This window comes from Crotalus tigris, unplaced genomic scaffold (assembly GCF_016545835.1).
Source record: "Crotalus tigris isolate CLP2741 ecotype Arizona unplaced genomic scaffold, ASM1654583v1 scf7180000021363.294534, whole genome shotgun sequence".
Lineage (NCBI taxonomy): Eukaryota > Metazoa > Chordata > Lepidosauria > Squamata > Viperidae > Crotalus > Crotalus tigris.
The window spans coordinates 65,444-137,532 of record NW_024098473.1 but is presented as its reverse complement, the minus strand read 5'-3'; the positions used below and the strand labels follow the sequence as shown (position 1 = coordinate 137,532).

The 72,089-nt window shown below is 36.2% G+C and overlaps 6 protein-coding genes across 16 annotated transcripts; 1 reads left to right on the top strand and 5 right to left on the bottom strand.

Moving 5' to 3' along the window:
* Nucleotides 1–13,172: 13,172 nt before the first annotated feature.
* Nucleotides 13,173–16,100, bottom strand: LOC120296619 (olfactory receptor 508-like). Of its 2 annotated transcripts, none has more exons than XM_039318445.1 (2): nt 15,967–16,100; nt 13,173–13,764 (listed from the first exon to the last, which is right to left on the bottom strand). In XM_039318445.1, exons 1-2 carry the CDS (start codon nt 15,980–15,982, stop codon nt 13,478–13,480), a joined length of 303 nt encoding a protein of 100 aa, XP_039174379.1. In that variant the 5' UTR covers nt 15,983–16,100; the 3' UTR covers nt 13,173–13,477. The 2 variants fall into 2 exon arrangements, with proteins under 2 accessions (XP_039174379.1, XP_039174378.1); XM_039318444.1 differs by having other exon boundaries at nt 13,173–14,426; nt 15,967–16,071.
* A 7,628-nt stretch (nt 16,101–23,728) lies between these two features.
* On the bottom strand, nt 23,729–28,614 carry LOC120296604 (olfactory receptor 5V1-like). 5 transcript variants are annotated; one of them, XR_005553530.1, is made up of 3 exons: nt 28,399–28,602; nt 25,272–26,697; nt 23,729–24,174 (listed from the first exon to the last, which is right to left on the bottom strand). XR_005553530.1 is itself a non-coding variant. In XM_039318417.1 (2 exons), the coding sequence occupies exon 2, from the start codon at nt 26,648–26,650 to the stop codon at nt 25,724–25,726; it is 927 nt and encodes a 308-aa protein (XP_039174351.1). In that variant the 5' UTR covers nt 26,651–26,697; nt 28,522–28,614; the 3' UTR covers nt 23,729–25,723. The 5 variants fall into 5 exon arrangements, 2 of the variants coding, with proteins under 2 accessions (XP_039174351.1, XP_039174350.1); XR_005553531.1 differs by having other exon boundaries at nt 23,729–24,153; XR_005553532.1 differs by having other exon boundaries at nt 23,729–25,404.
* A 3,321-nt stretch (nt 28,615–31,935) lies between these two features.
* On the bottom strand, nt 31,936–35,312 carry LOC120296616 (olfactory receptor 5V1-like). The gene is made up of 2 exons (XM_039318440.1): nt 35,045–35,312; nt 31,936–34,521 (listed from the first exon to the last, which is right to left on the bottom strand). The coding sequence occupies exon 2, from the start codon at nt 34,488–34,490 to the stop codon at nt 33,528–33,530; it is 963 nt and encodes a 320-aa protein (XP_039174374.1). The 5' UTR covers nt 34,491–34,521; nt 35,045–35,312; the 3' UTR covers nt 31,936–33,527.
* A 3,517-nt stretch (nt 35,313–38,829) lies between these two features.
* On the top strand, nt 38,830–41,816 carry LOC120296606 (olfactory receptor 11L1-like). 5 transcript variants are annotated; one of them, XM_039318423.1, is made up of 3 exons: nt 38,842–38,880; nt 39,095–39,154; nt 40,494–41,816. In XM_039318423.1, exon 3 carries the CDS (start codon nt 40,518–40,520, stop codon nt 41,454–41,456), a length of 939 nt encoding a protein of 312 aa, XP_039174357.1. In that variant the 5' UTR covers nt 38,842–38,880; nt 39,095–39,154; nt 40,494–40,517; the 3' UTR covers nt 41,457–41,816. The 5 variants fall into 5 exon arrangements, with proteins under 5 accessions (XP_039174354.1, XP_039174358.1, XP_039174355.1 ...); XM_039318422.1 differs by having other exon boundaries at nt 38,859–38,880; nt 40,026–41,816; XM_039318420.1 differs by lacking the exon at nt 39,095–39,154 and having other exon boundaries at nt 38,830–38,880.
* Nucleotides 41,817–44,201: 2,385 nt separating this feature from the next.
* Nucleotides 44,202–47,426, bottom strand: LOC120296610 (olfactory receptor 6M1-like). The gene is made up of 2 exons (XM_039318426.1): nt 47,029–47,426; nt 44,202–45,848 (listed from the first exon to the last, which is right to left on the bottom strand). Coding segments are annotated over exons 1-2 (942 nt in total). The 5' UTR covers nt 47,031–47,426; the 3' UTR covers nt 44,202–44,908.
* Nucleotides 47,427–48,751: 1,325 nt separating this feature from the next.
* LOC120296622 (olfactory receptor 6M1-like) lies at nt 48,752–53,487 on the bottom strand. Of its 2 annotated transcripts, none has more exons than XM_039318453.1 (2): nt 53,074–53,487; nt 48,752–52,798 (listed from the first exon to the last, which is right to left on the bottom strand). In XM_039318453.1, exon 2 carries the CDS (start codon nt 52,790–52,792, stop codon nt 51,815–51,817), a length of 978 nt encoding a protein of 325 aa, XP_039174387.1. In that variant the 5' UTR covers nt 52,793–52,798; nt 53,074–53,487; the 3' UTR covers nt 48,752–51,814. The 2 variants fall into 2 exon arrangements, with proteins under 2 accessions (XP_039174387.1, XP_039174388.1); XM_039318454.1 differs by having other exon boundaries at nt 53,107–53,486.
* Between the last annotated feature and the right edge of the window lie 18,602 nt (nt 53,488–72,089).

Sequence of the window (72,089 nt, the reverse complement as noted above, 5' to 3'; positions counted from 1 at the left end):
TTATTATTATCAATAGTTTATTATAGTGGAATTTTTATGAGGCATTACCTTGACGTGGTTGTGGGGCTTGTGTACTCTGAGGAAGATGAGAGCTATGCCAGAGGTTCAACCATACTGGACAGGTCTCATCAGAGGAGTCAGACAAAGAGTGTCTCTCCCATAAAAAATATGGTGAGACGTAAATTTCAGAATGCCATACCGGCTCGGACGTCGCCCGGGTTAACAAGGTCCGCACTAGATATTGGAGTTCCTGGATATCTGGTGAAAAATGGGTTACAGGACTCAGGACTGTTGGCTGAGCAACCAGGGCCAGCAGCTGCAGAACTACTGGAAGAAAAGGTGTTTACCCGTCGCAGATACACAGTGATGGAAAACAAAGAAATAATGATCTGTTACTACAGATCAAGTCCAACAAGGCGAGGATATCTAAAACGAATGCACCAATTCTGGAAAGAACAACATCCAGAATCAGAAATAACAGAACAGAGACTAGCAGATCAACGCCGATTTATAACACGAAATAAAGTATTTACAGAAACAGAATTGGACGAACTGCAAAGGTTTACCCAGGGCAAAGAAATCAAAGCCTTACAAGAAGTAATTCAGAATGTAGAGGCAAACCAGGGGGAGTTGGCAGTGAAAGAATCCAGTAGAGATATACAACTGTTCTCATTTGGAAACCAGGCACCTCTTCCTCAGGAAGAACAAAACCCTCTAACTAAAGAAATAAAAGAATTGAAACAAAGAATAATTGAGCATCTAGAACAGCACAAAAACAACAGAATAAGGCTGCCTGCATTGAAGCTTGTTCCAAAGAAACAGCTAGCACAAGCATTAAAAGATGCAAATACTGCAATAGCAAGTATAAGCACCAATTCACTGCAAGAAACAAACCAATTAATGTACAGCACAGCTGCAGTTATAACAGAATACCTGGGATGTAAAATCAACAAAAAAGAAAAACAAACAAACAGTGCACCACAAAAATGGAAGGTTAGACTAGAAAATAAGATCAGCAAGTTAAGATCACATGCAAGCAAGCTAGAACAGATGAAAGAAAAGAAGCTGAAGAACAAGAAGACCAAAGAATACCTAATCAAGAAATACCACTTAGAAACAAGGAAGATCAAGGAAGCACTGGAAATAATAAAGCAACAAATAACAGCTATAGCCAGGAAAATCAGTAGATATGAAGCTCGAATTGCAAACTATAGGCAGAACCTCCAATTTCAATCCAATCAGAAACATTTCTACCAATCCATCAATGGAGAAACTGCAAGGAATCAGTCAGTACCTGACAAGGAAGAAACAGTGCAGTTCTGGAAGCAGATATGGGATAACCCAAAGAAATACAACAAGGATGCGGCTTGGTTAAAAGAGGTGGATGCAAATAAAACAGAAGTTGAAATGAAAGAACTAGTAATAACAACAAAAATGGTAGAAAAAAGAGCAAAGAAAATCAAAAATTGGTCAGCACCAGGTGAAGATGAACTGCATGGGTTTTGGTTGAAACATCTAACTGTTATACACCCACTCATTGCCAAGCAATTCAACAATATACTACAAGGAGGAGAAATTGAAAAGTGGCTAACAACTGGGAAAACCTACCTAATAATGAAAAATCCAGCAAAAGGGGCAACACCAGGTAACTACAGGCCAATTACCTGCTTACCAACAACTTTCAAATTACTAACTGGTGTGGTAGCTGATGCAGTACAACAGCATCTAGTTGAAAACAATCTCTTTCCACCTGAGCAGAAAGGAAACCGCCCCAATAGCAGAGGAACAAAAGATCAACTCCTAATAGACAAAATGATCTTGGAAAACTGCAAGAGAAGGAAGACCAACCTGAATGTGGCATGGATTGACTACAAAAAGGCATTTGACTCTCTGCCACATGATTGGATAATCAAGTGCCTAGAAATAACAGGAGTAAGTAGAAACATCAGAAAATTTGTGCAAAAATCGATGGCACAATGGAAGACACAGTTGCAGATCAATGGTGAAAAGCTGGGAGAGGTTAATATCAAGAGAGGAATATTTCAAGGAGATTCATTATCACCATTACTATTTGTTATTGCACTGTTTCCTCTGTCAACAATACTGAATAACTCAGGACATGGCTATCAAACATCAAAAACATCTGCTAGACTATCCCACCTCCTTTACATGGATGATCTGAAGCTGTATGGAAAAACATCATCTGAAATAGAATCGCTGCTCAACACTGTCCGTATATATAGCCAAGATATTGTAATGGAGTTTGGCTTGGACAAATGTGCCACACTTACTATCAAACAAGGAAAAATAGTGAAAACTGAAGGAATCAAGATGCCCCACGAAAATAACATTAAGAGTCTGGATGAGGAAGAGTACTACAAATACTTGGGTATCCTTCAAGCTGACAACATCAAGCACACTGAAGTCAAGAAAAAGATTAGAGGTGAATACATCAAGAGAGTGAAGAAGATCTTAAAATCCAAACTCAATGGAGGAAATACCATAAAGGCAATCAACACCTGGGCAATTCCAGTAATTAGGTACACAGCTGGAATAGTGGACTGGACTCAAGCAGAACTAAAAGCAATGGATAGGCAGACCAGAAAAATAATGACAATGAATCACGCCCTTCATCCACGCAGTGACATTGATAGACTTTATCTACCAAGGCAAATAGGTGGGCGTGGAATGCTACAAGTACATCAGATGGTTGAAGAAGAAAAAATGGCTTTGGAAGAATATCTGAAGAACAATGATGAAGATGCACTGAAATTAGTATATCAGGAAGGCTTACTAACTACTGGAGAGACCAAACTGGCCTACAAGAAAGACCAAATGAAGAACAGAATAGAGGCATGGGAAGACAAAGCACTACATGGCCAATACATGAAAAAAATAGCTGGGAAAGCAGATAATAATAAAACCTGGCAATGGCTAAGAGCAGGAAAATTGAAGAAAGAGACCGAGGGATTAATTCTGGCTGCACAAGACCAAGCTTTAAGGACAAATGCATACAAAGTCAAAATTGAGAAGACAGCAACAGACAGTAAGTGCCGCCTATGCAAAGAAGCTGAAGAAACAGTGGACCACTTGGTAAGCTGTTGCAAGAAGATTGCACAGACTGATTACAAGCAGCGGCATGACAAAGTAGCAACAATGGTGCATTGGAAGATCTGCAAAAAATATCATTTGCCTGTAAGCAAAAACTGGTGGGATCATAAAATAGAGAAAGTCATAGAAAATGATAAAATTAAACTGCTCTGGGACTTCAGAATTCAAACAGACAAGCACCTGCAACATAACACCCCAGACTTAACAATTGTCGATAAGAAAGACAAAAAAGTCTGGATAGTGGACGTGGCAGTGCCTGGAGACAGCAGAATAGAGAGAAAGAACTGGAGAAGATAACAAAATACAAAGACCTACAAATAGAAATAGAAAGACTGTGGCAAAAGCAAGCAAGGGTAGTACCAATAGTCATAGGCTCCTTGGGCGCAATCCCAAAACAACTGGAGCACCACTTGAACACCATTGGCATTGACAAATTTGCTATTAGTCAATTGCAAAAGGCGGCCTTATTAGGAACTGCTTCCATCCTGCGACGATACCTGTAATACCATCAAACATCTACTTCTGCCTATCCCAGGTCCTGGGTAAGGACTCGATAGGTAGACAAAATGCCAAATCCAGTCTGAACATCTGGCTGACTGTGCGATGATTGATAATACTCATTATTCAAAAAATAAATGAAACTTTTTATTCCCATATTTATTTTGAATATAGTCTATCCATCTTCTCCAAACCGAAATATATCTTTCTTGTGAATAGTCCTTCAAATAAGCAGAAATTTTCGCCATTTCTGCTAAATTAGACACCTTAAGAATTCATTCTTCCATAGTGGGCAAAGAATCTTTCTTCCAATATTGCCCGACCAATAATCTTGCAGCTGTTATAAGATTCAACATCAAATTAATTTCTTTAACATCACAATCTTCAATAATGCCTAACAGAAATAATTGTGGCATAAACTTTATCTTTCTCTTTAAAATCTTTTGAATGTTCCATCAAATCTTAATCCAAAAGGCTTTTATATTTCTACAAGTCCACCAGATATGAAAATAAGTTGCATCTAAACTACCGCATCTCCAACATTTGGGCTATAGATTAGGATACATATAAGACAACTTTTGTGGGTCCAGATGCCACCTATAAAACATTTTATAACAATTTTCTCTTAAATTTTGAGCTTGAGTAAATTTTACATTTCTAACCCAAATTGTCTCCCATGTATCTAATAGAATTGGTTCTTGAATATTTTGAGCCCATTTTACCATACAGTCTTTAACTAACTCCGTTTCAGAATCCAGTTCTATTAAAACATTATAGACTCTCTTTATATGTGCTCGATTTTGATCTTTAATCTGTTTTATCAAATTCACATCCTCTAAGGAAATACCAACCTTTTGATCTAAATTCCACCTAACTAAAAATTGGTTATATTGAAACCAAGAGAATACAATAATTTCTTGTTTCAACTCAACTAAAGATTTTAGTTGCCAATCCTTCCTTACCAAGTTAAGCAATTCTTTATAAGAGATCATATCCAAATTCACACCTCTAGATACCCCCTCTATTGTGTGTCCGGGAATCCCCCAACTTGGAATTTTATAATTCAACTTATAATAATACTTCTTCCAGACACGCAATAAAGCAATTCTTAAAATATGAGATTTAAAAACCTGATCTACTTTTTTATTATAAATTAAATATGCATGCCATCTATTTAGTAAACCCCATCCCTCAAGAGAAAGTATATTTTTATTTGTTAAGTTAACCCATCACTAATCAAAGTTAACACCACTGCATTGTAATACAATTTTAAATTAGGTGCCTTAAGTCCTCCTCTTTCCCATGCATCTTGTATAATCTTAAACTTAACTCTTGGTTTTTTCCCTGCCCAAATAAAATTATTAATGCCCTTCTGCTATTCATCTAAATTAGCATTTTTTTAAAAAAAATAGGTATCATTTGAAACAAAAAAAGAAATTTTGGTAGAACATTCATTTTAATCACTGAAATTCTCCCCACCAAAGATAATTGTAATTTTTTCCAATCGTTTAAGTCCTTTTGCACTTTTGCCCATAATGTCTCATAATTATTCTTATACAACTTTACATTGGAGGCTGTGATATATACTCCCAAATATTTAACCTTTTTCACTATTTCAAAACCTGTTAACTTAACCAATATTTCCTTTTCCTTCATAGTCATATTTTTTGATAATATTTTAGTCTTATTATTATTTACTTTAAAACTTTCCCATACTGGGTTATAATTTCTACTAAATCTATAACCGAATAAGTCGGTTGAGATAAAGTCACAACCAAGTCATCTGCAAAAGCTCTCAATCTATAATCATTTTTATTTATTTTTATTCCCTTTATTTTAGTTGATTCACGAATTTTAATTAATAAAATTTCCATTGTTAAAACAAACAACAACGGAGATAATGGACACCCTTTTTTGTACCCTTTTCAATTTTAAATACCTCTGTTAACCCCCCATTAACTATGATTTGAGCCAATTGTTGTTGATATATAGCCTTGAGAGCATATAAAAACTTATCCCCAAAACTCATTTTCTCTGCAACTTTCAATAAAAATTGCCAGGTTAACTGATCAAAAGCTTTTTCAGCATCTATAAAAATCAAACCTGCAGGAATTTGATTATTCTTATCCAAATACTCAATTAGATTAACAATTTGTCTTACATTATATTTCACATATCTTCCAGTTATAAATCCAGATTGATCACTATGAATCACTTGTTTCAAAACATGCATTAATCTATTTGCCAATATTTTCATAAACATCTTATAATCTGTATTCAAAAGAGATATAGGTCTATAATTCTTAGGCTGAGCAGTATCTTGATCCTCCTTTGGAATCAACGATATAACAGCTCTTCTTCAAGATGGAGGTAATTCTGCTCCTAACAGAATGCTATTAAAGAGTTCCTTTAATGGTTCTACCATTTCTTCAAATAAGATTTTATAATACCTTGCTGTTAGTCCATCTGTACCAGGAGCTTTATCAATCTTCAATTGTTAAATAGCAAAAATAATTTCTTCAGAAGTAATTGAACCATTCATTTCATTTTTTTGGTCATCTGAAAGTCTAGGAAAATTTACAGATTGCAAATACTTATCTATATCTGAAACTTGTATATTTTCACTAGCATATAGCTTTGTATAAAAATCTAAAAAACTCTTTTTAATCAGGTTTTGTTGATAAACCTCTTTACCTTTATAAACTATTTTCTCTATAACCCTTGATTTCTGTTTCTTCCATAGCTGATAAGCCAGCCACCTACCTGGTTTATTTGCATTACAAAATGTATTGTTTCATATAACTTAAATTAATTGCAACCTGATCAGCCATTAACATATTAAATTGCTCCTTCAACATATTTATAGAAACTTTTAAACTATTATCCAATGGGTTCAAAATATAAGCCCTCTCTTTCATTTTAATCTCTTCTTCCAACTCTTCACATTTTTTTTGTCTGTTTACGCCTCTGCACATTGTTCATATGAATCAAAACCCCTCTCATATAAGCTTTGCTGGCATCCCACACCATAGCCATTGAAGTACTTTTATGCATATTCAAAACAAAAAATTCCTTCAAATATTCTCTATATTTTTGAGAAATCCCCTCGTATCTAAATAAATTCTCATTCAACCTCCAAGATCTTCTACTCCATTCTTCAGCAGATAACTCCAACCATACAGGACTGTGATCTGTCAAAGTCCTAGAAAAAGTCTTGGCATTCTTAACCCTAGAAAAAAGATCAGTAGTAATTAGAAAAAAATCAATTCTAGAAAATGATTGATGCCTGTCCGAGAAAAAATTATAGTCTCTATCTTCCATATTCCGTTCTCTCCAAATATCTCTAAGTTCCAAATCATCCTTCAATTAAAAAAAAAACTTTAGGTAATTTAGCTTGATTAGAAGATTCTGTAGATCCTCTCTTGTCCTTACTAGCATCTATAATTCCATTCCAGTCCCCCATCATAATAACAGATTTATAATCCAATTGAGTCAGTTTCTGCTTTTTTGTTGATTGGGAGCATACAATCCAATAATAAGAAGTCTCTTGCCATATAATGCTAGATCAATAATAACATATCTTCCTTGTGGGTCAGAATCAATTAATTTAGCAGATAAATCTTTCTGCACATAAATAACTACCCCCCCATTTTTTTTCTCCAGAGCAGGAGCTATAAAATGTGATCCTAACCGTGAATTAATATGAGTCTCTTGCAAACAAACAACATCATTCTTATGTTGTTTCAAATAATGAAATACTTTCCTTCTTTTCTGTGGTGAATTCAGGCCGTTAACATTCCATGTCAGAAACTTTGCCATCTTTAATGGCCTGAAGCTCTGTACCACCGCTTGAAGATCTGCAGTAGAAGATCTTTTCAGTCTTGTCCCTCCCACGGGCTCTGAAGTAGTCACATCCTGTACTGTAGATCCAGCCTCCACTTCTCTCTGTTCCTTTTCTTTACGTCTGTAGGCTGCACGAGTCATTCTCTGCCTCTTTGGGGGCCTCTTTTATCTCCAAACACGGTTGAGCAGACTCCTGTAAGTCACTTACAACTAATGACATTGCGCATTCGGCCGGCAGTTTTTCCAACTTATCTTATTTCTCTTAGATCGTGGAGATGGTGGTGAACCTGCCTTCAGGACAGAAGTATAAAAATCTTTCGCTTTTAAAATTGTATTAAGCCTATAACGTGTCCCAGCATGGTTCACTACTATTCCTACAGGTATTTCCCATCTAAATTGCACCTGTCATTTTTAAGCTCCTCTACCAAAAAAGCAAACTCCTTTCTTCTTCTGAGGATTTTTGGAGGAATTTCTTTTAATATTATAACATCTTGGGCTGCAATTTGAAATCTCTGCTTGTAAAAAGCCTGTATAATTTCATTACGAAGCGATCTTCTAGAAAAATAAATAACCACATCTCTTGGTAAATTTCTCTGCCTCACAACCCATGAATTAACTCTAAATTTTTTTTCTATTTTTTTCAGAATTTCCTCCTGTTCACATTTCAAAATTACAGCCAAGTCTCTGGATATTTCTTCTCTCAAATCCTCTTGCAAGTTCTCTTTCAAACCTCTTATTCTCAAAGCAAACTCCATATCAATATATTGTGACATAATAATTTCATCCTGTGTCATATCAATTTTAATTTCAACTTTATCAACTCTATATTCTAATTTTTCACAATGTCATCCACACAGTCATCAAGATGTTCTATATGAGAAGCAAGTCCTTGAAATGCAAACACAATGTCTTCCCTCATCTCTCTATTTTTACTCTCAAAAAGCTCCGCTGTTTCTTCTTTGATCTGTCATGCTGTTTGCCCCAAGGCATCCTGTAAATCTTTAAGTGACAATGCATGCGATGGGGGAGAAGGAGGGGGAGATTTAGGCTTGGTCTGCTGTACCACCGGAGAGGAAATTGAGGCTTTAGGAAGAACCAAAATTCCAGGATGTTTTGAAGCCATTTTCAGACTTTAAAAGCGAAAGTCCATCTTAACGATGTCTGTTCAAACAAAAAGACAGCATTTCTGTGCCATTTTCTACTCGTCCTTTTATTAAGATTAATAGATGGAGAAGTTTCTTTAATTCTCCTGAGTTAAAGTCCCAAATTCTTACAATTCTAATTTCTCCTGATCAGCTCCATCTGCTTTAAATTTACTCACAGATTTCTCTTAGAAAGCAGAAGTGGAAGCAGAGTCTAGCTTTGTTCCTTCGAAATCAGAACAAAGACCTCCTGGGGTGTGGAGAATACCACGGACTCTGAAGGAGTTCTCACCCTTGACCCCCCCAAAAAATTATGGGGGTCTTGGGGAACTCAACTTCTATCAGGGCAAGCTCGCCTCCTCCCCTTTTCCCGAGGAGAGAGGCTTCAAGCCCCGAAACAGCTGTTGATCGCCATTTCCACAGGCTTTGACACATTCCCAGGGCGGACGGCTAAAGAAAAGCCACCATGGGCGCAGTTGTCACCATCGGAAGTCCCCTTTTTATACTACTTTCATTGATATTATTGGATTAATTATCTGCTTATGGTTACTATAATATACTCTAAATCTCAACAAATTTTATTGCATTCTTTGACAAGGTGACAAAGTGGGCCAGAGGAATGCTGTGGATATAATTTACTTGAACTTTAGTATTTGATAAAGTAGACCACAACTTACTACTTGATAAGTTAGAAAAATGTGGGTTAGACAGCATCACCACTAGATGGATTCACAGCTGGCTGACTGGTAGTACTCAGCATGTGATCCTTGATGGAACTGCATCTACATGGAGGGAAATGTGTAGTGGGCCCAGTTTTAGGCCCAGTACTCTTCAACATCTTCATCAATTATTTGGATGACAGGATAGATGGGGAACTGATCAGATTTGCAGATGACACCAAGCTGGCAGGAATAGCCAAAACTCCAAAAGATAGGCTTAAGGTAAAGAACAATTTTAGCAGACTTGAACATTGGGCACTATCTAACAAAATGAAAGCCAATGGTGAAAAAAGTAAGGTTCTAAATTTAAGTAAGAAAAACCAAATGCACAGGTACAGTATGGTGGTACCTCGCTCAATAGCAGTAAATGAGACTGGGATCTTGGAATCCTAATTGACAATCACTTAAATATAAAACAGCAGTGTGCTGCAGGTGCCAAAAAAAAGCCAACACAGTGCTAGGCTGCATTAACAGAGGGATAGAATCAAGATCATTTGATGCATTAATACCATTTTATAATGCCTTGATAAGGCCACACTTGGAATACTACTTCCAGTTTGGGTCACTATGATGTAAAAAAGATATTGAGACTCTAGAAAGAGTGCAGAGAAGATCAACAATGAAGATCATGAGACTGGAGGGTAAAACATAAAGAATGGTTGCTGGAATTGGGTATATCTAGTTTAATGAAAACAAGGACTAGGGGTTACATGATAGTAGTGTTCCAATATCTCAGGGATTGTCACAAAGAAGAGGGAGTCAAAGTATTCTTCAAAGCATTTGAGAGCAGGACAAGAAGCAATGGATGGAAACTAATCAAGGAGAGAAGCAACCTAGAACTAAGAAGAAATTTTCTGACAGTTAGAACAATTAATCAGTGGAACAACCTGCCTTCAGAAGTTGTGAATGCTCCAACACTGGACATTTTTAAGAAAAACTGAACAACAATTTGCCTGAAATGGTATAGGGCTTCCTGGCTAAGCAGGGGGTTGGACTAGAAACCTGCAAGCCCTTGCTATTCTATTCTATTCTATTCTATTCTATTCTATTCTATTCTATTCTATTCTATTCTATTCTATTCTATTCTATTCTATTCTATTCTATTCTATTCTATTCCATTCCACTCCACTCCACTCCACTCCACTCCACTCCACCCCACCCCACTCCACTCCACCCCACCCCACCCCACCCCACTCCATTCCATTCCATTCTATTCCATTCCATTTCTTGATTTTTAAATATAGGAATGACTATGATTTTGCCCCAGTGGTCTGAAAGACAACCAGAAGCAGTGGTAATTAAGGTGGGAGCAAATGATATTACACAAGCACTTTCAATAATCAAGCCAGTTGATCTCTAAATCAGGATCTCTTTGGACTATATACATGACTTCACAAATGAAGACAAATATATATGTCCTAGTATAATGTTGCAGCATCCAATTTGGCCTGGACACCAGGTCCAGAGATTTAGTCTTCCAAGCTTTTGGACTTTTGCAAGAGCCCATATTCAGGAAACTTCTGTCTATCAGAGTGTGTGTTTTTTCTGTCTGGTATATATAGTTGTAACTGGCTTTTTAGATATTGATTGGGGTGTGTTGATGGATGACATTTAAGTTATTACATTATATATGTAATCTAGCTATATCTTGTTTAGCTCAAGTAACTTATTCCCCAAATCATCATACCTTAAATGGTGCTGCTCAAAAAGACCATACTAGTCACTTTATAATGCATTTCCACATTAAAAATGTAGATTTACAATTTAAATCTAGACTAGAGATTATTTCTTATCCATGGCAATTATATGGTGAACCAATTGAACAGGTTAACACATTTGTATATCTGGGCATAACTTTTTTCCAAGACTGGATCTTGGGTTTGCCATCATCAACAAAGTACATTTAGAGTAAAAGCCCGCCTGAATCTATTGCTTAAACTAAAGAACCATAGTTACCCAGGGTTCTTAGCCCCATTAATTAAGATATATAAAGCTAAGGTTACCACTATGCTCTTCTATGGAGCAAAAGTTTGGGGTCTCTACTCAACCACAATCTTAAAACAAACATAGTCCCAGCATTTGAGATGTATTCTGGGTGTAAATCCAAGAACATCTGCTGCAGCAGTTAGAGCTGAATTAGAAATTCATACAATTCATGCTCTATCCAAAATTAGAGCTTATAACTACTGGTGCAAAGTCAATGAAATGGAGACTGATAGACTCCCCAAGTTATATCTACTAGAACAAATAAAATTACAATCACAAATCTCCTGGGTCACCAAACTAACAAGTTTTGTAAGAAGCTGTGGTCTTCCTGTCTTTTGCGTAACAGGAGAACAATTCAAAAAAAGGGCTGCCCAAAAAATTAAGGATATAGAAGCAAAAATGATATAGCGATCCTTAGTAAGGTGGGTAACTTGAAATGGCAGAGTAAATACAAGTGTACTTTTCAAGTAGACAGCTATTTGAAGTTACAACTGCCAAAACACTTTAGGGAGGTATTTACGCGAGCGAGATTCGAAAAGCTTGACACAATGGTCAAATATGGGAGATTCCATTCTATACCTTACAATGAGCATCTCTGCATTTGTGGAGCGGCAGAGGTAAAAGACCTGGCTTACATACTATTTGACTGTTGCCTGTACAAGAGGGTGAGAGACAGGTACCTCAGTCTATATACCAAACAAATGACTTATTGGGATCCCCATATCAAAACAACTTATCTCATGTGCGGCCAGAACTTGAAAATAACATTTAACGCAGCAGAGTATTTAACAAAATGGTTCGGTTGAGATCTGCATATGTGGGACTGATTGGGGTAGATGGCAAGGTGACTCCAAGATATAATTTTATGATATTTTATCTATTTTAAATTACTGTACTCTATTTTAATTTCATTTTAGACTGTGTTGTTGTTGTTGTTAATTGTGAAGTCGTGTCCGACCCATCGCGACCCCATGGACAACATTCCTCCAAGTCTTCCTGTCCTCTACCATCTTCTGAAGTCCATTTAAGTTCACACCTACTGCTTCAGTGACTCCATCCAACCATCTCATTCTCTGCCATCCCATTCTTCTATTGCCCTCAATCTTTCCCAGCATTAGACCCTTCTCCAGTGAGTCCTTCCTTCACATTAGGTGGCCAAAGTATTTGAGTTTCAATTTAGACAGTATTTTACTCTAATTTCATTTTAAGTCGTATTTTACTCTAATTCCATTTTAAACTGTATTTTATCAAAGTTCATTTTAAATTGCTTTTATCAAACTTTGGTAATGTTTTGTTGCTGGAACGTTGCACTTTGATATGGCCCAAGGGCTAATCAATAAAGATTTATTATTATTTCTTATCGTTAGTTGTCTGTCTAGGATGCTGCCAATCATATCTATCAAAAGAACCATTTTCCTGTAGTTTAAAGTAAGGTAAAAATGAGAATTCCCTTGAATCAAACTCATTTTAAAGGAAGTGGTGGATTGTTCATTCATTTCTAGCCTAAAACTTTCAAAGAATTTGATGATGCCCCAGCATAATACTAACTGAATCTGGAGCTGTTCTGTTTTTTTGAGGTCAGTCAATATCATCTAGTGATAGTTTTTTTTCTATAGAAGCTAACTATTCACTATACTAGCAGATGATGAAGTATACTGTACAATGACTGATGAAGCCTAGAAGAATACTGTAAATCCATTTGCTGATCCCAAGTCTGAATCTATATTTTATCCACCAGAGTTCACTTGCAGAGATAAGCACAACAGAAAATTAAGCTACTCTTTATAGTGTTCATTAAAAACTGGCAATATTCTTTAAAATATTCTATTTTTAACATAATGTTAAACTGATATCAAAAATACTTCAAAGTTTCTTCAATGTTTTAAGTTGTTTTAATACATAGACATTCTATAGTAATTTAGAAAGCAGCCACTTGTGTACCAAGTGAGTCAGTCACATAGTCATATAGAGCTTTAAAAACTGAACAATATATACCTCACCAGATTTTGTAAATTTCTTATATAATTCTAGAACAATATATAGAACAACCTTTTTAAAAGAATACTTGCACAATTTATTAGCAAGAGCACAGAGTCAGAAAAGAATAATTTTCACAAATATATAAATTAAGTGGATTCATACACCAAGTATGCATTTTCAGATTCCCAAAGGGAAGATTTAATTCACTTTCCCCATTACTTTTGCTAAGGCTTCTTTAACATCTTTGTTCCTCAGGCTGTAGATGACAGGGTTCAACATAGGAGAGACCACAGAATAGAAGAGTGCAGCTTCCTTCTCTTGATCCACAGAAAGGTCAGACTGGGGTTGCAAGTATGTGAAGCTGATAGTGCTGTAGAACAGCACAACAACGATGAGATGTGTGGCACAAGTAGAGAAAGCCCGTTGTTGCCCATCAGGTGAATGCATATTGAAGATCACCCTGGCAATGTGGAGGTAGGAGAGCACTATAAAGCCAAGAGGTAGCATGAGGACAATTACACTCAGAGTAATGATGAACACCTTCATCAAATAGGTGTCCATGCAAGCTAGTTGAAGCACAGCTGGTGCTTCACAAAAGAAATGGTTGATTTCATAAGGTCCACAGAAGGGAAAATTTACTGTACACACTGTTAGTGCTGCAGCATTGAAGAAACCTCCAAACCAGAATATCCCAGCCATCTGTATGCACATTGGCATTCTCATGATGATGGGATATCGCAGTGGCCAGCATATGGCTACATAACGGTCATATGCCATAAGAGCTAAGATGAAACATTCTGTTATCCCACAGGAGAGGGTTAAGTTCATTTGGGCCATGCATCTGTTGTAAGAGATCATCTTAGTTTCAGAAGCCATGTGGACTAGCATTTGAGGGGTAGTGATGAGTGTAAAGAATATATCCAACAAAGATAAGTTACCAATGAAAAAATACATTGCTGTGTGGAGTCGGGAGTTGATCCAGACCAAGAAGATGATCAGGCTGTTTCCAAGAACAGTAATAAGGGACATAGTGAAAAATATCACTACAAGGAATGGCCGCAATATGGGATAACTGGTAAAGCCTAGAAGAATGAATCCATTCACTGCAGTCTCATTCTGAGTCCACATTTCACCCACCAAACTTCACCTATATGATAATCACAACAAAAATGATTTTTGTTCAATACTTGAATTGATAAAGAAATATTATTTTCCATTCTTATTTTGATTGTTCTGTGGATTCTGTAGTTTTGTCCTGGTATGTAAACTTTAATACAAGAACTGAGCTCAATATTTATGAATCTTATTGCAGAATAAATCATCTCATACAGATTTTGTACATTTTTAATGAAAATTTCACTATGTCAACAGGAATACTATTTACCAATCATGCTTGACAGAATTTAAACCTCATTCTTCACAGAAGGTTTCTTTTTTCATTTTTGTACCAGGTTTTGTATCATTTATGGCTTATTTTCTGTGTAAATGCATGCATTTTTCTATGATTTTATATCATTAAAGGAACTTTAAGCATTATACAACAGATAATATTTTCTATTGGCAATCAAAATATGGCTAAGCAATTTAAAGGTTTTATAGATCAACTACCTGATGACTGATCTGTGAAAGATGTTTAATATGCATGCTTCCTTCTCATTCAATTTATGGTTAGTGATGGGTATTATACAATACATGTAAAGAAGCTCCACATATACAATTTTGATTCTCAGCTGAATTAATTTAAAACTTTGCAATAATATCTTTCTTGATGATGATGTATGATGCTTTAGATTATTAATCTAATTTCTCAAGATAAGGAACAGCTAGTTGCAGTGTGGGTCATAGGTTATTGCTGTTTCTAGTCATTACTTTAGTTACAATTTCAAAATAAAAATGGCAATAAACATGCCTTCTACTAATTTATTCTGTTAACTTAACTTCATTTCTTTTCTCCAGAATCTTAAAAGTATGAGTGTTTATAATAAATAATAATAATAATAATAAAAATATTTAAAGTAATTGTATTAGCTCATCATTCTTTTAAAAAAATTCCTTAGGCATTATTTTATCTGAGACAAATAAGTATGTTTGATGAAAAACAGATATGTATACACTTTTCAAAGAATTTTTTTGTGCTTATAACAGAAAATAAAATGATTAATTTGAAGAAATTTGTGATATTTAAACTGAATCATAAAGCTGAAGAAAACTCTTGGAAGTATCAGGAGATTTTAGACTTGTAGCCTATTATTCTATACACTTAACTGTACTCAAAACTCAATGACTCTTGCAACATGATGTTTCATGGAAAAAATAAAACTCTATATATTTTTAATGAAATTGTTTAATTCAATGTTTGTGAACTGTCTTAAAAACTAAAACTTTTTTTGCTACCTCTTAAATATAGCACAATGCTTTAAAATGATTTAATATCATTTTGGCTTAGTAACGTAAACTATAAGTTATAGTTTTTCTTTATAAATGTTATCCCATATTTAAGGATTTGGTAAAAATTCATCATTCAAACATTCTTTAAAATTGCATGACATAAATCAATCAACATTTATGAGTTATCTATTTTTGTTGTTCTTACTTATTTCATTAGTTTATTTATATTCCTTTGTTAATTTGTGGCTATGATTGGTCCTTCATTCATGTAACCACATGTAGTTCCAAGTCCCACTTACCTTTTGTTCTAACCATTTAGAATGGTAACTCTAGCTTTACATCTGTTTGTCTGTCTGTCTGTCTGTCTGTCTGTCTGTCTGTCTGTCTCTCATCTATCTATCAACAACAGCACTGAAATAATTGGACAACTCTGAATCTTAATCAGGTTGTGGAAATGTAATATGTTTCAGAGAAAGAACTAGATTAAAATAAAAAACTAACAAGGAGAAACACTTACTTTCTCTGAAGTATTCAAACAATTTCCCTTGAGATTGTCCAAGCCTATTAACTTTTTCATTCCTGAGGGTTACCTAAAGGACAATTAATTTGAATGTCTAGGTTAAACAAAATAGAAGATTTTGTGCAACTGTGAAAAAAAAAGGAATTTATTTCTAAACCTTTGAGTTGTGACAGTAGTAGTGGTCAGTGAGAAAGCTACTTATAGTGAGGAACATCTGCTTTAGCAAACATTTAGACATCACAGCAGTTTCTCCTGAGACTTGCTGTAGCCCAAGAATCTGCAGCAAATAGGTGTTTGCTGCAGATTGTTTTATGAGAGAAAATTATTGATTCAGAATTTTACCATATGTCTTAAAGGTTGGGTTTGTTTTGTCTTTTTTTATTTTGTTTTTCTAAAGTATTATATCCAGTGGTAGGATTCAGCCAGTTTGCACAAGTTTGGCAGAACCGGTAGCTAATTGTTTGTTGCCCAAGCCCAGAATGGACGTCCGGAAGTAGCATCCACATAGAGAGCTGGTTATTCACATATTTGAATCCCACCACTGACTGTATCTATAAAAAATCGATTCAGTGAAAATATTTTGAGTATCTACTTTACTGCATTTTAAATATACATAAACCATATACTGTAAAATAATAATAATAATAATAACAACAACAACAACAACACAATAATAATAATAATAATAATAATAATAATAATAATAATAATAATAATAATAATAATAATAACAACTAAAAACAATGGATAGGAAGACCAGAAAAATAATGACAATGAATCATGCCCTTCATCCACGCAGTGACATTGACAGACTTTATCTACCAAGGCAAATAGGTGGGCGTGGAATGCTACAAGTACATCAGATGGTTGAAGAAGAAAAAATGGCTTTGGAAGAATATCTGAAGAACAATGATGAAGATGCACTGAAATTAGTATATCAGGAAGGCTTACTGACTACTGGAGAGACCAAACTGGCCTACAAGAAAGACCAAATGAAGAACAGAATAGAGGCATGGGAAGACAAAGCACTACATGGCCAATACATTAAAAAAAATAGCTGGGAAAGCAGATAATAACAAGACCTGGCAATGGCTAAGAGCAAGAAAATTGAAGAAAGAGACAGAGGGACTAATTCTGGCTGCACAAGACCAAGCCTTAAGGACAAATGCATACAAAGTCAAAATTGAGAAGACAGCAACAGACAGTAAGTGCCGCCTATGCAAAGAAGCTGAAGAAACAGTGGACCACTTGGTAAGCTGTTGCAAGAAGATTGCACAGACTGATTACAAGCAGCGGCATGACAAAGTAGCAACAATGGTGCATTGGAAGATCTGCAAAAATATCATTTGCCTGTAAGCAAAAACTGGTGGGATCATAAAATAGAGAAAGTCATAGAAAATGATAAAATTAAACTACTCTGGGACTTCAGAATTCAAACAGACAAGCACCTGCAACATAACACCTTGTTTGATTATCTTTTCCAGAATCTTCCCAGGCATTGAGGTCAGGTTGATAGGTCTGTAATTTCCTGGGTCTTCCCCCCCCCTTTTTTTTAAAAGATGGGAATTACATCAGCTCTTTTCCAGTCCTCTGGCAATTCCCCAGTTCTCCAGGATCTTTGAAAAATATAGTTCAGTGGTTCTGAGATAACATCTGCCAGTTCCCTGAGAACTCTGGGGTGTAATCCATCTGGTCCTGTTTATTTTGAACTTGTCTAGGCTGGACAGGTGCTCACTTAGCATTTTCTTGCCTATCTCAACTTGTATTTCTATTTTGTTTTTTATGGCACTATTTTTGATAGGTTGGTCTGTTTTTTCTTTTTATGTAAAGACAGATGTGAAAAACGAGTTAAATAGTTCTGCTTTCTCCCTGTTGCTTGTCACTTTCTTGCCACTTTCAGCCACTAATGGATCAATCATTTCCTTCACTTTTTTCTTGTTTTTTACATGTTGAAAGAAGCTTTTTTTTGTTATTTTTGACTTTGGTCGCAAGCCTTAGTTCATTTTGAGCCTTCGCTTTCTTCACTTCATCTTTGCAGGCTTGGGCTATTTGCTGATATTCTGATTTAGTTATGTGTCCCTATTTCCACTTTCTATACTTGTCCTTTTTATCTTTCAATTGATCAGAGAGTTCTTTATGAAGCCATGCTGGTTTCTTTTGAGAGCTGTTATTTTTCCTCTTTGTTAGTATGTGCTAGACTGAGCCTTTATTATCTCACTTTTCAAAATTTCCCAAGCCTCTTGAGTTGTTTTTCCCTGGAGGATTCTCATCCATGGAAACCTCCCTAAACCCTCTCTAAGTTTATTGAAATTAGCTCTCTTGAAATCCCCCTAGTTTGACTGTGTTCTATTGCTTATGCTTTCATAATATTGAATTCCAATGTTGCATGATCACTCCCTCCCAAGGTTCCTATGACTTCAATACCTTCTATCATTTCATCTCTGTTAGTGAGAATTAGATCCAAAATGGTTAATCCCCTAGTTTCCTTCTCTACTTTTTGGGAGACAAAGTTGTCTGCTAGGTTTGTCAGGAATCTGTTTGATCTTCCACTTAATGCAGAGTTTTTCTCCCAGTTGATGTCAGGGTAGTTAAAGTCCCCCATTACTATTGTGTAATCCCTTTATGGATTACTGCCTTGTCGTGGCGAAGGGGCTTGCATAACTCAATGAATCTATAAGCTATGCCGTGCAGGGCCACCCAAGACGGACAGGTTATAGCAGAGAGTTCTGACAAAATGTGATCCACTGGAGAAGGAAATGGCAAACCACTCCAGTATCTTTGCCATGAAAACCCCATGGACAGTACTAAAAGGAAAAAAGATATGACGTTGGAAGATGAGCCCCTCAGGTCGGAAGGTGTCCAATATGCTACTGGGGAAGAGCAGAGGGCTAGTACTAGTAGCGCCAGAAAGAATGAAGCGACTGGGCCAAAGCCGAAAGGACGCTCAGCTGTGGATATATCTGGTGGTGAAAGGAAAATCCGATGCTGTAAAGATTTTTTCTCCATAGGAACCTGGAATGTAAGATCCATGAATCAAGGCAAGCTAGACGTAGTCAAAAAAGAGATGACAAGACTGAACATCGACATCTTAGGAATCAGCGAACTAAAATGGACAGGAATGGGTGAATTTAACTCAGATGACCATCAGGTATACTACTGTGGGCAAGAATCCTTCAGAAGAAATGGAGTAGCCTTCCTAGTCAATAAAAGAATAGGAAAAGCAATACTGGGATACAATCCCCAAAATGACAGAATGATCTCAATTCGAATCCAAGGCAAACCATTCAATATCACAGTAGTCCAAATCTATGCCCCAACCACTGGTGCTGAAGAGGATGAAATTGACCGGTTCTATGAAGCCCTACAGCACCTTATAGAATTAACACCAAAAAATGATGTCCTTATCATCATGGGGGATTGGAATGCTAAGGTAGGAAGCCAAAAGATAACCGGAATAACAGGCAAGTTTGGCCTTGGAGTACAAAATGAAGCAGGGCACAGGCTAATAGAATTTTGTCAAGAGAATACGATGGTCATAACAAACACTCTTTTCCAACAACCCAAGAGACGACTCTACACATGGACATCACCAGACGGTCAATATAGAAATCAGATTGACTATGTGCTCTGCAGCCAAAGATGGAGAAGCTCTATACAGTCAGTAAAAACAAGACCAGGAGCTGACTGTGGCTCAGATCATGAGCTTCTCGTTGCAAAATTTAGGCTTAAATTGAAAAAAGTAGGGAAAAGCACTAGGCCACTCAGGTATGAACTAAATCATATTCCTGATGAATATACAGTAGAGGTGACAAATAGATTTAAGGAACTGGATCTGATAGACAGAGTGCCTGAAGAACTATGGATGGAAGTTCGCAACATTGTACAAGAGGTAGCAACTAAAACCATCCCAAAGAAAAAGAAATGCAAGAAAGCAAAATGGCTGTCTGAGGAAGCTTTGCAAATAGCTGAGGAAAGAAGGGAAGCGAAAGGCAAAGGAGAAAGAGAAAGATACACCCAATTGAATGCAGAATTCCAGAGAGTAGCTAGAAGAGATAAGAATGCCTTCTTAAATGAACAGTGCAAAGAAATAGAAGAAAACAACAGAATAGGGAGGACCAGAGATCTCTTCAAGAAAATTGGAGATATGAAGGGAACGTTTCATGCAAAGATGGGCATGATAAAGGACCAAAATGGCAGAGACCTAACAGAGGCGGAAGAGATTAAGAAGAGATGGCAAAACTACACAGAAGAACTATACAAGAATGAGCTTAACATCCCAGATAACCACAATGAGATGGTCATTGACCTCGAACCAGACATCCTAGAATGTGAAGTGAAATTCCAGCTGAGCTATTCAAAATCTTAAAAGACAATGCAGTAAAAGTGCTACACTCAATTTGCCAGCAAATTTGGAAAACTCAACAGTGGCCAAAGGATTGGAAAAGGTCAGTTTACATTCCAATTCCAAAGAAAGGCAATGCCAAAGAATGTTCAAACTATCGCACCATTGCACTCATTTCACATGCTAGTAAAGTTATGCTTAAAATCCTACAAGCTAGACTCCAGCAGTATGTGGATCGAGAACTACCAGAAGTACAGGCAGGATTTCGAAGAGGCAGAGGAACTAGAGATCAAATTGCCAACATACGCTGGATCATGGAGAAAGCTAGGGAGTTCCAGAAAAACATCTACTTCTGCTTCATTGACTATGCAAAAGCCTTTGATTGTGTGGATCACAACAAATTGTGGCAAGTTCTTAAAGAGATGGGAGTACCAGACCATCTCATTTGTCTCTTGAGAAACCTATATGCGGGTCAAGAAGCAACAGTGAGAACCGAACACGGAACCACTGATTGGTTCAAAATTGGAAAAGGAGTCCGGCAAGGCTGTATACTGTCGCCCTGCCTATTTAACTTATATGCAGAGCACATCATGAGAAAGGCAGGGCTAGATGAATCAAAAGTTGGAATTAAGATTGCCGGGAGAAATATCAACAACCTAAGATATGCAGATGATACCACTCTAATGGCAGAAAGTGAAGAGGAACTAAAGAGCCTCTTGATGCGGGTGAAGAAGGAGAGTGCAAAAGTTGGCTTGAAACTCAACATTAAGAAAACCAAAATCATGGCATCCGGCCCTCTCAATTCCTGACAAATAGATGGGGAAGAAATGGAGGTAGTGACAGATTTTATTTTTCTGGGCTCAAAGATCACCTCAGATGGGGACTGCAGCCAAGAAATTAAAAGACGCTTGCTCCTGGGGAGGAAAGCTATGGCAAATCTAGACAGCATACTAAAAAGCAGAGACATCACCCTGCCAACAAAAGTGCGTATAGTCCAGGCCATGGTTTTCCCAGTTGCAATGTATGGCTGTGAAAGTTGGACCATAAGAAAGGCTGAGCGCAAAGAATTGAGGCCTTTGAACTATGGTGCTGGAGAAGACTCCTGCGAGTCCCTTGGACTGCAAGGCGTTCAAACCGGTCAGTCCTAGAAGAGATCAACCCCGACTGCTCTTTAGAAGGCCAGATCCTGAAGTTGAAACTCAAGTACTTTGGCCACCTAATGAGAAGGAAGGACTCACTGGAGAAGGGCCTAATGCTGGGAAAGATTGAGGGCAATAGAAGAAGGGGACGACAGAGAATGAGATGGCTGGATGGAGTCACTGAAGCAGTAGGTGTGAATTTGAATGGACTCCAGAAGATGGTAGAGGACAGGAAGACCTGGAGGAACGTTGTCCATGGGGTCGCGATGGGTCGGACACGACTTCGCAATTAACAACAACAATTACTATTGTGATGTGCTTCCTACATACCTTAGTTAGCTGACTAGCAAAAAGTTCATCTATTTCCTGTGTTTGGCTGGGTGGCCTATAGTATACACCTATGACAATGTTATTCCCCCCCCTTTTATATTGACCCATATGCATTCAGGACAGTTTTCATCATTGTTGTGCTCTATTTCTGTAGAGATGTAGTTATTTCTTATATAGAGAGCAATTCCACCTCCTCTTTTGTTTGGTCTGTTTCTTTTAAATAATTTAAATCCCTCTAGCTGTGTGTTCCATTTGTGGGTTTCATCCCACCATGTTTCCATAATGGCAACAATAGCATATCTGCCCTCATTAACCTGAATTTCTAGTTCACCCTGTTTGTCGTTCATACTCTGTGCGTTGGTTTGTAGACATTTGAGTCCTTTATGACCAACCCTGTGTTTACTTCCTACATAACCTGTGTGGTGCCTGAGTTCCCCTAAAGTCTTACCACCTATTTGATTAGTGCACTTTGTGCGGCATTCGCTATTAAGAGCTTGATTTTGCTTGACAGCAAGGTTGATGTTCTTGTCTACACAAATATATATATTACATGCACTGATAGCCCTATGATTTTTAGATTGCCGGGGACAGGGGTGTTCTGTACCAGTTAGCTCACTGTCCCTGCTGTTTAGTTTAAAAATTCCTCCAGAAAATCTGTGAATGTATAGCCAAGTAACTCAGTCCCTTTCTTTGATGGATGCAAACCATCAAAGTATATTTTTTCATTGGATCAGTTGCTGACATCGTGACTAATATATCCAAAACCTTCCCTTTTACTCCACTCCTTTAGCCACATATTGAATTGTGCTATACGCTGGCCTTTTCCATTTTGGTCCTTATACACTAGTAAGACCTCTGAAAAAAAAAGCCTACAGCCTATTCTGCTAAGTTCCTGCCCCAGGCTCTGAAAGTCATTCTGCACAGAGAATACATCTTTTTGGGACAGATCCTTAGTGCCAAGATGTACAATAGCCTCCACATCACAGTCCTTGCAGGCATTCTTGTTTATTTTACAAATATGCTTCTGGTCCCAACTGGCAGTAGCACCTGGGAGACACCTGACCTCTTTTGAAACTCTGTGTCCTTTCCTAAGTTTACATCCCTTATAATTGAATCACCAACCAGAAGGTGGCTTCTCTTTTGGGGTGCCTTTCTGTTCTTGCATGACTGATGTGTAATACCTGGTTCGCACTTCTCCCTGTCAAAAACAAGTTCTTCATCTTGGACCAAGATCCCCTGCTTATTTGAGTTATCATCACAAATACCTTTACCTGTCTCCTTAATGTCTTTATTAAGGTCAGCAAGGACACTGTATCTGTTGTGCAGGGACACAGCAAAAGCTTTGTGTTTATGGTTCACAGCTCTCACCCTGCCAGATCTCACGGTTGTCCACACTGCCCTTCTCTGCAGGATCTTTGTGGTAGAGGGGGTTGATAGCTTGGAGGCTCAGTGGAGTAGAAGGGCTGAACTGGACACCTAATTTCTGCCTGAAGAGCAGAGATTACAGACTCTAGATAAATAATCTGTCCTTGTAGACTAGTGATTTGTTTACAGATAGGACAGTTTCCAAGATTGGAAAGGGTACTGCGGAAGACATAATTTTTCCATAAATTATTAATAAATTTGAAATAAATAATCTATTAACCATAGCATAGAAGAAACCTCTCCATCAGCATAAATTGAGGACTTCCTTGCAAAATTAATAATGAAACAAGACACATTTTCAAATATTGAGGTTTTAAAGTTTTATTTCTTGGTTATATGATCACGTAACATTCCTTGTGATCTTGTTGAATTAATCATTATCAGCACATTTAATTGAATTTATATGAAATACAAAGCAGCTTAAGACTTTACATTTAGTTGATTCATAAAGTCATTTAAGAAATTCCTGGAAGATATGAAGCCAATTCATGATAACCAAAGAGTACCTCCAGTTTTAGATGTGGTTTGTGTATTCTTAATTTGGTGAGGGATGGCTGAGTGTGAATTCTTGACTACAAACACTGGGTATCACCTGATGATGCTTTGATAACCATTTCAACCTGAAGTTGTTCAAGGAAAGTCCATATTTCCATTTCTCCCTGAGTTCATTCTGAGATTCAGCACAAGATTTCTAGTTACTTAAAGAGTTATAGGGAGCCATGGAGATGACCTTGGGGAAAGAAGACAGAAGCTGTTGAAGAAGAAGCATGAATTAACTTCAGGTGGACAGAAGAGTATAAAACAGAGTCAAACTATCTCTCTCCCTTACTCCTCCTGATATGAGATGGAGGGGATGGAATATAGGTAGTCTTGCAAGATACCATTTCTATACTATCTTCATTATAAGAAGCAGTATACCATCCCAGCAGACTGTAGCCAGTTGGAGGCAAATTTCTTTGCTAATAATCAATGTCTAGTGTACAGGATTGTAAATGGCAGCATAGTGGTCAAAGACCATTACTGCAAGCAGGAGACATTCAATGCCCACAAAAGAAAAAAAGAAGTATGTTTGAAAAACACAGCTCATATAGGAAATGTTATTTTTCTCTGAGAGTAAATGAGCCAACATCTAGGGGGATAGTGTGCTTGTATAGCAAATGTCCAGAAAGGAGTGGTTCCCAGGGAAGACATACATGGAGTTTTGGAGTTTCTGGTTCATCAATGTCATTATGATAATGAAAGTATCCACACGACAGTAAGAGATAAATGATGAAGAACCTATTAAAGGTCAATAGATAGGTCTCCTATAGATTTCTAAAGCCAAGTACCCATATTATGAACTCAGTCAGATCACTTTGATTTTGTATTTCCTTATCTCAACATTTATTCCTATAAGGAATTTATAATTTATAAATTTACAATGAAGAAATTTCTTATGAAACATTTCCACCGTAATTATCAGAGTACATTATAATAGTCTAAGTAGAAAGAGATCATGGTGTGAGAAGGGCATGTTGGTCCAGGAATGGATGTAACTGGCATACAATCAATCAATCAATCTTTATTATAGTCACAGACCAGAAAACTGGCATACAATATCAATATCATACAATATCAAGTTGTGCAACTGCTATTTGTTCCTTAAGCCCAGGAGAACTTCATTATTAAGCCATGGGTAAGTCTGGGGCAGTGCAACTCCATCCACGATCAAAGATGGTAATGTTCCAAGAACCAAGGACCAGAGACTCTCTATCTTGCCAAAGTTCAGTTTTAGCCTATTCCTCCCCATCCAGACCTCAATAGCCTTCAGACACCGAGAGAGGATGGTCACAACATCATGTAGCTCACCATGGATTGAGTTGTATAGCTGAGTATCATCAGCATATTGATGATATCTTACTCCATGTTGATGGATGATCTCTCCAGTGGTTTCATGTAGACATTAAATGGATGGAAGAAATAGTTCAAATTGGTGGAAACTCTGCTTTATCAGATTAAAACAGATTAATATATATCAGGCAAAATTTCAAAACAAAACAACAACCTCAACTAGGCCAATGTATTCAAGGATCTATGATTTATCTATTTATTTTTAGAGTACTAATATCAGAGTACTCTATACCATTTATTCATTAAAAATGTGTAAGTACATAAGAAGTTTGAATCATATCATTGTAAGATGATGATGCCATTTATCACTTTTAAAATATCTCTAAAGCCCTTTCTAATTTATGACTACATTATCTAAAAAAGGAGGGAACTCTTTTTTCCTATATGCTTCTATCTGAATGTTACAAAATTTAAATCTTTCTCATTATATTTCTCCAAGCATTCCTTACATCTTTGTTTCGCAAAGTATATATAACAGGATTTAGTAATGGAGTCAAGATGCTGTACATTAGTGGGGTCAGCTTGGTATTAACAGAAGACTGGGAAGGGACAGGTCTCAAGTAGGTGAAAATGCAACTGCCATAATAAAGTAGAACCACTGTAAGATGAGAGGAGCAGGTGGAAAAAGCTTTTTGTCTTCCTTCTGCAGACTGCACCTTCAGTACTGTGAAAATGATGGATAAATATGACAGAAGGATGCAAACAAGAGGTGTCCATGCTATGAATAATCCAATAGATAGCAAGAGCTTTTGGTTGAGGGAGACATCTCCACATGACAACTTTAGCAGTGGAGGAATATCACAGTAGAATGCATCTAGGCGATTGTCTCCACAAAAAGGTAACTGAAGGGCAAAATAAGTATGAATTGCAGAGTTAAGAAAACCTCCAACCCAGCAAGCTATAGCTAGTTGGAGGCAAACCCATCTCCTCATAAATAATGAGTAGTGCAAAGGATTGCAAATAGCAATATAGCGATCCAAAGCCATTACTGCCAGAAGAAGGCATTCTGTCCCTACAAAGGAGAAGAAAAAGTACAGTTGGAGAACACAGGCTGTGTAAGAAATACTGCTCGTGTCTTTGAGAATAAGATCCAGCATCTGTGGAATTGTGGTGCTAGTGTAGCAGATGTCAAGGAAAGACAGGTTCCCCAAGAAAAAATACATGGGGGTTCTGAGCTTCTGATCAAAAATTGCTATAGTGATAATGGAGATATTCCACAGCACTGTGAATAAATAGAGAGTCAGGAATACACTGAAGAGCAAGTACTGTAGTTCCTGCAGGTTTTGAAACCCAAGGATGATGAACTCTGAAAGCATAGTTTGGTTTTGTATTTTCATGCCTCCTCCCAAATAAAGTACTTCTTGTTGTTGTGGTGGTGGGATAGCTTAAAGTGGAAAAAACAAAGTAAATTCCATGCAAATTGTGAACATTTGAACATAAGGTAAAAAAATCCATTCTGAATCAGATCCGGCTATTAATGTCCAAATATATTTATTTGGATTTCAAACAAAACAAAACAGAACAGAACAAAACAATATTTTAAAAAAATTATATAGCTTCTCAGTGACTAGTATACTAATTTGCATGGTTTGGAATTTTGTTGTTATGGAATTCATGTCCACTATTGTTTAAAGAGAGTGACATATTACCTATTTTTACATGCTGAATCCTGAATCTATGCATTTAATTTCAAGATGAGCTTGAACTTTTTTAACTTTTCCGTCATAGCCATGAAGTTTCCTTGAAAGTGATATGGAGTGTTTTCCTTCCTTCTTTCCTTCCTTCCTTCCTTCCTTCCTTCCTTCCTTCCTTCCTTCCTTCCTTCCTTCCTTCCTTCCTTCCTTCCTTCCTCCCTCCCTCCCTCCCTCCCTCCCTCCCTCCCTCCTTTTTCTTTTTCCTAAATACACTAACAAAAGCACTACATGGTGCCTCAAGCTGTTTATCACATGGAGAATGGATCACCTATAAGCCTCTTTTTGAAACATTAACTGGGCTTGATTTTGTGGAATGGACTTCAGTGAGAAGTCCATGCAATTAATTCTAACAACTTAACATTGTAGATAATGCACATTTCTTTTAAACCTATGATTTCATACCTTGGATTATTTTATAATTAAATAATGGCATACATATGGAATATATTTCAGGACAAAGAATAATTTGTGTCATTGTGCAAATGATATTTGTCATACAGATGAATCAAAACATCAGAGATGAAAAAATAGGGTTTTTTTAGAGGGGGCTTTTTGCACTTCCTTATATATTGGGATTTTTTTTAATATTCTCTTAGATTAATGCTAATCTAATGTTAACGCTAACATTAACACCACTTAATTATAATACAAGTGTGTTTTATAAACAGTTAAATATTCATGATATAAAAATGCATTGTTATTCAAAATACTTGGAACTGCAAACATAGTGTAATGGGAAATATTCCCAGATTTATAGTTATAGAATGTAGATCTTATGGAGCCTACATGTAATAACTAAAGAATGACTTAATACCTGTTAATAAGACAACCAATAACCCAGTCTCAATCACATTATATGTACAATAAACTCATATTATATTATGTTACAAATTCATATAATTTTTAAATAATTCCTGATTTATTTACATTAAACCAAAGAGAGTTTTGTTATGTGATCTAAACTATTTCTTCAATATGAGCTTTCTAAAATGATATCTTTGTTACCTTCAAAAAAACCATTGTTGTTTCATTCTTTTCCTCCTAACTGCTGCATGTTCTGCATTTATTTTTTCAAACCAGACAGAATGTACTTCTGAATTTCTACTCTAAAAGTTCCTAAACAGGAAATATGGAATTACTCCCAGATGTATTGTAAAGTTTTTAGCTAATCAACAGCATCATAATAAATTGCATAGAAAGTAAATTAAGACATGAATAATCTCACCTAGTAACTACGTTTTTAGAAATATGCATTATTTGATGACATCTATCTATCTATCTATCTATCTATCTATCTATCTATCTATCTATCTATCTATCTATTTAGCAAAATTATATAACTTTAAAAAACCACATTAGACTAAATTAAATTAAGCTTTTCAGGAATTTACCATTTTAATTCAGGAAGTCCATCATTAGGAAATTCATTCAAAGAGAAATTTCCAATATTATGTTACTTATTAATATGTCTTGCTGTACTGTTTCCTGATAAAGTCAAGAAAAAAAATTCCTACCATTTTCTTGACAATAGTTTTAGAAGTTTCTTGACAATACCTTCCTTCAAGGGTTTAAAGAGAGTGACTGATTCAACTTAGATTTCAAACAGGAGATAGAACTAGAATTCAAAGTCTCCTGTTTTATATTATTTATATTATAACTGCTAGACCAATCTGGATCTTTATCTATGCTATTTAGTGGCTTATCCTATCAAAATCCTTTGGGGAAAAAAAGGAAGATTAAGTGTCAACATATATTTTATTTTTTCATTTTACTTATTCAATTTGTATAATCACCCATCTCAAATCAGTGACTCTTAGTAGCAAACAATTATATTTTCCTTGCATAGTTTAATAATGTTTTCCTTGCATAGTTTAATAATGAATGGGATGGTTGACATAGCAACTAGGAGAATGGAAAAGAGATTATAATTCTATTCCCTAGTTCCTACAGAAGGAAGATAAACACAGTATCTTCCTTTTTTTTCTTATTGCTTGGAAAGATTGAGAATTTCGCTACACTCTTTAAGTCAGGAAATATCTACCTAGGTGGTTACTCTAGAGTTATTCCTCAACTCTAAAGAATGGGAAGCTGTATTATCATTATTATTGTTATTTTGTTGTTGTTGTTATTGTCATCATCATCATCATCCTTATTGGCCAAATGAGATTTGTGAGCTGTTAAAAGGAGTAGAGAATGGAAAGTATCTATGAAGAAGATGATGCAATGGACCACAGTAATGCACAGGGTTCTCAGGAAGGATGAATCACATTCCAAGGAAGGGGACAAGATAAGAGAGAGCACAGTCTAGAACTGGATCATGTGAAGAGAATGATATTTAGCATAATCACTCCCCACAATTGCCCAAGATATATCCATTAGATTAGGGTAGTACGCACTTACTCTGCCAAGATTTTGTCTGTCTGGTGTATGCAAATAAAGAACTGAACATAGGCTGGATTGTGCTACATCATTCTTAGGTTTGGCCTGCAATACCACTTCAGGGACAACATATTTGAGAAATGGGAATCATTTTAAATCTATTGTATAGCATATCTGATGGCACCTCATTTAATCTGCTTTTTGAAAATTCTACATTCTATTTACATAAATGTAAATTAATAAGGAGTACAGTAATCTGAAACAGTGTGCTTATAATTTATTCAAAAATTCAGAAGTAAACCCAAAGCTTTGGCTTTCACTGTTAATTTCTGTACTGAGCTATCTCATAAACTTTGTAAAATACAATAAAATGCTGACGAAACACCACTAAAAAACAAACATTTTTTTTTATATAAAACTGATTAATCTTTTGGGTCATCTGTTTAAACTGTATATCTGCATAATAATCATCTGATAGTTCACATGATAATCCTACTTTGTTTTTGAAAACATTATGTCAGGCTCCTCAAATTATTTTTGGGATGCTGCCATTCTGTTAGGAGGGGGAGGCTTTTCTTCTGTTGGGCGGGGGAGGCCTGGGCTGTGGGATGTGTTTCTTTTGTTCTTTCAACCTTTGTTGTATCTCTTTGGGTTAGAAAGAGGGGAGGAATGTTCCTAGGGCAATCTGCCTTATCTCTGCTCCACTGAGAAGAGGATGCAATGCCTTGGAACAAAGTTTTATTGCTCATTTAACTGCCAGTTTCCATAACAACTTCACACCTGGAACAGTACCTACGATGCTTCATCAACTATCAGCAAGACAATAGGACTGACCTCCTGCTGTTCACCAAAGTGGCTTATAATAATGCTATGCACTCTAGCACCAGGTTCACCCCTTTTCAAGTGGCCACTGTACAAAAGTTCAACCCAATGCCTAAACTACCAATCGATGAACCCACCATCTCTTCCCTTAAGGAATGGATGAATCAAGTGCAAAATACTTGGCCAATTGTTAGAAAAACTCTAGATGAGGCTGGAGTAGCTTATAAGGCTCAAGTGGATAAAAAGAGAATAGAATCTAAACCATTCCACATTGAGGACAGAGTACACCTGTCTACCAGTTTCCTGAAATCCCTTTAACCTTCCCAAAAGTTAGGGCTAAAATTTGTGGGACCCTTTCCAATCAAATGAATTATAAACCAGTCACAATGGAGTTGGAGCTTTCCAAGGCCTTAAGGCAAATCCACCCTATATTTCATTATACTCTGCTAAAACCTGAGATAACATCACCTTTACATCCAATCACTCCCCCAGGGCCTCAACCCATCATGGTAGAGGGTAAGCAACACTTTGAGATATCCTAAACTTACATAAACACTATGAAGCCACCCAGTATTTGGTGGCCTAGAAAGACCTCCCTGTATCCTAGAACAAATGGGTTAACAAGAAACAAATGTTTTCATACACATTGCCTGGATAAAGCTGACTAATTTGTGAATTCTCTTTCTCCCTTATTTTGTTATTTTATATTTCTCCAGGTGGACTTCTCTTTCTTTTAAGGAGGGATGGTATGTCAGGCCCTCAAATTATTTTTGGGGTGCTGCCATTCTGTTAAGAGGGAGGAGGCTTTTCTTCTGTTGGGAGGGGGGAGGTCATGGGCTCTGGGTGTGTTTCTTTTGCTTTGTTCTTTCAACCTTTGATGTGAAAGTAGGGAATAAAGAGGATGCAACAGTTAAGAACAGAGTTTTACCACTCCTTCAACTGCCAGTTCCCATAACAATTTCACACCTGTGTATTGGCTGAAATGGATTTTAACTGGGCAGTTGGGTACCTGGGAAGGGATTTGAAGAGAGGGTTTTAATGTAATGTTTCATGTGGGAATTATTCATATCTTGCCTAGCCTTTCTACTTTCACTGTCTGTCAGTAAAAGTTCTTGTTGAATATACTTTTAATATACTTGTTCCATGAGAACAACAGTGTTTGGAACACAACTTGGAATACTTAAAGATTTTTAAAATTTCACTTGTAATTGCATTTGCAATTGAGTTGCTACTAGAATCCAAACTGGAGTTCTAAATAAAATTTCAAATGCAACTGTTTGCATTAAAAATTGGATTTCTGTGGTGACAAATATCCTTCCTTTGAATAAAAATACTAAAATAAGGCTGCATAATTTTGTTTTTGATTTCAGAACTATCACATTGTAATAGTATTGCCAGAACAGAGCATGCATAAGTAAAATGCCCAGATAACTAAAACTCTTGATCTTGAATTTTCCAGCTATATTTTTTAAAACACTTTTCTCAAAAACATGAATTTTAGTTTATTTATCATTGAGTTTCAAACCCAGTCTAAATATGTGAGAGCAAAATTTTCTACATATAGCAAAGCACAAATTTTCCTTTAGATTAACAATGAACAGGAATCATCAACCTGAAACAATATAATTTCCAAACCATTGATGCAGATCTATTCCACTGCAATTTTAAAATTATACGGGTAAGAGATATGTGAATCAATGAAGATCCCATTTCAGTTTGATTTTTAAAGAAATGAATTGAATCATAATCATTTGAAATTCAAAAGTGTTATTTCATTTAATATTTGATTTGCAGTCAACATGCAGTCACAAATTGTAAAAGAGAAATATCAAAAGACTTGTAGCTTTATTTTTCCCCTTCCCAATCTTTGACAGAAGGGGATAAAAATGCAGACATAACAGGCCCTTCAGAGGGTATTTTTCTGAAAGGAATTATAGCAACACATTTTTAAGTTACTAAATATTTGAACTCTTTGAATATTCCCCAAGGCCACTTATAAAGCAAATCACGAAGATATGAAGAAAGCACAGCACAGAAACATTCATATTGTCTAGAAAATACATTCTGGAGACTATGATAAATTAATGCTGAATTCATACTAATATTAGATGAATGTTAATCTTAGAAATAAAAAAAATCAAAAGGTTTTAAAAGTAGATTACTAAAAATTGAGAATTTTACCATTCTCTGACTACTTCCATTTTTGGGGTAGCAGGCTAGTTGCAATGGCTGATTTCTTCTTTAAGGCATGACACTTTATGTGATGCTTGAAGTTCTTGATTTCTCTTTGTTTTTGTTTTAATTTACAAATTAAAAATATACTTTGCATTGTCCCAAATATAGGAGGAGATACAGAGTAGGAGTACCAAAACATTTTGAACCTCTTTGAAGTGATTCAAAGATACTTGATTTTATTTAATAGCTGCCATGAATTTGAATCAATCTTTTGAAGCTTTGTAAAGTCATATTACATTGAACAAAATTATGCCATAATAAAATGTCCTATCACACGAATTGAGATATATTTCTTTAAGTTAGCTGTCTCCCAAATTACAAATTTCAGATTTTTTTAAAAAAATGATCATTCTCAGATTTTATCGAAGAATAGGAGTTGTTGAAATTTTAACTGCAATAAGGAATCTAGAGTCAATTTTCCAAATGTATAAAATTGATTGTGCAAATTTATTTATTTTGTGGTTGCATTTGCTTTTTATTTTATCCTAATAGACCCTAGATATGTTAAATATAGAAATAAAAAGCAATAAACTCCCTCGCTATTCCTTTTGGTGTCTCTTCTCTGGTTTCTCCAGATTTGAAGATTGATACACTTAAGCTCTTTTCTTCAGATTGCCTTCTACAGAAAGAATAAAATATAGTAGTTCCTTCCCCTACTATTAAGACAGAAAAATTTGCCTTGAAAAAAGCAATTTTTTAAAATGTACTTTTGGACCATAAGCATCTGTTCATAGATATCTCTAATGGGCTTGAGTTCTACATACTTACATTTTGTCCTGAGACATTATGAAAACTGGGGCCCTTACAAGCTTGATAGATGAAATGAGGGAAAATAGAATACAAAATAAAATAAAAAAAATGATTGCATTACAGACACATATCACAGGCTGAGCATTTTACAGAATTGAAATCCCTTGTCCCAAAGGCACTTTTCAAAAGGCAAATGGCTTGTCTTTCTTCAAGAAAGTCCAGTGGCCTTTGGAAAGGCACCTTTGGGACAACCATGACCTGGATGACTGAGAACCTCCATTGACAATCAAGTCCTCTTTTTGTATTCTGTGAGTGCATAGAATCTTCAGTTCTCTTAGTAACTCCCAAAACATTTTGTCTTGCAAGAGAATAATTTCTTCCTCATAATATTTTGCAGAGCTTCTTTTACATCCTTGTTCCTAAGAGTATAGATCAGAGGATTTAATATAGGGGAAATCACATTGTTAACAAGGGCAACAATGCTGTCCCTGTTTAATGAATAGCTGGACGTAGGTCTAATATATGAAAAAAGGCAGCTGCCACAGTAGAGCAAAACAACAATGAAATGTGAAGCACAGGTAGAGATGGCTTTCCTCATAGCAGCTGAAGAATTCATTTTCAAAATTCTTGAGATAATGCAAATATAGGAAATTACGATGCACATTGCTGGTGCCAAGCCCATTATGGGGCTGGTGGCCAGTATTGCATTAGTGCTTCTGGAAATGTTCCCACAAGAGATAGCTAATAAAGGAGAGATATCACAATAAAAGTAATTGATTTTATTGCCCCTGCAAAGGAGCAGACTGAATGTGAAAACTGTGTGTATAGTGGAATTGAGTGAGCTTATTAACCAAATAGCAGATAATAGCTGGCTACATAGTTTTTGACTCATGACCATAATATAGTGGAGAGGATTGCAGATGGCAACATAACGATCATAAGCCATCACTCCCAACAAGAGAAATTCACTCCCAACAAATAAAACATAGAAAAAGAGTTGTATTTTGCACCTTTCATAAGCAATAACACTTCTTCCTGAGAGCAAGTTCACTATCAACTGAGGAATGGTGGTTGTGTTCAGGCAAATGTCCAGGACAGAAAGATTGCTGAGGAAGAAGTACATAGGGGTTTGGAGATTTGGTTCAGAAAAGACAAGAAAGACGATCAGAGCATTTCCCATCACTGTGAAGAAGTAAGTGAAGATCATGAGTCCAGAGAGGAAGAAATGCCATTTAAAAAGGTCTGAAAATGCCAGGAGAATAAATTCTGATGGAGCAGTTTTGTTACTGATATTCATTGTATTACTTTTATTGATTGTTTTCTTCTGTCTAGATAGAAACCAAAATATATAATTAGGTGAAAATATTACTGGAAAATAAATGATCAAAAAAGAGTTAAATAAGAGTACAAATAAACATCTAAAAACAAAAATATCCCCAACACATTTGACCATGTTAGAATCTTGAAGTTGTTTTCCCATAAATACATATATTTGTTTTTATTTCTGTAACAGTTCATGTGTTAAAAGTTTCCCAATCCATAGAACATTTTGATTATTTCTCCATATAGATCATTTTAAAAGATTTTTGAGGAGATTTTTTTTTTTAAAAAATATTGTAATAAGATATCTAGGTGCCTGCCTCCCTACCTTCCTTATTTTCTTCTTCTAGGAAATCTAGATTATATTTTCCTTCTATTTTGCTTAGAACTGAAACATTGAATCAAACAACACTGGACAAATTGAACTAAATAAATTCAACTGAATTAGCTATTAAGGCAATATACTGTACATGCAGAATTTGTGAGCAGAAGGAAAAAGACATTTTTATGAAATCTGAAAATTATCTGTACCTCTTACTTCCAAAAAAACCTCTATGTCCTTTTTTCCCATACAGTATCTTTTTTGGGGGGAGGGGGGAATTATTCTGTCTTATTGACTATTAAAATCCACATGAAGGAATTTATAATATCAAAACAAAAAGGCAAGAGTTCTTATCAGAAACACTCAGCACATGGCAATTGATAGCCAATTATTGATTCTTATTTTAAGCAAATGGTGTGTATGTGTGTGTGTGTTTGTGTGTGTGTGCATGTCCACACAAGTGCTCGCACAAACATGTGTGTGTATAGACAGACTATGGCAACTGGGATTTCTCAGAATAATACCATGCATTGTGTAAACAACTAAGAAAAGGAAGAAAAAGAAATTGTGAAGTAGATTCCTATGGCAGCCAGATTTGAAATACATCAGCTCATCTAAGCAACAAGGTGTGATATGATGATAATATGGACCAAAAAGAATTGTAGTTAATTTAAAATAATATACACCACAAGTCTCAAGAAGAAAAACTCAAAGAACAGATTGTGCATTTTCCAAAACATTCTTATTTTCTGAGCTGCTAAGCAGTTGCAACAGAATACACCTCTGTCATTTGAGAAAAAATCATATTGACCGATTGATTTTCAGACTTATAGGGCTTACAGAAGCTTCCAGAAATCATTGTTGCATTTGATAAACATTATTCAAGATATTCATGAAGCACTAGAACACAGTTAAACTAGAGTCTTGGACTTCAAGAGAGCTAATTTCAATAAACTTAGAGAGGGTTTGGGAAGGATTCCATGGATGAGAATCCTCCAGGGGAAAGCAACTCAAGAAGCTTGGGAAATTTTGAAAAGTGAGATAATAAAGGCCCAGTCTAGCACAATATCAACAAAGAGGAAAAATAACAGCTCTCAAAAGAAACCAGCATGGCTGCACAAAGAACTCTCTGATCAATTGAAAGATAAAAAGGACAAGTATAGAAAGTGGAAAGAGGGACACATAACTAAGTCAGAATATCAGCAAATAGCCCAAGCCTACAAAGAGGAAGTGAGGAAAGCTAAGGCTCAAAAAGAACTAAGGCTTGCGACCAAAGTCAAAAATAACAACAAAAAAAGCTTCTTTCAACATGTAAAAACAAGAAAATAGTGAAGGAAACAATTGGTCCATCAGTGGGTGAAAGTGGCAAGCAGGTGACAAGCAACAGGGAGAAAACAGAACTATTTAACTTGTTTTTCGCATCTGCCTTTACACAAAGGGAAAAAGCAGACCAACCTATCAAAAATAGTGCCATAAAAAAACAGAATAGAAACACAAATTAAGATAGGCAAGAAAATGGTAAGTGAGCACCTGTCCAGCCTAGACGAGTTCAAATCACCAGGATCAGATGGATTACATCCCAAGGTTCTCAAGAAACTGGCAGATGTGATCTCAGAACCACTGAACTAAATTTTCCAAAGATCCTGGAGAACTGGGGAACTGTCAGAGGACTGGAAAAGAGCTGATACCAAATGTTTCCTGCCTGAGCAAGGGGTTGGACTAGATGACCTCCAAGGTCCCTTCCAACATTATTATTATTATTATTATGGATCATCGCACAGTCAGCCAGATGTTCAGACTGGATTTGGCATTTTGTCTACCTATCGAGTCCTTACCCAGGACCTGGGATAGGCAGATGTGGATGTTTGATGGTATTACAGATATCGTCGCAGGATGGAAGCAGTTCCTAATAAGGCTGCCTTTTGCAATTGACTAATAGCGAATTTGTCAATGCCAATGGTGTTCAAGTGGTGCTCCAGTTGTTTTGGGATTGCACCCAAGGAGCCTATGACTATTGGTACTACCCTTGCTTGCTTTTGCCACAGTCTTTCTATTTCTATTTGTAGGTCTTTGTATTTTGTTATCTTCTCCAGTTCTTTCTCTTCTATTCTGCTGTCTCCAGGCACTGCCACGTCCACTATCCAGACTTTTTTGTCTTTCTTATCGACAATTGTTAAGTCTGGGGTGTTATGTTGCAGGTGCTTGTCTGTTTGCAACATTATTATTATTATTATTATTATTATTATTATTATTATTATTATTATTATTATTATTATTATTATTATTATTATATTACCCCCTGCTCAGACAAGAAACCCTATACCATTCTTTAAGGGCCCAGAGGGGGAAAAAAATCATGACTCATCTATCGGGTGTTAATAAAGAATATCCTGTATCCCAAAGCATGCAAGAAAGGAAAAGTTTTGAAGAAAAATATTGACACTAGAGATAGTAGAAAGTAGACAAATGGCTGACAGTCTGTTCTTAAAAACTTCCAATGTTGGAGCATTCAACACTTCTGGAGGCAAGTTGTTCCACTGCTTAATTGTTCTAACTGTCAGAAAATTTCTCCTTAGTTCTAGGTTGCTTCTCTCCTTCATTAGTTTCCATCTATTGCTTCTTGTCCTGCCTTCAGGCGCCTTGGAAAATAGCTTGACTCCCTCTTCTTTGTGGCAGCCCCTGAGATATTGGAACACTGCTATCATGTCCCCCCTCATCCTTCTCTTCATTAAACTAGACATACCCAATTCCAGCAAACGTTCCTTATAAGCTTCAGCCTCCAGTCCCCTAATCAACTTTGTTGCTCTTCTCTGTATTCTTTCTAGAGTCTCAACATCTTTTTTACATCGTGGTGACTAAAACTGGATGCAGTATTCCAAGTGTGGCCTTACCAAGGCATTGTAAAGTGGTATTAATATTTCATGTGATCTTGATTCTTACCCTCTGTTAATCCAGCCCAGCAAGGAAATTGGCTTTTTTGGCAGCTGCAGCACACTGCTCGCTCATATTTAAGTGATTGTCCACTAGGACTCCGAGGTCACTCTCACAGTTACTACTATTGAGAAAAGTACCCCCTACACTATACCTGTACATTTGGTTTTTCTTACCTAAATGTAGAACCTTGCTTTTTTCACCATTGACTTTCATTTTGTTATATAGTGCCCAATGCTGAAGTCTGTCAAGATCGTTCTTTACCTTAAGCCTATCTTTTGGAGTTTTGGTTATTCCTGCCAGCTTGGTGTGATCTGCAAATCTGATGAGTTCCCCATCTATCCCCTCATCCAAATCATTCTAGTACTGGGCCTAGAACAGAACCTTAGGGTATCCCACTACACATTTTCCTCTATGTAGAAGCAGTTCCATCAAAGATCACATGCTGAGTACCATCGGTCAGCCACATGTTTCTATTTTATCAAGAAGTAAGTTGTGGTCTATTTTATCAAACGCCTTACTAAAGTCCAAGTAAATTATATCCACAGCATTCCTCTAGTCCACTAATTTTGCTATCTTGTCAAAGAATGCAATAAGAATTGTTGAGATTTAGAGTATATTACAGTAACCATAGGGAGATAACTAATCCAATAAAATCAATGAAAGTATAAAAGGGATATAGTTACATCTTTAATATCTATATTAATTAAAAATTAAAAGTCTGTCCAGATCCTTCTGTATCTTAAGCCTGTCTTCTGGAGTCTTGGATATTCCTGCCAGCTTGGTGTCATCTGCAAATTTGATGAGTTCCCCATCTATCCCCTTGTCCAAATCATTGATGAAGAACAGCTCTACTTTCTACTATCTCTAGTGTCAATATTTTTCTTCAAAACTTTTTCTTTCTTGCATGCTTTGGGATACAGGATCTTCTTTATTAACACCCAATAGATGAGTCATGATTTTTTTTCCCCCTCTGGGCCCTTAAAGAATTCTCTCTCTGGGGTGATGTCCAAGGCTTGATAATCATAGTCTCTGTGTTTCTTTAATCAGAAACGTAGGATTCTGAGGAAGCCCCACCTTATTTTTTTTATAGCTCTGAATGTTTAAATGAAAGGTACTGTTTTCAGTGAGTTGCAATGTCTTATTGGCCTTTGAATTGAAATGAAACAAGGTTGATTATAGATTTATTGTTTTCTCTGTCCTTTTAAATGAACACTACTTATTTAATTTATCAGTTCTTAAATATTATTTGGATCTATCAACTAAAGTTTCAGTTTAATTTGTTGTTGATTAATTGTTGCTGCTTATTTTTCTTTGGATATTTATAGTAAGCTTATGATCCTGATCACAGCACACACTGAAAGGAAGTTTATTCTAAGATTTTCCAGGTATAATCACGATCCATTCATATAAAACTAATAAAAGAATTATTTTAATTCTGTACTGAGGTCCATGAATTTTTTTAATAACCACATCATAGATGGAATAAAACAACCTCTCACCAAAATAACTACCCCAATTGCAATTTATCAAAAATATAATTTCATACAATGTATTAAACATAATGTGCAAGCTGCTCATAGATAATTCTGTGAATAACTAATATCGTTTCTAATTCTTGTATTCTATTTAAATATAAAATTTATATTTATTTGTATTGAATATCAACCTGGTTTCCATCAATGCTTAGATTGCCTAGTTTTTTTATTATTTTATTTTGATTTAGTCAGATTGTTATCCCAGTTATGGACTGAATAAGCATTGATGTCCTTATCCAAGTTGTCAGTTAGGACATTGAATTCCACAGTACATAGCACAGAAACAATATTCAGTAATATATCTTAGAATAGGCAATGGTTGTTAAATTAGATCATTTCAAGAAACTTTTAAATGAATTCATGGACTATGTATGAGAGCTAAATAGACTATCCAAATTCAAAGATATTCCATATCTGAAAATCAGGTATTGGAGAAAAAAAATGTTATCAGAGTTATGTATTCTATCTGTAAACTCCCTAGATATATTATAGTTGGCTACTGTTGGAAATAGTATTAAATTTTCTAAAACCTAGAGAACAATAACAATTCATTTAATAATTTCATTTCAAATAATAAACAAACACAACCAAAGAACTTAATGATATTTGCTCTGGTACAAGTATAAGAATAATAACTTCATTCATCATTGTTATTTTTAAAACCTATAATTTTATTTACAGTTGCTATCATTATTTCTCTCTGTGTGTCTGTCTCTTTCAGCATATTCACACTAGAATTTTGCACTAGAATTTGAAAACAGCTTGGAATTTTTGGGTTCAAACACTGTCAGCACTTTTTGATCACAATTAAGGTCCAGCTGTACCATAACTAAATCAACAGAGAAGCTTTGGTTTGATTTGTGATGCTCCACTCTCCTATTTAAGCAAGCAATTGCCTCTTGTACCTGAATTTCAGGCATTTTAAGGGAAATATTTGAAATTTCCCCTTAGCCTAGACAAAGAAATAAGGGTGAAATTGACAAGGGCATTGTGGATTTCCCTATCATTTCTCTTAGAGACAAACAAGGAATATTTGGTTCTTGTTTTTAATATTTCAGGTCACGATAAGCATTGATCATGGTGTTTCTTAAATTCAAGAAATAAAGAATGGTAACATAGAGTTGCTATTAGACATAGGTCTCCTCACTCTTCATAGAAGTAATCTATTACAATTGAATTACACCTCCAGGAGAACCTAAGAACATTGCAGCAGATGGAGAATCGCAGCACCATATCTGAATTCCAGCTTCTAGGGTTTCAGATCTTTTCAAAGTGGGAGATCACCCTTTTTGCTCTATTCTTATTTATCTATATATTAACTGTCACAGGGAATGTGATTATCATTGCAGTGGTCAAGTTGGAGCCATGTCTTCACTCTCCTATGTATGCTTTTCTCCAAAACCTTTCTTTCCTAGAGATTTGGTATACCAGCACAATTGTGCCTAAAATGCTCCGCAGTCTTCTCTGGGAGACCAACACCATCTCTTACAATGGATGCATAACCCAGCTCTACTTTTTTGTCTTTCTGGGGGCAACAGAATGCTTTCTTTTATCTGTGATGGCATATGACAGATTCCTGGCCATCTGTGATCCACTGCATTACACAATAACCATGGATAGTCAGACCTGTAGACGACTGGCAATTGGGTCTTGGGTGATTGGTCTCATCACAGGACTGTTGCCATCTTTGTTGATCTCCAAATTATCTTTCTGCAGATCCAACCGAATCAATCATTTCTTTTGTGATATCCCACCTTTGTTGAAGCTCTCTTGTTCTGATACTTCAGTCACTGAGATTACTATATTTGTGCTCTCTTTGTTGGTCCTTTTTACATGTCTCTTGCTTACCTTGGTATCTTATGCCTTCATCATCTTTACTATTCTAAAAATCCCCTCTGCTTCTGGAAGGAAAAAGGCCTATTCCACCTGTGGCTCCCACTTGGCTGTGGTGATAATATATTTTGGCACTATGATCTCAATGTACGTTCGCCCCAATATTAACTTTTCCTCAGAACTGAATAAGGTGATATCTATTTTCTACACTGTCATAACACCCCTTCTGAATCCTGTAATTTACAGTCTGAAGAATAATGATTTCAGAGGAGCCTTTCAGAAACTAATTGAGAAGATGCATGCCCAATTTTGCTTGTAAAGCAATGAAATGTGGTTGTAGATTTTAATTTACTGTTATTTTTACATTGCACTTGTTTCAAAAATCAGTAAACTGAAGTATCATAAGCTTACTATATGTATAATTTCTAATGTACTGGCATATGTAGTAGCTATAGCAACATTTTCAAACTCAATTCCAAAATCAAATCAGATATGTTCAAATATACAATTGTAACATGAGTCTGATGGAATGATCTTTATTATGTTCCTAACTACAAATAAAATATTATTGTCTTGTCTGCTCCTTCTCATCTAAATAATGGAGGATTGTCTTTGATGTAATGTATATCCTAAGACCATTCAAAGTTATAAAGGAAAAATATGATCCTTTTTCACACTTATGGCCATTGTGAGGTCATGTGAACAAAATTCAGAGGCTTGGCAACTAATTTATATTTGTGACTGTTGCAGTGTCCAAGAGACATGAGATCACCATTTGTGACTTCCTTATAAGCAAAGTCAAAAGGGGAGCCAGATTCCCTTAACAACCATGTTACTAACTTTTCAGCTGTGCTGATTCACTTAACAACTATAGCAAGAAAGGTTATAAAATGTGACAAAATTCATATAACAACTGTTTCACTTAGCAATAGAAATTTGGGGCTGAACTGTGGTCGTAGATTGAGGCCTACCTATAATCTGCCTACCTGTAACCATGAATTCCATATTATAAGCTTCAATGAACTTTTCTTATTATGAAGTATAGAATAATATTCAGAATTATATTTGCATGGAGTAAATATATTGTATGACTTTGAATTGTCTTTATTTTGTTTAAACTTCTTAGGAAGTTCCAGTCACAAGCTTTCAAAATGAGACTAAAATGGACCCTTGGTTTGGAGATATGCTGGAAACTAGACATTTTCTGGGTTCAAAGATAGCATCAGGGTAAATTGATAAAAAAAATGGAAAAGAAATGCCATAATTGAACTCTGAAGGATATAATAAAGTTTCTACTTCATATTGGCAAAGTGTGGTCAAAGCAACACAAAAATTATTTATCAGGGTAATTTATATCGTCACTGAAATCCACTTAATATATAGACAGCTGCAGATATAGATATAGTTTTACATAGCATTTGGTACTAATCAAATTCCATGTATGTCATTTATTGATTTTTTTTAAGTAACTCTGAATCACTAAACAAGAAGCTACATGATTCTAGTTATGAGGGCAGATTACCAAGCTGCATGGTTAAAGTAAGCAAAATATCAAAATCAGTACATGATTTTCCAATCAAAGGTTCCTAGGAAGAAACTTTGGTCTCCACTTGAGGTGTTGAACTTTTAATTAAAAGTTAATTAACTTAACGTGTTTATTTTATAGCTATTATATAACAAGGCATTATAACTGACTGCATCTAGAAAAGGGTGCAACTTTTATTCTTATATACAGAATAAGGTACAAGAATTCAGCTAGTGTTAGGACAAATTGGGTAAAACTTCAGTGTTTATATGTAAATAAATCAGAATATGTTGCTAAACAAAATTAGGCATATAGCTATACATGCATACTTTTATTATATCTTTGAATGTTTAATGGATTTTGTTGCTTATAAAGTAACTATAGCAAATCTATTGAACTATACAATGGATATAATAGGAGAATTGAGGAAGCAGATTTAAAATAAAAAATTAAAAGTTCCACTGTGTTTTCATTCCAATTCTATTAATGCCTTTTTCATTTAAATAAATTTTTATTGTTTAAATTAATACACATTTTTATGATTAAAGTTATCCATAGGACATGCATTTTATTTCTGTACGTCTGTCTTAATTATTTGTGCAAGAATAGAGACACATAAGTAATATAGCAACAGCCTTCTATTACTAGTAACTGAAATTATCTGCCAATTATTTTCATTTCATCTAAAATAAATTTATTTTCAAGCAGAGGCTTAGTAGGAATGGTATTAATGCTACAGCATTTAGAAAGCATTTTCAGCGGAATAATCAATGTAAATTTAGAGGTTCTATTCCCTAGCATAGGAAAAGGAAATCCATTATACTTCTAAACAGCCAATTATGGACAATATTATTAGGTCACATGCAAAGTATACATCCATGCATGGTCATTTTTCGTCAGTTATCACTATCATCTTGTCGTCTTTAAACCTGATCATGCCATTCATCAGATATCTATTTTTTATGATTTTTTAAAAATCTTCTGGAGAACAGAAGGAAATACTGACATAAACAACCACATTTGAATTGGATGTCCTCTTTTTCATGCCTTCATGTTTAATATCCTAGATCAGAGGTAGGCAACCTTGGCTCTTTTATAACTCGTGGACTTCAACTCCCAGAATTCCTGAGCCAGCATGGCTCAGCTTAGAAACCTCGCCTTTTCCCCTCAGCGTGGCTGGCTCGGAAATTCTGGGAGTTGAAGTCCACAAATCATAAAAGAGCCAAGGTTGCCTACCCCTGTCCTAGTTTATAGTTTTGTCTTTATCATTCACAAGTTGACAATGGATGAGTATAAAGAATCTAGGTTCTTATAACTGTGCTCTTCATTTTCATTAATGTTTTTTTCTACTTTTCAACAAGTTAACTATGGAATAAACATTCATTGGCAACAATTTTTCCTTACTGTATCTCCATGAAAGAAAGCAAGGGTTTCAGAACATGAACAGAAATAGTTGATGGAGAAAGACAATCAGGAAATTTAATTTTGTTTTCTGCTATCTAAGGATGAGTGAATAGGATTATGAATAAAATTCAGTAGTGAGGGAAAGCCTGAAATTAGCAACTTTATTATCTTTACTAAAGCAGCAACAGCAAAATCTTTTCAGAATGTTTTCATTACTTTAATAATTGTCCAAGCATTTTCATAACTTTTGATCATTCCAAAAATGAAATTAAATAGGAACATGAAGTCAATTTTCAAGAGATACATTTGCTTTGCTTTTCGGTCTGTTAAATGTATAGAAGAGACACTTCATTCACTTTCTCACATCAGAAACACATATGTAGACTGGAATGCACAATTTTAAAAAAAGACATTTTTTAAAAAAAAATAGTGCAAACTAAATATTTCTGCATAGCTACCTGATCTTAATATTAAATACCAATCTTTATTAACAATTGATTCTTTTAAATACAAAATGATAGGAATCCAGTAATTTTCCTTATCTAACAAAAAGAATGTTTGGTTATCAATCACTTTTAATTATATTGCAGAAAAAAGAATCCTGCCACCATTTGTTTCCTTGATATTCATCCATAGTTTTCTTTTAAGGTACAATTCTGAGGTGCAGATTATACTATAGGTAGAAATATTAATTCTTTCATCAACTGCTAGTATGACATGGAGAAAGGAGGGGTTGTTCATAAATATTTAACTTGAACTTGATCATGTTAACTTGATTGCACAGCAACTTACAACTTACAACTTCCAGAAGTTCTCCATTGAGAGAATGTGAATTAACTTCACTAGACTGCATGCTTTATGAAAATTGTTTTTGCAGCCTCTTTCATTTGCTTATTTCTCAAACTGAATATGAATGGGCTCAACAAAGGAGTCAATACTGTATTGATTAGAGAAACAATTTTATTTGTTGATGGATTGCTGCCTGAAGGCCTTACATACATGAAAATGCAACTGCTATACCCAAGACTAACCACAGTTAAGTGGGATGAACAAGTAGAGAATGCCTTTTGTCTTCCGGAGGAAGATGGAATCTGGACAATAACTGTGACTATATAAACATAGGATATAATGGTGCTAATGAAAGACCCTACCACAATCACTGAGGATGAGAAAAAACTTATTAACTCCACAAGATTAGTGTCAGTACAGGCCAGTTTCATCAAGGCTAAGCTATCACAGAAAAAGTGATCAATCTGATTTCTGTCACAGAAAGACAAATTTGTAACTAGGATGGTGGGGAGAATGGTTCCCAAAAAACCTGTTGCATAACAGCTAATAACTAGCCATAGGCAGAACTCATGTCTCATGATCACTGGATATTGCAAAGGATTGCAAATGGCCACATACCGATCATATGACATGACTGCTAAAAGGACAAAATCACTGCTTCCCAGGAAGAAGAAAAAATAGCACTGCGAAAGACACCCTGGGTATGAAATAGATTTGTTGCCCAGCAAAAGACTTAGCAGTACCTTGGGAATAATGGAGGTTGTGATTAGTATTTCTAAGCAAGAAAGATTACCTAAGAAAAAGTACATGGGGATGTGTAGTTGGGGATCATGAATAACCAGGATGATAATCATGATATTTCCAGCTAAAGTAATCATATATGATGCAAGAAGAATGAAGCCAATGAGATGTTCAAGTTGATGTAGTTCAGGAAAATCTAGTAGCTGAAAACTGACAATGAGTGTATGATTCTCCATCATGTTTTGGAAATTCCTGACAAAAATAATAGGAATATGCATTAAATTAGTAATATATTAAAAAGTAAAGAAGACAGAGAAAAACCAATCAAAATGATAGCCACAGATTTTCATTTTGTTGTCAGATTAATATATATATATTGTGGAAAATAATGCCATTATATTTTTGCTATTTATTTTTCATAAAGAATAATATTAAACATTTGGAAAGAGAAGACAATTATGTAAATACATAGAAAGTATATTAAGTTAAAAGAAGTGGAGGAATGCTTGAAAAAAGGCTTAGAATTTATGAGCCACTGAGGCAAGCAAATCACAGTTAAATCCTATAAAAATCTATGATCATAAATTTTTGCTACTGTTGACTCTGGAAAATTAACTTAAAGACATAAGAATTAGTAAGACAGTATAAAGATATGGCTTAGTTAGAAACCAAACCAATATATTAAAAGTTTTGATTCTTCCGTCCCCAAACAAACAAAAAAATGGAGTTAAAAATGTCTACTTTATTCTAACTGAGGTTTGTGGAGAACAAAGAGAAGAGAGGTTATAAGGGTCAAGACACATTGCCATTCAAACCTTCATCTTCTAATAAGATGAAAATGCACAACTTGGAATCAGAGGAACAAACATCCTCCTTGAATATTTGGGTTCAACTTCCAAAATGCTATCAATATTTTTACAGGATTTCTGTACATTGTTCAGAGTGACAGAAAACAGTGGAAAGTATTGCATACTGAATATTTAATAATTTCATTAATCATAATTAATGTATTTGCTTTTTTTCCCTTGGCACTACCTACTTCTTCATCTTGGCCCATCTATATTTGGAAGAATAAGTTCTGGAATAATGGTCAAAGATGCAGTGTGTCTAAAAATTATTGCAAATTATTTTCAAATAATTTCAGGTCTTTAAATATTCCTGCTGCACCACAAAGAAATCAAATCCAACTGTCCAATCTAGCCATCTTTTCCTAATATTGTTTATAGAATCTCCCCAGTCAAGTGAACATTCTATTCAGTATACTTTGTTGAAAAACAGAGGGACATACTGCTTATTGTTGGAAAATATTCTTTATTGGATCAGTAGATTTTTTTCTTCTTCTACAAATCAATGTAACATTAATATTTTAAACTCTCAAATGAGAATGTATCAGAGCCTTTTTGAATTCCTTAAAAGGAAATATATTACTCACATGTATCAGTCTTTCGGTTTCTTAGAACTCCTTTTACTAAGAAAGCAAATTTCCAAGTGATAATCATATGTATAACATTGAAGAATACTATAAAATTTGTATTTCTTCACAAAATGGACAAATTTCTTCATTCAGTTATATGAAATGCTCCATTCAGCTAACTTATTTCTATTAGAACAGGAGTGAACATCCAGGATCACTGGGAGCCTAGGCCTCCCCATAATGTCCACTAGAACAAAATAACAGAATTGGAAGGGACCTTGGAGGTCTTCTTGAATGTTTCAGGGTAACCCTAATAAAATGATTGAACAATGCATTCAGAGTAGATTTTATTTATCGTCTGCAACTAATGTTGCTGTCTTGTTACTTCCAGTTCCATGAGAAGTGAATCATTCTTCCGTTTACATTACCCTAATGATCATTTAGTAAAATGGTACTCTTAGGACAATTCTTTTGGGGATACAATACAATGTGCTTCTTCATTGCTGTTAAAATCTAAAAGTCAATGAGTGTGATAATCTATAGGATTCTAGACTTAATCCTTTCTGTTGTATTAATGGTAATTTACCTAAAATATTTATTATTTTTCTTTCATAACATAACTTATTACATCTTCCCACTAATCATAATCAAGGCATCTAACAAGGAGTAGCACATAATATATATGCAATATGTAAATTATAGGAGAAAGTAGATAATTTTGACTGATCCTGAAAAACAGATCAGACCTGATTAATATTCGATGGATCTATAGCTATATCACCTAGGTCTAGCACCAGCAGATCTGTATCATCTCTAACTCTATCATACATAAAAACAACAATAACAAATCAATTCTCTTTCATTGCCTACTATACATGAGGATATCATTGTAATTATCAGGAAGTGAGCTCAGCTCAAAGAAGTTTTTTTTTTTTTTTTCTTGGAAGAGAAGATCCTAATTCTAATACTGCATTGCCATACTGAATTAACATTAAATAGCTAAAGTTGAAATCAGAATTGTTAATAGCTTTAAAAAGTGAACAAAGAAGTAGGTGGCAGGCTTCCTGGAAATAGGAAGATCAAACATAAGGAAAATAAATGCATCGATAAATAAATATATATTAGAATTTTCTATTTTTTAAATTATATTTGAATACATTCATCGGAGCTTGACATACATTCCAATTAATGAACATCAGATTACATCTAGTTTCCTAATATTTCTATATGAAAAAAATGCATCCAAATATTAATTATTGTTATAATTAATATTTCCATAAATACCAGTTTTTAAACCAATTCTTATAGAACCTATCATTCTTAGGAGATTCAGAAGGTATCTCCTTCAGCAATGCTTTACTTTTGTTTTGTTTTTTTGTTTACTTATTTTTTCATGTTCTGTGTAATAATAGGAATATTCAGTTATCTAAAATTTTATATTTTATATTAAATAGGTGGCAAGCTTGATTAATTCATAGATTTTGTTTCATGTACCATTTAAATCTTTACATGTGTATGCTTCTTATAATCACAAAACCAAGTAATTTACTTGCTCATGTGTTTATATATGTTTACAAATTTGTATACAGATAGGTCACAATTAGTGCAAGTTTGAATAATGCATTATTTGAATAAGTGCAAATTATAAACTGATACCAGGTCATGTTTTTTTTTAAACAATTTTTATTAGTTTTCCATTTTCCCCCCACAAGGCTTAAGAACCAATGTGGAGATAGGGTTATCAATTAAAAACAATAACATTATAAATATACAGCTCACACAATATTCCTTGAAATTCCCCTCTCTCTCTATTTAGGATATTATAATCAAATTAATACATTTCTAAAAACAAATTCATATATATAAATTCCGTTAATGAATAAAAAATATTCAACAACTCATTATCTATCCCATAGAATCCTATTTTACATTTTATTAGTTTTTCAAATGTTAAACTTAAACTAACTCTCTCTATTTAAAGTATTATATTCAAATTAATACATTTCTAAAACAAATTCATTCATTAATATATCACTACATATAGATTCCATTAATCAATAAAAAAATTTCAACAGCTTATTATCTATCCCATAAGATCCTGTTTTACGCTTTATTAATTTTTCAAACATTTAAACTTAAACTAATACATTTATATACTATTCAGGTATCCCAAGTTTCTCTTATTTAAACATATTATTTCCATAACTAAATTCTTACATCTCTCAACTATATTCTATTCTTATTCAATAATTTTCCAATTATTAATTTCATCTCTTCCATTATTTCAATCTTTTCCTAATTATACCACCCCTAATATTAAAAACACATAAAAAAAATACTAAGGAAGAAAAAGAAAAAACAATACGAAGGAAAAAGAGTATAGATAAACCAAGGAGGAAAGAAAGAAAAGAAAAGAAAAGCAAAAAAGGGAGAGAGAAACAAAAAATAATCTATCATTCAAAAAAACATATTTTTACTATATTTCAATATTAAATTTTAAATCTTTTCATAATGCAGATCATGTTTAATGTGACCCGAAATTTAATTAATGTGAAGCCAGCACACAAGCAATTGAAGCTTTAGATGTTGCTAATTTGTGTGTTTAAAAAATGGAAAAAAGATTACAGGAAAACAGTGTATATTTTTATTTGTTTTTATTTTGCTTTCTATAATAATACAATGTTTACTGTACATTTAAATTAGTCAATTTTCTATCCTTTGCTATATTTCATTAATATAAAACAAAAAATATGTTCAATATTTTTTCTTACCTATTTCCATTGAAGTACAACCAACTACCCTATTTTCTATAGAAATATAGCTATGCATAGTGCACATTTAAATAATGTAAATATTTAGTTGGATTCATTGGCTACACTAGTCCAGACCTACTTGTATTTTACTTTTTTCAGAACTTTCCAAAGAAAAACTGAAGCTTTCTGACTAGCATACAGGTAAATTAAAAATGTAAAATATGAAGCCATGATATAATAAAAAGCATAAATCATCACAAAAATAATTATTAAGATTTCAGAAATATATTTAAAATCGCCATTTTTTAGTTATTCCAAACATGGACTAAAGAATGGAATCTCATATCCATAAATATGTTAAAACAGTATCAACAGATCTAAGATTAAAGTTAGTTCATCCAACATTTACATTTATAACTGTAAAGGTGAGAAGGGAAGAGACGTGCTTTTCAGTTTGCAAGATTGATGCCAGCCTTGCAAGATAGCCTAGTCCAGAAGCATTAATAATCTTGCAAGTCTCAAAATACAAGGAACTAGGGAAGGTTGTTTGCCATGTCCACATTACTTCTACTACTTGTTTGACCATTATCTAGTGTGCAGCTCTTCCTCTGTCTTCCAAGGCTATTCATACATACCATTACAATGCCACAACTTTGAAATTTGAATATTTATCAGGAATTATGATTGTATTGAACATGGTGGGGTATCTAAAGGATTGATACTGAGAAACTGAAAATATAATATTATTCCAGATATCAAAGAATGGCTGTAAGAAATCTGTGATCGAACTGTTTTGGAAAAGGCAATGTTTTCTGCCAACCAAAGGCTGCAGCAAATAATATCAGCATGATAGAGATTTTCTGATATTTTATAATAATATTCCATACTATTCATATTACTTCACATATAGATCCCCACACATTACAGTGGCATAACTACATACTAGTTTTATAACATAGGAGGTAAGGAGGAAAGATGATTGTTGTTGTTTTAACAAATTAGCAAAAAGTCTTCCTTGAGAGGGAGTTAGTAACATTCTATTTATCCCAAAACAAGAAAAATGGTGGAATATACATCAAATCTACAGTCAGTCATTGGCTTTTGAATTTATTTACAGCACTATTAAATATTTTTTTCTTGGTGTACATCATAACATCATGATGAATGAAATGAACTCCAAGCATCCTTTGTAAACACTTTCTTCTACTGAAATGAATATCAATTTAACTGTTTTAATCTGATTAATGTGTTTTATTTTTCTTATTGTTATATGTTCAGTTTTTATGCTAGGGCTTAAAACATAATAATAAATGTCACTAAAATTAAAAGATTATTTTTTTACATGAATTTTAAGCTGGGTTACCCACATAATTTAACTTGAATAAATACTATCTCTGCTTACTTTTTAATTTGTTATGAAAATATCTTGGAGGAAGATATCTATCTATCTATCTATCTATCTATCTATCTATCTATTTCTATCATATCTATCTATCTATCTATCTATCTATCTATCTATCTATCTATCTATTATCTATCTATCCATCTATCCAAGACAGTAAAATATAAAACAATTTATTTGTAAAGTACAAAAAAAAGGGTAAAGAGCAATATTATATTTATTTTTATTATGTGATTTTTATGATTACTTTACCTCTGCAAGTATTCCTTTGTCTCTAGTTAGGGAAAAAAATATAATTATATATTCTGTATTAACTAGATTTCCTCCGAGGTTATATTTTACAAATGATGGAAAGCTTCATTGTTGGTAAGCTCTCTAGATGTAGATTTTGTGCACAAACATATAAAGAAAAGAAAAAAAAAGTCAGCAAATGAGTAAAATTTTGAATGTTTGGATTCAGTACCATCATTAAGCAATGTGTTGATACAATATAACACACAAAGGAGTAATAGCCTTTCTCAAGTTGCAGAGCTCATTTGATGGTTTGGTCTCAACACCATTTCTCACAAAGCTGTAAGTCTGTTATACATATAAAAGAGAAGAGTATGTTTTCACAATTTATAACTAATAGGGAAAGCATAAAGATTTTTCACTCTAAATGTTTTGTCATATGAGTGAGCTTTTTAATAAAGTCCCTAAAAACCTCTTGGACTTTCTGATTTCTAAAAGTGAATATGATGGGGTTTAGCAGAGGCGTTATAGCAGTAGTGATCAAAGAGGCAATTTTGTTGAGATTCATAGAGCTAGTTTGAGAAGGTCTGATATAAATGAAGATTGAGGTGCCATAGCCAATTGAAACAACTGTAAAATGAGAAGCACAAGTTGAAAAGGCCTTTTGCCTTCCTGTGGCAGAAGGAATTTGCAGGATAGTACTTAGAATGTAAATATAAGAGATCAATGTCAGTAAAAGGGAACCCAGAATAATAGGAAGTGAGACAAGGAAATCAATAAACTCCAGCAGGCGAATGTCAGCACAAGCTAAGTGAAGCAAAGGGGCACTGTCACAGAAAAAGTGATTGATCACATTGGGCCCACAATAGGGCAAACCCAGTTTCATCACAGTGGGAGTAAGAATGGAAAAGAAGCCACTCATCCAGGAAGCCAATACCAGAGAAATACAGACCTTCTCATTCATCATGGTAGTATAATGAAGGGGGTAACATATGGCTACATACCGATCATAAGACATCATTGCCAATAGGACATATTCAGAAGTACCAAACAGAAAATAGAAGTATGACTGAATTAAACATCCAGAGAAGGAAATATTCTTCCGCTCCAATAAGAGGTTTTGCAACATCTTTGGAACCACCGTTAGGGTTATCAGGATTTCAATTATGGACAAGTTATACAGGAAGAAATACATTGGTGACTGGAGGCGGTAATCTGATGATATCAGAATTATAATTAGCATGTTCCCAATCATTGTTGCCACCAAAAGGAGGAAAAACAACAGGAAAAGGAGAATCTCTATCTCCCAAGAATTGGGGAACCCAATTAAGATGAATTCTGTTATACTTGTTGTATTTCCTCTTTCTATGTGTCTTCCTTCTAAATCTTTCCTCATGGCCACCTAGAACAATAGGAAGCATAATTGAAGTTGAAGCTGGAAAAGGTTTTCTTGAAATTGTTACTTACAGTTTATTTCTCAATCTATTATATGCTTATCTTAATATTTTATAATATTATAAAAACAATTATACACTCTGAGAAGAAATTCATTTAGTTTTTAAATATGTTTAGCTATATATATGAATCCATAGAGACCAATTGATCAAGATAATTTGGATTCAATACCAATTTCAACAATTGTGATTAATCTAAGATCCCAAGTATTAAATAACTTACCTGGATTAGAATCAAATACTCTCTGATACCTACCTATTATAAGAGCAGCATAGTAACATTATCATAGGCTTGAATAATAAAAATCTATAGAAAATCATCATTAGCAAATAAAGATTCACTCTTAAAATACATGACCTGACTTCCTGAAAATATGAATATTTTTAACATGATTTTGCCCTTCCCATTTTCAATACTTTGAGATTTCTTTTGTCAGAAATTATAGATCCTTTTCCTGGAGTAAGCACAATACTTTCTTCAAAATAATCAAGAAAGATTCTGAAAATGGAACTGCAAGCATTCTGTTGAAAGTTAAACCCATTTTCACAGCAAGTTTGTAAGAATACTCTAAGAAAAGATTCAATATGAGTTTCAGAGATTCCTTAAATAGCCTTTATATTTTAGAGCTCTGCTGAGAAGATTCTCTTTATAAACTCTGGTATACCACAAAAGTAAGAAAACGGCAGATTAATTCCACATGGAAAATTTCTCCCCTTTTTCATTATTAGAGCAATACAGAGCAACAAAAAAAAAATATTTTTATCAGTGTATTCCCATGTGGTCCATTATAGGTAGAGATGTTTTCTATTTTCTACTTCTTTTTTCTTTCTTTTTTTCTTTCTTCACACACACACACACACACACACACACACACATAAATAGCTCGGTATTTATTAATTTTTTCCAGTTTGGATTTTTCCTGGTGGTCGAGATTCATTTATTTTATGACATGGATATACCCAGGAATTGTGTTTTCACTGACATTATTAAATATATATATACACACATATATATATATATCTTTGGTTATTCGGGTTTTCTCTCGCATAAAATTGGAAGTATCTTGGCGACGTTTCAATGAAGTCCCATTTGTCATCTTTAGGCTGGTGTTTTCAGCTTGTGCTTCGAGGAGCAATGTGTGGTCTTAGCTGTTTCTTCTTCTAAGACCACACATTGGTCCTTGAAGCATGAAGCTGAAAACACCAGTCTGAAGATGACGAATGGGATTTCGTCGAAACTTCGCCAAGACACTTCCAATTTTACGTGGGAGAAAACCCGAATAACCAAAGACCTACATACAAACTCCCACGAAGACCTCAGAAAATATATATATATATATATATATATATATATATATATATATATATATATATATATATATATATCTTGTCTTTATTGTTTTCATAAATAATTCAAAGCAAAAAATATACCTAATATTCCTTCCTCCTATTTTCCCCACAACAACAACTCTGTGTGGCTTGGGCTGAGAAAGAGTGACTGGCCCAAATTCTTTCAGTTGGTTTTCATGCCTAATATAGGACTAGAACTCACAGTTTTGTGGTTTCTTGGGTTTTTGATTCCAAGGTTATTTTTTTAAGCTAGCTTCTAAAAGCTACCATGTATTTGTAGCATACTTAAGCTGATTTTGATATTTTCTGAAGATTAAGAGTAAGAACCTAGAAGTAGGCATGCTTTATTTTCCCTAACAACTCTCATTTAAGGCAATCATGATTACAACTGATACATCAGGCTGAACCTGCATAGTCCATCATTTTGGAATTTCTCCTCCCCTTAATCTTATATCAGATGGTTCCCTTTTTTATTAACACTTCAAACTTAATCATTAAGTCCTCTGGACTAGTATTTTTCTTACTGATCTCATATTTGATTGACTTGGCTGCTTTTAGCTTGGACCAACATGGTGCTGATTTCAATTGGGTGGTGCTTGTTCAGAATGGTTGACACCTATTTAGTTCAACTTGTTCTGGCTTGGATAGAGTATCTTTAAACACTTGGTTGATTATCTTTCTCTGGTTTTAATTATCCTGGCCCTGGCTAGAATAAATTGGCTTATTGCTTAACCTTTGCCATTCCTTAGCAAAGCCTTGCAATGTTCCTTGCTGGGATTCTGCTGGCTGCTTAGCTTTTTTTACATCACACTTACTGAACATACTGAGTGGGTTTGCTAGCTAGGTCCTCTCTTTTTTTCTGCTCTCTCTCTGCTGGTCACCTTGTCAGCCAAATACTTTGCCCCATCTGGAATCTTGTTAATAGCCAACATGCTGGGTAAAGCTATTTGACTACTGCTAGTGGTCCTGAGTTTCTCGGAGCTGGCTGATCCACCAAGCAATTCTTCTTTATATTACTTCATATCACATTATCACTTCATATGCCAGATCATATAATTTTGGGAGGGATATAAGAACACACTATTAGATATGTGATATAATGGCCTTTTTCCTCATCATAAGTTTAGACTTAAAGAATTTGCAGAATGATTAATTTCATTGAAATATTTGCTTCAATGTATAACTTATACATTGAACAAAAGCCTTCACAGAGACATCTGAAAAGCATAAAAGTTCATTAGCAGCAAAACTTTTTTTATTGAAAAGTTTTATACAAATTTTCCATTTTATTACAATACAATATCCCTCCCTCCGTCCCCCCCTAACCCTAGCCCCCCCTCACTTCCCAAAGCTGATTACAGGGTTACAAATAAGCAAACAAATTCTAACTAAGCTTATCCAACTATACCAATAACCAAATCCATAAAATACTTTAACCCAAATACAAGAAATTTTCAAAAAAAGAAAGAAAATTAAAAACAAAAATAACAATATAAACAATTCCCACTTTAAACTATAAGTTATTCAAAAACTAAAAGGGGTGTTGTCTTACCTGAATGCCTTTTCTCAGCATAATGATGGAGAATCCATGGATGGGTTGTCTTAATATATCTGATCCAATTAGACTAAGTCTGAATCTTAGTACCGCACCCGCTGTGCCAATTGCACCCCAATTTTAGGCTTAGGCGATACTCAGACTTTAGTCTGACGCGTCTGAACAATATGGGAACCAGGCCAACTGACTTAATGGGAGGGAGTGGATTCTCCATCATCATGCTGAGAAAAGGCGTTCAGGTAAGACAACGCCCCTTTCTCCAGCATGATTGGATGGAGAACCCACGGATGGGACATACCAAGCCCTGTGTCCCTAAGGGTGGGAATTAGTTTGGGCCTGGGTCCCGTCCGATGTTAATGTGTGTTCTAGTACCTTGCGGCCAAATGAAGCCAGAGAAGAGGCATATATATTTATATATATATCCATCTTGTAGTGATGGACAAAGGAAGAGGGCGATGCCCATGTTGCTGCTCTACAAATTTCCTCTATGGAGGCCTGGGTAGTCCAGGCAGCTGTAGTAGCTGCGCCTCAGGTGGAATGGGCCGTAATATGCCTAGGAGCTTGCAGTGACTGAGTCTGGTATGCCAGAGAAATACAAGCTCTAATCCACCTGCCTATTGTGGTTGAAGAAACCTTTTGTCCTAGTGACAAAGGGTGAAAGGACACAAACAGAACCTCTGTTTTGCGGAAGGATGAGGTTCTCTGTATATAACAATATAAACCCCTGTGCACATCCAATTTGTTCCACTGAACCTCTATGTCATTAGATGGGTTAGGACAGAAGTCTGGCAAAACTATTTCCTGAGATCTATGATACAAGGAATTAACTTTGGGCACGAAGGAGGGGTCTAGCCTAAGGGTTACCGTGTCATTATTGAAAGTACACAGGTCCTTTCTCACTGAAAGAGCAACCAGTTCAGAAATTTTTCTGGCCGAAGTTACAGCAACAAGAAAAGCCACCTTCATCGATAATTATTTAAACAAACAAGTGTCAATAGGCTCAAAAGGTGGAGAAACAAGAGCCTGTAAGACCTGATGAAGATCCCGCGAGGGATATCTATATACAGTTGGTGGTCTAGCGTTGTTAGTTCCCTTTAGGAAGGAGCATATCATGGGGTGATGTGTTAAGGATTCATTGCCACAAGTAATAACTGTGGCAAGTGCTGCTACCTGCCTATGAATGGTGCTCGTTGAAAGACCTTTGTCCAGACCATCCACCAGGAACTCCAAGATAACTGGCACTGAAATGGTCAAAAGGTCAATTTTGTGATCTGAACACCAATTACAGAAACTTTTCCACGTGGCATCGTATATTCTATTCGTCGAGGTTCACCTGGATTGCTGAATCATGGCTATGACCCTTGATGAATATGAGTCTCAGCCTAAGGCCTGCCTCTCAAGTGCCAGAAGGTTAACTGGAGCCATTGAAGGTCCGGATAGTGTAGTTCCCCCTGAATGAGGGAGATGCGATTTGCTGGAATCCTCCATGGAGGGGATGCGGAGAGCTCCATCAGGTCGGTGAACCATGAATGTCTCAGCCAATGTGGTGCAACCAGGAGGACCTCTGCCCGTTTGTGAAGAATCTTCCTGATCGTGGTGGGAAGAAGTGGTAAGGGAGGGAAGGCATAGAACAGTTCCCTGGGCCAGGGACTGTGGAGTGCATCTGTTCCCTCCGCTGATGGAGACGGGAACCTGGAAAGGAATCTGGGAAGTTGTGAGTTGGTTGGGGAGGCAAAAAGGTCTAAGGTTGGGGAACCAAACCTGTCCACGATCTCTCTGAACATCTTCGGATCCAGCTGCCATTCGGTATGGTCCACGGTGGCTCTGCTCAGTGAATCCGCCTGTCAATTGGTCACTCCAGATATGTGCTCCGCCCTGATGGAAGCAAGATTCAATTCCGCCCAAGACCCCAGCAATTTGTCCTCTTGCATGAGAGGCCTAGACCTTGTCCCCCCTTGTCTGTGGCCATGGGCCTTGGCTGTAATGTTGTCGGTTAGAATCAGGACATGTTGGCCCTTTACTATGTCGCTGAATCTCTTTAGGTCCATGTGTATGGCTCTGAGTTCCAGCCAGTTTATAATGTTCTTTAGATCCTGCTTGGACCACTGACCTTGAGCCCAGTGTGTCTGGAGGTGTGCCCCCCACCCAAACAGGCTTGGATCTGTGGTGATGATAATCCTGTCTGGTTCTTTGAATTCTGCTCCCTGTGACAGTGCCGGAGAGTCCCACCCTCGAAGGGAGTTCAACACCGACTGTGGAACTCGGACCTTCTGATGGGATGTGCTGGTGTGAAGTCTCTGAAATGGAAGGAGAAGCCACTGTAATTCTCTGGCATGGAGACGTGCCCATGGAACAATTTGCATGCAGGACACCATCTTCCCCAATAGCTGTGATAACGAGGCCAATGTTACTACTCTGTCCTTTCGGATCCGACGTACAAGGGTCTGAATAGAGTTCCGTCAGTCCTGTGATAGGTAGACCGTACAATTGTCTGTGTCTATAATAGCGCCCAAATGGAGGAGCCGAGTTGTCAGTACGGTATGACTTTTCTGGAAATTAACAGAAAACCCGTGCTCCTGAAAGATCTTGATGGCTAGGGCGAGGTCTGATTGAGCATTTTGGAATGATGATGACTGAATCAATATGTCATCTAAATAGCATTGAACTCTAATTGGAATTTGTCTAAGGTGGGCTGCGAGCACTGCCAGTACCTTTGTAAATACTCTCAGTGCTGATGAGAGGCCAAATGGTAAGGCTCTGTACTGGTAGTGGTGTTGGGCATAGCTGAATCTGAGGAATTTGCGGTGGTCAGGAAAAATAGGAATGTGCAAATATGCCTCAGTCAGGTCTATTGAGGTAAGGAAGTCTCCTTGTCTGATGCTAGCCAGGATTGATTGCAGTGATTGCATCTTAAACTTCCTATACATCAGGTAAAGGTTTAGACCTTTAAAGTCTAAGATTGCCCTCCAGCCCCCCGAAGTCTTAGGGATGATGAAGAGGTTTGAGTAGAACCCTCATCCTTCTTGGTCTTGTGGTACTGGCTCAATTGCTTGTATTTGTAATAAATGAGCTATGGCTTCTGACATAAGATCAACTCTAGTCCTGCTTCTGGGAATAGGGCAAGAGCGGAACCTGTCAGGTGGTTTGGACTAAAATTCTAGTCTCAGACCTTGAGTGATGGTGTCTAACTCCCATGAGTCTGTAGTGGTGGCTGCCCAAGTGTTGGAAAAAAGAGTCAGCCGGCCTCCTATGGGAGGTGAGACTGCGAGATCACTTGCCTCGTTTAATGGAACGACCCCCTGCACCTCGAAAGGGCCGCTTGGTCTGGACCTGTGATCGGCTTCTGTATGCTGAATGATCCTGCTGTTGTTCTTGTCTCTGAAAGGAAGAGTGAGATGCCTGGGCCCAGTCCCAGGGTGGAGCTGGCTGAAAGGGCTGCCTTCGGTAATTGCCCTGTGATAGGCTGTTCCTCGAACGCTTATCTCCTTTCTTTGTTGAGTTAACCAGAGTTTTACATTTGTCCTTACCTTCTATTAAGTAAGGTTCTAGTGCCTTACCAAAGAGATGTCCACCTGTGTAAGGTTTAGAGACAAGACGCCATTTGGCCTTGGTATCTGCTCGCCAATTCCTGAGCCAAAGGATCCTTTGTGCTGAGATGTCTGCAGCGATGGTCTGGGCAGTGTATCTGGCCGTGTGCAGAGAAGCGTCGGCTAGATACTGGGATGCAGCTACCAACTTACCCAGATTTTGGTGAGCTCTGAGTTGGTCTGGAGGAATCATGTCCTGGAGCTCACATAGCCATAGGACTGAGGCCCTGGCGAAGAAGGCCATGGATGTTGCCGCTTTTGTTGCCCAGGCTGATGCCAAATGGGACCTGTGTAAGGCAGTCTCAATCTTTTTATCTTCTGCCCTAAGTGCCTCGTTTATATCCCCTGAGATGCTAGCATTGGGGAACAATGAATTTAGGGGTTCATCAATCTGGGGAATTTCCAATAGGGAGGTCAGAGAAGGGGCAACATTGAATAATGTCTTTTCTACAGCTCCAGGGTTTGAAAGGGATCCTAAGTTCTCCCATTGTTTCTGAACTATATTGATAAAAAAGGAAGGGCAGGGAATATGATTCTGAGAGACTGAAGGCTCGGTATATATGGTGTGGGGGCCTCTGGATGTTGTAGGTGGAGTCTCCTGTTCTTGAGGAAGGTTTGCAGTTGTGCAAGCCTTGAGTAGTAGAGAATTAAAGAGTGAATGGTCAAAGAGACCGACAGGAGGGGTAGGGTCAGATGGAGTAACACCCTCATCCTCTGACATAATCAGGCCTGATGGTTCAGCCCCTGTTGATTCTAAGTCTGATGAAGCTTCATCAATGATATCTGGAGATTGAGAATGATATATGGACTGTGGAGGTGGTTGTGTGGTGGTAGAAGCCATGAATTGAGCCACAGCTTGAGCTATCATGGACTGAAGCTGCTCAGGATTTAAGGTCTGGGTTTCAGGAGGGCGAAGCCCTGCTGCAGTGGAGGTGAATGTAGCCTGAGGACCCAAATTAATAGTGTCCTGGCCAGCTGCACCTGTCCCTGGAACCACTTTTGTGGCTGACTCCGATTGAGAAATTCCCCTGGGGGGAGACCAGGCCCCTGGGGCTGAGGCACAATGTGAGGAAAGGGGTTCAGAAATGGACCTTCCTGTTGTGGTGCCTGTCTGACCTGGGGAAGCTGCCCTCAATCTGTGGGACTCCTCTTCCCTCATCTGTTGATTAGTAGTTTCCCTGCTTGACTTGGCTCCCTTTTGGCCGGTTCGTTGGTAGACTTCTCTGCCATGTCTGAATCTACTTTGAGGGCTCAACCTCAGCAAAAATGCCCCCCCTCAGCATTGTAATATTACTAAGGGATCCCAGCAGAGATAATCCGGCCCAGGTGAGGGGGGCGGGCAGTGGGGGGTTGGTAGGCAGTGCGCCCTTCTGGAACGAGCTTGCCCTCCCCAATCCAATCAAGGTCTGTACGAGTGATAGAAGTCAGTCAATTTGAAGGCCGCTGCCTGAAAGCGTCATAAACTGTCTTCTGGACTGATCCTGCAGACAGTTAGGCTCAGTGAGTAATTAAAATGGCGACCGTGGGGTTCTTCAAAATGGCGGCTGCAACCATCTGAATGCCAAAAAGGGCCGTTGAGGTAGAGGCCTGCAAGGTCTGAGACCTTAACTGCAATGAGCCCTCGTTCCGCAGAATCGCTTGGGCTCCTAGCGCAGTGGAGGGTAATAGGTTGCTCAGCTGGTAGCGGTGTGAAGAACCGGAGCAAGCTGTGAATTTTGGCCGAGGACTTAACAAGGCCTCCAGGCTTCGGGTCTGTGATTGTTTGCAGATCCCCCCTTTTTTTCAATGTCTGTTGAGGCCGAGGGACCTTAAAAGGATCCCTCCAGGCCTGACGACCTGAGTCACCGCTTGCGGAGCCCCCCTGATGATCGGAAAGGCTTACCCCCGTCTCCAAAGCCTCAGACGATCAGCGAGGCTAGAACGGGTCCTCCGACAAACAGCTGATAGAGAGGGAGATCGTCAGAACAGCGGCTTGAATTTCGGAGGCCTCCGAAGCTGCAGTAGGTTGTGAGACATTTGATCAGAGCCCTGGGCTCTCAAGGCAGCTAGATTGGTGCAAGTTCTCAGATGGTAGAAAGGAAGACCCCTTTGAAGGGAAGGGCATGTAGGTGCCCAGCCTGTCAGCCCAGCCAGGCAGTCAGGTTTGAGGATGAACTCAGATCAATGAAAAAAATTGTCAAATTACAAAATAATAAAAAATGAGGTAATACAACTAAGTTAACAAGAATGAGAAATATCAACAATCTTCTGCTCCAGGAGCGAAGAAAAAATGCGTCTTTAGAGCAAAGAGACTAAGTCTAAAACTGGGGTGCAATTGGCACAGCGGGGGCGGTACTAAGATTCAGACTTAGTCTAATTGGAGCAGATAGATTAAGACAACCCATCCGTGGGTTCTCCATCCAATTATGCTGAAGAATGATACTTTCTAATCCCATATTTATTCTGTACATAATTTATCCATCTTCTCCACACCGAGATGTATCTTTCTTGTGAATGATCCTTCAAATAAGCAGAAATTTTGGCCATTTCTGCTAAATTAGAAACTTTAAGCGACCATTCTTCTATAGTGGGCAAAGAATCTTTCGTCCAATATTGCCCAACCAGTAACCTTGCAGCTGTAATAAGATTCAACATTAAAATAGTTTCTTTAGCATCACAATCTACAATAATATCTAACAAAAATAATTGTGGTGAAAAATTTATCTTTCTCTTGAAAAATGTTCGGTGGAACATTCTTTTGAATGTTCCACCAAATCTTAATCCAAAAAGTTTTTATGTATCTACACGTTCACCAAATATGATAATAGGTTGCATCCAAGCAACCACATCTCCAACACTTAGGCTGTAAATTGGGATACATGTGAGACAATTTTTGGGGATCCAAATGCCACCTATAAAACATTTTATAAAAATTTTCTCTTAAATTTTGCGCCTGAGTAAACTTTACATTCGCAAACCAAATTGCCCCCCATGTATCTAATAAAATTGGCTCTTGAAAATTTTGGGCCCATTTTATCATATAATCTTTAACTAATTCCGTCTCTGAATCCAATTCCACTAATACATTATAAACTCTCTTTATGTGAGCTCGACTTTGATCTTTAATCTGTTTTATCAAATTCTCATCCTCTAAAGTAATACCAACCTTTTGGTCTAAACTCCACCTATCTAACAATTGCCTATACTGAAACCAAGAGTAAACAATATTTTCTTGCCTTAATTCATCTAGTGATTTTAATTGCCAATCCTTCCCTTCCAATTTAAGCAATTCATTATAAGAAATCCTATCCAACTTCGCACCTCTCAATATCCCCTCTATTGCATGTCCAGGAATTCCCCAAATTGGCGTTTTATAATTTATTCTATAATAATATTTCTTCCAGATACGCAATAAAGCAATTCTTAAAATATGAGATTTACTTTCTTGTTATAAATTAAATATGCATATAATAAACCCAATCCCTCCAAAGAAAGTATATTTTGGTTTGTTAAATTAATCCAATCACTAACCAATGTTAAAGCCACAGCATCATAATACAATTTCAAATTAGGCATCTTAAGTCCTCCTCTTTCTCGTACATCTTGTATAAACTTAAGTTTAACTCTTGGTTTTTTCCCTGCCCAAATAAATTTATTAATACCCTTCTGTCATTTAAATTAACATCTTTCTTCAAAATAGGTATCATCTGAAACAAAAAAATAAATTTTGGTAGAACATTCATTTTAACATTTGAAATTCTCCCTAACAAAGATAATTGTAGTTTTTTCCAATCATTTAAATCCTTCTGCACTTTAATCCATAATGTTTCATAATTATTTTTATACAATTTTGCATTAGAAGCTGTTATATACACTCCCAAATATTTAACCTTTTTTTACTATTTCAAAACCTGTCAAGTTAACTAACATTTCCTTTTCCTTAATAGTCATATTTTAGATAATATTTTAGTCTTATTATTATTAACCTTTAAAGCAGCAAAACTTTTCAAAACTTCCTGTGTTCTAATTAACTGAAAGATTATAGATTTTTTAATTATACTATTTGACATTTCACAAGTTATTCCCCAAACCTATTTGAATCTAGTTTTCTAATTAATGAAAAACAAAAAAGCAGTATCCTTGCAATATCCCTAGTTGTGTCAAACAAACTTAAAAATAAAATCTAGCAATCTTGATTCCAGATAAAAGAAATGGACCACATATTCCCTGACTCACTGATCCCACAGGAAATATATTAATTTATCTCTTGACAATGAAGTTTTGCTAAAGTACTTGTAGTTTAATATATACTGTTAAGAAAAAAAAATGTTTCCCTATGGGACAATTCTGAGAATTTGGAAGCATAGCAATTTTCTAATGAAGCTTGTTTGGGTTCTATTATTGAAGATCTAAATAATCATTCTGGGAAAGCAGTTATAATAGAATCTTAGTCTGTGTCCATGTGAATGATGTATGTATTCCCTTTTTAGGTCCCTTTACATTAAATCTCCATGTTTTGTATGATCATTTCCCTAATATGTGCTTTTAAAAAAACACAACTACCCCATACAAGTTTTTTCTATATCTCTTTCTATGGTGTATCATCTTTTTCTTTTCAGACTGTTCCAAAATAGATTATTTTGTTGTATGTATTTTATCTGAAAATGTCTGATCACCGGGAACTGGACTATAGACAATTTATGAAAAACAAATGCTAAAATAAAGATACAAAATACAATACATAAGAAGAGGCATCACTTATACAGAGTAGTTTTTTGCAAGAGGGATGGCTTTATACATTCAAATAAATGAACAAAGATCAATCCTCTGAGGCTATGGAAGAGCCATGTTTTTCATAGCTTCCAGAAGGCAGTGAAAGTGAGCCTATAGAGCATGTGCTTCAAGCAAGTTGTTCTAGAGAAGGGGTCTGATATAGAGAATTAAACTAAGTGGGGACCCTCACTCAGCCACTCTTGCCTAATTCTTGACATCTTTAGTGCATTATGTTCCAAATGCAGTTGCAACTGGCACATTACCTGAGAAAAACAAAATCTCCTGATCATAGTTTCTGCTAGTATTTCAGTGGATAACATGAGTCCAGAAGGAGCACAATCCTATCAAGAATCACAAATGGCACAATTCTGAAACCAGTCTCTCAATAGACAGTCTGTCTTGTATGGGTTGAGTTATGACCAGTTCTGACACAGAGGAGTCTGAGACAAGAACCTACTCCAGGAGATCTAGTTCAGTCTCAGTCTGAGGGAATTCCAAGCACTCAATTAACTGAGGTTGATTCCCCCTGGCAATCACGAGGAGTAATTGCCTCAATTCTTAGAGCATATGGAATTGGAAAGACTTGTTGTTGTTGTTAATTGCGAAGTCGTGTCCGACCCATCGCGACCCCATGGACAACGTTCCTCCAGGTCTTCCTGTCCTCTACCATCTTCTGGAGTCTATTTAAATTCACACCTATTGCTTCAGTGATTCCATCCAGCCATCTCATTCTCTGTTGTCCTCTTCTTCTATTGCCCTCAATCTTTCCCAGCATTAGGCCCTTCTCCAATGAGTCCTTCCTTCTCATTAGGTGGCCAAAGTACTTGAGTTTCAACTTCAGGATCTGGCCTTCTAAAGAGCAGTCGGGGTTGATCTCTTCTAGGACTGACCGGTTTGGACGCCTTGCAGTCCAAGGGACTCGCAGGAGTCTTCTCCAGCACCATAGTTCAAAGGCCTCAATTCTTTTGCACTCAGCCTTTCTTATGGTCCAACTTTCACAGCCATACATTGCAACTGGGAAAACCATGGCCTGGACTATACGCACTTTGTTGGCAGGGTGATGTCTCTGCTTTTTAGTATGCTGTCTAGATTTGCCATAGCTTTCCTCCCCAGGAGCAAGCGTCTTTTAATTTCTTGGCTGCAGTCCCCATCTAAGGTGATCTTGGAGCCCAGAAAAATAAAATCTGTCACTACCTCCATGTCTTCCCCATCTATTTGCCAGGAATTGAGAGGGCCGGATGCCATGATTTTGGTTTTCTTAATGTTGAGTTTCAAGCCAATTTTTGCACTCTCCTTCTTCACCCGCATCAAGAGGCTCTTTAGTTCCTCTTCACTTTCTGCCATTAGAGTGGTATCATCTGCATATCTTAGGTTGTTGATATTTCTCCCGGCAATCTTAATTCCAACTTTTGATTCATCTAGCCCTGCCTTTCTCATGATGTGCTCTGCATATAAGTTAAATAGGCAGGGCAACAGTATACAGCCTTGCCGGACTCCTTTTCCAATTTTGAACCAATCAGTGGTTCCATGTTCGGTTCTCACTGTTGCTTCTTGACCCGCATATAGGTTTCTCAAGAGACAAATGAGATAGTCTGGTACTCCCATCTCTTTAAGAACTTGCCACAATTTGTTGTGATCCACACAATCAAAGGCTTTTGCATAGTCAATGAAGCAGAAGTAGATGTTTTTCTGGAACTCCCTAGATTTCTCCATGATCCAGCGTATGTTGGCAATTTGATCTCTAGTTCCTCTGCCTCTTCGAAACCCTGCCTGTACTTCTGGTAGTTCTCGATCCACATACTGCTGGAGTCTAGCTTGTAGGATTTTAAGCATAACTTTACTAGTATGTGAAATGAGTGCAATGGTGTGATAGTTTGAACATTCTTTGGCATTGCCTTTCTTTGGAATTGGAATGTAAACTGACCTTTTCCAATCCTGTGGCCACTGTTGAGTTTTCCAAATTTGCTGGCAAATTGAGTGTAGCACTTTTACTGCATCGTCTTTTAAGATTTTGAATAGCTCAGCTGGAATAATGTCACCTCCACTAGCTTTGTTGTTGCTCAGATTTTCTAAGGCCCATTTAACTTCACATTCTAGGATGTCTGGTTCGAGGTCAATGACCATCTCATTGTGGTTATCTGGGATATTAAGCTCATTCTTGTATAGTTCTTCTGTGTAGTTTTGCCATCTCTTCTTAATCTCTTCTGTCTCTGTTAGGTCCCTGCCATTTTGGTCCTTTATCATGCCCATCTTTGCATGAAACGTTCCCTTCATATCTCCAATTTTCTTGAAGAGATCTCTAGTCCTCCCTATTCTGTTGTTTTCTTCTATTTCTTTGCACTGTTCATTTAAGAAGGCATTCTTATCTCTTCTAGCTACTCTCTGGAATGCTGCATTCAATTGGGTGTATCTTTCTCTTTCTCCTTTGCCTTTCGCTTCCCTTCTTTCCTCAGCTATTTGCAAAGCTTCCTCAGACAGCCATTTTGCTTTCTTGCATTTCTTTTTCTTTGGGATGGTTTTAGTTGCTACCTATTGTACAATGTTGCGAACTTCCATCCATAGTTCTTCAGGCACTCTGTCTATCAGATCCAGTTCCTTAAATCTATTTGTCACCTTTACTGTATATTCATCAGGAATATGATTTAGTTCATACCTGAGTGGCCTAGTGCTTTTCCCTACTTTTTTCAATTTAAGCCTAAATTTTGCAACGAGAAGCTCATGATCTGAGCCACAGTCAGCTCCTGGTCTTGTTTTTCCTGACTGTATAGAGCTTCTCCATCTTTGGCTGCAGAGCACATAGTCAATCTGATTTCTATATTGACCGTCTGGTGATGTCCATGTGTAGAGTCGTCTCTTGGGTTGTTGGAAAAGAGTGTTTGTTATGACCATCGTATTCTCTTGACAAAATTCTATTAGTTTGTGCCCTGCTTCATTTTGTACTCCAAGGCCAAACTTGCCTGTTATTCCGGTTATCTTTTGGCTTCCTACCTTAGCATTCCAATCCCCATGATGATAAGGACATCATTTTTTGGTGTTAATTCTATAAGGTGCTGTAGGGCTTCATAGAACCGGTCAATTTCATCCTCTTCAGCACCAGTGGTTGGGGCATAGATTTGGATTATTGTGATATTGAATGGTTTGCCTTGGATTCGAATTGAGATCATTCTGTCATTTTGGGGATTTTATCCCAGTATTGCTTTTCCTATTCTTTTATTGACTATGAAGGCTACTCCATTTCTTCTGAGGGATTCTTGCCCACAGTAGTATACCGGATGGTCATCTGAGTTAAATTCACCCATTCCTGTCCATTTTAGTTCGCTGATTCCTAAGATGTCAATGTTCAGTCTTGTCATCTCTTTTTTGACTACGTCTAGCTTGCCTTGATTCATGGATCTTATATTCCAGGTTCCTATGGAGAAAAAATCTTTACAGCATCGGACTTTCCTTTCACCACCAGATATATCCACAGCTGAGCGTCCTTTCGGCTTTGGCCCAGTCGCTTCATTCTTTCTGGCGCTACTAGTACTAGCCCTCTGCTCTTCCCCAGTAGCATATTGGACACCTTCCGACCTGAGGGGCTCATCTTCCAACGTCATATCTTTTTCCTTTTAGTACTGTCCATGGGGACAAAGATACTGGAGTGGTTTGCCATTTCCTTCTCCAGTGGAAGACTACCCAGACCCAAAGTGTGTCATGTGCACTTAAGAGCAAAGGACTATGCTCAGCACATCTTCTTGCACTTCAGGGTCATTCCTAGCTTTGATTGTCTTCACCAGCTTGGGTTCTATTTAGGAACAATTGCTAATTTAACTCCCTTCATTGGGAACAACCACTCTGCCCACCAAAAGCTCTGACTATTACACCATGAATGTATGCTCATGGAAATTCTATGCTTTTCATCTGGACTGGCTGATAGACTCTCCTCCTCATACAGGCAGTTGGACTAGATGACCTTTCTTTCAATTATGTTATTCTATGTTCTATGACTTACTAACACTATGAACACTAGACTATGCCTTGACAATGTGTCTGCCTACTGTCAGCAGTTTGTTTATTGAGACTTTGCCTAAAGGTATTCTACAGGATTTGGGACTGCTTAAGACTGGCTGTGAATCTGCATGTGTGCCTTGCCTGCCACTGAAATAATTGCTCAAATAACAATAAAGTCTTTGAACTGTTTTCATTTGTGTGTACCTGGTGTGCCAGATCTGGAAAGGGCAGGTTGAATCTGAGGTTGGTTTTCCCCATGCAAATATTGATAGCCTTCACACACATGACTTCCATTGCATCCCCAATGGGCTCAGGGTAGAAATGAAGAACTTGATACCATAACTATACTAATGATGCCTTACTCTGAACTAGTAGATAGACTCTCCCAGCAATTTCAAATAAATGTTAAGTGATTTAGAAGAAAGAATAGAGGGGGGAACTGAAGTTTAAGACACTCCATAATGAAGTCCCCAAAGAACCGACCTCACTCCTTACACAGCCGTTCTCTAGAGTCACTTTACAAAGAAGAAGAGGACCCCCCTCCAAAAAAAATATTTTAGGCAGTCCATAAGGAGACTGTGGGTTCTCCAGATCCTTTAAGTCTAGTTCACACTTGTAGCAGACATATCTGGAAAACCTAAAATATGCACACAACCTGAAATGTAGGCAAAATCTGGGCTCCACTATTCCAAGAGACTAGTAAGAATAGTACATTAAGGACCTACAGACTTAGATTTAAGATTCAAAAGAATAGGTAAAGTCTATCAAGATGGTTGCAGGGTATGCATGAAGGAAAAGAAGGAGTAGATGAACTGCTACAGAAGTTTCTAATTTTCAGATTTCCTGCTAACTGCATTCCTTCCCTCAGATATTTTGTTTGTGGCTTTATGTCACCTTTTCCCGTTTCTTTTTCCTCCTATAGATTTTCCCATTCAACTTTCATTCATTTCTTAAAAATCTTACATTGCATTGAATTGGTACTAGAAATAATCAATATATAAATAATCATTGCTTGATAAAAAGAGAACAATTGCCATCTGAGAATGGTCTGAATAGTTTGTAGTTACAGGGAGATTAATTCTGCTCTTCAAAAGTGGTAAATAGGATATTTCAGAAGCACATCTACTGCTGCCTTAGTTTCAAAGTCTGAGCCAATACAGGAATGTTCTTGGCAAAGAATAATATTGTATCTACCCAACAATACCACTCAGTGAACAGCTGTGTTGTGAACATCTCAAGGTTATGTATTTAAGATAGGAGCAAATAAAATAAATAAATAATCTAAACATGTTAATGTGAACACCGTCCTATGAGATGGGCCTGTAAATGGAACAGATTTTTGGGAACTGCAAAGTGGGAATGTTTAGTTATTGTAGCAGAGAGATTTGTTATGTGAATTACTTCAATTCTTGCTTTCATTTTATACACCACCCAAAATTGTAATATGATGGGTGCCATATAAATAGAATACATAAATACATACATAAACACAAAAAGTGAAAATGTATTACTCCAGAATCCAACTAGCCATTGGATAATAACTTTACTGAACTGAACTTTGCAAAGGATCTCTGTATGTAATTGTATCATTTGTAAATTAAAGTAAGATGTAGGTAAAGAAAACTTAAGATAGCTCTGTAAAGTCAAATATAATGAAACATAGATGGAGGAATTGATTCTTTTTTGGGTAACGATCATGTATGTTACAATAGTGACAAAACACTGGTGTAGTTGATAAGCAGTGTAAATTAAATATCAAATTCTGGGAGTAAGAATGGAAAAGATTATTGTTCTCCAATCCATGCTTATGAGTTTCCTCAATTACACTGAATAAAGAAAGATGTCACAGTAAATTTGACTTCAGATTCATCCAGCAGGGCTATTTTTATAAAGGAAGCCCTTTTCCTTCTTTTAAAAAAAAACATGCATAAGCACCTCTTTAAAAACACTGATTTTTAATTAATAACACAAAAATAAAAATCACAATCACAATCATAATAGATAGAGATACACTGCATTTCCAAAGTGAAGAAAAAGGGAATGCCATAACAAGTGCTTCAGCAAAAAATGAATGAAATACAACAGAGGAAAAAACACAATATATTATCTCATTATAACAATGAACAGTTACAATTATATATATGATTGTCTAATGCAAATATTATTTAAGTACAAATATATTTTAATAGATTTATAGAACTATCTTTTTTAACATTTAAAATTTCATTGTATTTATTTATAAAAAGTCTATGTTTCTAGGCAATATAATCATAAGTCACAAATTTGATCAGGTCTTTGGTCCATTGAATAAAATAAATCATTCATTTAACATTAACAGTGTTTCAGTATTTGGAGGGCTGCCACAAAGAAGAGTGGGAGGGAAATCAACCTATTTTTCATAGCACCAGAAGGCAATAAACAATGGGTAGAAACTAAATAAAGAGAGAAGCAACCTAAAAATAAGGAGAAATTTCCTAACAGTGAGAACAATTAAACAGTGTAATAGCTTGCCTTTGGACATTCTGGGTGCTCCATCACAGGAGTCTTTAAGAAAAAAACTGGACAGTCATTTGTCTGAAATGGTATAGGGTCTCCATTTGACCAGGGGAGTTGGAGTAGGAGACCTCAAATGTCATTTCCAATTCTGTTATTCTATCTTTTATGTTCTAACTTTCCAATGATGCAGTATCAATATTTTAGCCATAAGGGCATAGAGAAACCTTTTATTTTGTCCAATTGTCAAATTCTGTTATTATGTATATAGTTCAAAAGAATATTATCCTCTGAAAAGTTTAGATATTGTCATATTTTATCCCAATATACTTGGTAAATATATTGCAGAAACTAAACAAAAACAAACATTTTCACTTGAATTGTGATGCAGTTCCAAATCTTTCCATTTTTTCCCAGATATTGCACTATTAAAATACAGAATTGGCCATCGGATTTGACATTGGATTACAGAAAAATACAATACTGGAAGATGAGTATTTCAAATTTAGCAAAAGGGGTGAGGAAGGGCTATTCGGCCCCTGCATCAACTTTGGTGAGTCCGACGCCTCAAAAATCGATTACAACATTTTTACAACAGGACACTCAGCAAAGGGATATGCCAGCCATTCTCCAGGCAATTGTAGACTCTAAAACAGAAATGAAAAAAGATTTTGAAGATTTGAAAAATGATTTGCTTAAGATGGATCAAAAAAATGGAAGTTTTTCAACAGGTGATGTCAGATACCCAACAAAGAATGCAAAAAAAAAAAAAAAAAATAGAAGACAAGTCAGTAGTAGTGGATCAGAAGATAGAAGCCCTGCAAGATGAAAATCAGAGACTGGCGCAATCTAATGTGGAGTTGGAAGAAAGCATGGTGATGATGGAGATGGAATGGGCATCATACTTTTCAAGATTCCAAAACATGATAGAAGAGAGGGATGAGAACCTGCTAGTATTGATGAGTGAATTATTGGCAAATCTGCTTGGAATGGAAATGGATCAAATGAAAAGAGAAATTGATCAGGCTTTTAGAGTCAATTCAAATTATGCAAGAAAAAACAGAGTGCCTAGGGAGGTTCATATTAGATTTAGTAAAAGAGCAGTACGAGATGAGATATTGAGAGCAGTAAGAGACCAACCACGGAAATACAAAGACAAAGAATTAGTAGTTCTCAAACAGATCCCAAGAAGAATTAGAGAAGCGCGAAGAGAATATCAATTCTTAATGAGGAAATTGATTAGCAGAGGAGTGAATTTCAGATGGTTGATCCCAGAAGGATTATTAATTTTCTTGGACTCCAAAAGATACAGAGTGACTATCCCACATCAAGCAGAGGATTTTTTTGATGACCACAGAGCCTTTCTGGAAAAAGGTGAGGCGGAACCTAAGAAATCAGAGGAAACAACTGCAGAAACATCTAAGCAAATGGAGGAGGAAGTGCCCAAAAAGACTCAATCAGAGAAAGATGTTAGACCTAAAGATCAGAGATAGATAAGCTCTCCTAGAAAAC

Excerpts from the sequence above, each read along its gene's own strand:
- LOC120296604 (XM_039318417.1), bottom strand. The coding sequence starts at position 26,650 with ATGAAAATACAAAACCAAACTATGCTTTCAGAGTTCATCATCCTTGGG.
- LOC120296622 (XM_039318453.1), bottom strand. The coding sequence starts at position 52,792 with ATGAGGAAAGATTTAGAAGGAAGACACATAGAAAGAGGAAATACAACA.
- LOC120296606 (XM_039318420.1), top strand. The coding sequence starts at position 40,518 with ATGGAGAATCGCAGCACCATATCTGAATTCCAGCTTCTAGGGTTTCAG.
- LOC120296619 (XM_039318444.1), bottom strand. The coding sequence starts at position 14,407 with ATGTGGACTCAGAATGAGACTGCAGTGAATGGATTCATTCTTCTAGGC.
- LOC120296616 (XM_039318440.1), bottom strand. The coding sequence starts at position 34,490 with ATGAATATCAGTAACAAAACTGCTCCATCAGAATTTATTCTCCTGGCA.